Source organism: Arachis ipaensis, chromosome B8, assembly GCF_059453495.1.
Source record: "Arachis ipaensis isolate K30076 ecotype BB chromosome B8, ASM5945349v1, whole genome shotgun sequence".
NCBI lineage: Eukaryota > Viridiplantae > Streptophyta > Magnoliopsida > Fabales > Fabaceae > Arachis > Arachis ipaensis.
This window is the reverse complement of record NC_142443.1, coordinates 83,274,752-83,346,840: the sequence shown is the minus strand read 5'-3', so window position 1 is coordinate 83,346,840 and position 72,089 is coordinate 83,274,752. Positions and strand designations below refer to the sequence as shown.

The 72,089-nt window shown below is 37.4% G+C and overlaps 2 protein-coding genes, 4 non-coding genes and 3 pseudogenes across 6 annotated transcripts; 5 read left to right on the top strand and 4 right to left on the bottom strand.

Moving 5' to 3' along the window:
• Positions 1 to 2,840: 2,840 nt before the first annotated feature.
• Positions 2,841 to 2,947, top strand: LOC148548638 (small nucleolar RNA R71). Its single transcript, XR_015897604.1, has one exon. It is a non-coding gene; the product is annotated as a small nucleolar RNA R71 (small nucleolar RNA).
• Positions 2,948 to 10,520: 7,573 nt separating this feature from the next.
• LOC148548637 (small nucleolar RNA R71) lies at positions 10,521 to 10,628 on the bottom strand. The gene has a single exon (XR_015898803.1). It is a non-coding gene; the product is annotated as a small nucleolar RNA R71 (small nucleolar RNA).
• Positions 10,629 to 15,062: 4,434 nt separating this feature from the next.
• On the top strand, positions 15,063 to 15,170 carry LOC148548636 (small nucleolar RNA R71). Its single transcript, XR_015898192.1, has one exon. It is a non-coding gene; the product is annotated as a small nucleolar RNA R71 (small nucleolar RNA).
• A 12,211-nt stretch (positions 15,171 to 27,381) lies between these two features.
• LOC148548635 (small nucleolar RNA R71) lies at positions 27,382 to 27,489 on the bottom strand. The gene has a single exon (XR_015897163.1). It is a non-coding gene; the product is annotated as a small nucleolar RNA R71 (small nucleolar RNA).
• A 17,032-nt stretch (positions 27,490 to 44,521) lies between these two features.
• Positions 44,522 to 46,068, bottom strand: LOC148548634 (zinc finger BED domain-containing protein RICESLEEPER 4-like; annotated as a pseudogene).
• Positions 46,069 to 49,142: 3,074 nt separating this feature from the next.
• Positions 49,143 to 56,501, bottom strand: LOC107613042 (cyclin-T1-3). Its single transcript, XM_016314876.3, has 7 exons — positions 56,143 to 56,501; positions 54,855 to 55,150; positions 54,456 to 54,537; positions 51,665 to 51,799; positions 51,040 to 51,215; positions 50,806 to 50,957; positions 49,143 to 50,571 (listed from the first exon to the last, which is right to left on the bottom strand). The coding sequence occupies exons 2-7, from the start codon at positions 55,079 to 55,081 to the stop codon at positions 49,598 to 49,600; spliced, it is 1,746 nt and encodes a 581-aa protein (XP_016170362.1). The 5' UTR covers positions 55,082 to 55,150; positions 56,143 to 56,501; the 3' UTR covers positions 49,143 to 49,597.
• A 2,080-nt stretch (positions 56,502 to 58,581) lies between these two features.
• Positions 58,582 to 59,160, top strand: LOC148548633 (2-hydroxyisoflavanone synthase pseudogene; annotated as a pseudogene).
• A 5,854-nt stretch (positions 59,161 to 65,014) lies between these two features.
• Positions 65,015 to 68,410, top strand: LOC107611154 (uncharacterized; annotated as a pseudogene).
• A 544-nt stretch (positions 68,411 to 68,954) lies between these two features.
• On the top strand, positions 68,955 to 69,723 carry LOC110262474 (uncharacterized). Its single transcript, XM_021108269.2, has 2 exons — positions 68,955 to 69,056; positions 69,151 to 69,723. The coding sequence occupies exons 1-2, from the start codon at positions 68,955 to 68,957 to the stop codon at positions 69,721 to 69,723; spliced, it is 675 nt and encodes a 224-aa protein (XP_020963928.2).
• The last annotated feature ends 2,366 nt before the right edge of the window (positions 69,724 to 72,089 follow it).

Here is a 72,089-nt window from a genome sequence, read left to right as displayed (position 1 = left end):
GGCATTCCAATTTTGGAAAAATCTCTGATAAACCTTCTGTAGAAGCCAGCATGGCCTAAAAAACTCTTAATTTTCTTGACATTACTAGGTGGAGGTAATTTCTCAATTAATTCCACCTTAGCTTTGTCTACTTCTATGCCTTTTTCTGAAATTTTATGGCCAAGGACAATACCCTCTGTTACCATAAAATGGCATTTCTCCTAGTTTAGAACTAGGTTTGTCTCTTGGCACCTTTTTAACACTAAGGCAAGATGATTAAGGCAATTGGTGAAGGAATCTCCAAAAACTGAGAAATCGTCCATGAAGACTTCAATGAATTTTTCAATCATGTCCGAGAAAATAGACAACATGCATCTTTAGAAAGTTGCAGGGGCATTGCACAATCCAAAAGGCATGCGCCTGTAACCAAAAACTCCATATGGGCATGTGAATGATGTCTTTTCTTGATCTCTTGGATCAACCACTATTTGATTATAACCCGAATATCCATCAAGAAAATAGTAATATGAATGTCCTGCCAATCTCTCCAGCATCTAGTCCATAAAAGGAAGTGGAAAATGATCTTTTCTAGTTGCTTCATTGATTTTCCTATAGTCAATGTACATCCTCCAGCCTGTCACTGTTCTTGTGGGTATGAGTTCGTTCTTCTCATTGGGTACAATTGTGATCCCTCTTTTCTTTGGAACCACATGGACAAGACTCACCCATGGGCTGTCAGAAATGGGATAAATGACTCCTGCCTGCCATAGCTTCATCACTTCTTTTTGGACCACCTCTTTCATGACAGGATTCAATCTTCTTTGGGCTTGAATGGAGGGTTTGGAATCCTCTTCCAGCAAGATCTTATTCATGCATATAGATGAGCTTATCCCTTTTAAGTCAGCAAGGTTCCATCCAATGGCATCTTGGTGCTTTTGCAACACCTTGATTAATTCCTCTTCCTGTTCTTGGCTAACGGCAGAGTTGATGATTACTGGGTAACTTCCATCACTTCCCAAGTATGCATACTTGAGAGTAGGTGGCAGTGCTTTCAGCTCCAGTTCGGGTGCTTCCTTCTCCTTTTTCCTTTCCTCCCATGTGCTTGGAATAGATACTTCAGCTAAGTTGACGTCAGCAGCCTCAACATTTAACATGGAATCACCCTCTATCAATCTTTCAAGTGATTCTTCAAAGGCTTCTTGCACCACAGTTTCCACTGCATCTATCCTCATACATTCTCCTAGTGATTCTGATGGATAGCTCATGGCCTTGAATACATTAAATACCATCCTCTCCTCATGTAGCCTAAGGGTAAGTTCACCTTTTTGGACATCAATGATGGCTCGAACAGTGGCTAAAAATGGCCTTCCCAGAATTATTGAAGCCTTAGCTTCTTCCTCCATGTCCAATATCACAAAGTTAGCAGGGAAGATGAAGTCTCCTACTTTCACTAGCAAGTCTTCCACTATTCCATGAGGAAATTTGAATGACCGATCTGCCAATTGGAGAGCCATTCTTATTGGTTTTACTTCCTCAATCTTCATTCTTTTCATCATTGTTAAGGATATCAGATTTATACTAGCTCCCAAGTCACATAAAGCTTTTTTAACAGTTATTTCCCCTATAATACAGGGAATTTGGAAGCTTCTTGGGTCCTTCAATTTTTGAGGCAACTTGTGTTGGATGATAGCACTACATTCCTCAGTTAAAACCACAATTTTATCATTCCTCCAGCTTATCTTCTTGGTCATCAATTCTTTCAGAAAATTATCATAAAGTGGCATTTGTTCTAGTGCTTCTGCAAAGGGAATGTTGATCTGAAGTTTCTTGAAAATATCCAAAAATTTGGAGAATTGGTTGTCCTTTGCATTCTTCATTAGGCGTTGAGGGTAAGGAGCCTTTGGGACATATGGCCTTAGAGCTTCTTTCTCTTCTGATGGTTTGGGAACAGGTGTTTGTGCTTCTTCCTTGGCGTTTGAACTGCCCTCTTCTTTCCCTTTTTGAGTCTCCCTTGGAGTCTCTTTCAATTCCTTTCTGCTTCTGAGGGTAATAGCTTTGCATTCCTCTCTTGAAGTTGTCCTGGTGGCATTACTTGAACCTTGGCCAGGAGCTTGCTTGGACAAGTATCCAATTTATGCTTCAAGCTTTTGAGTGGCAGCATCTTGATTTTGCCAATTGGATATAACCTCCTCTTTGAATTTTTTTATGTCGTCAAACTCTTTGCAAAGGTTTGCAAGTATAGCTTCCATCTTGGCCATTCTGTCATCATCATGTGGTGATAGTTAGTTGGAATTGGGGTGTTGAGAGTGGTTATTGTGGCTTTGGTATGGTCTTTGGTTAGAGTTTTGGTGAGTGGAGTTATTGTACTGGTTTGGGTTATGGGGTATGTGATCTTGGCCTTGATTTTGTTGGTTTCCCCACCCAAAGTTTGGGTGGTTCCTCCAACCAGAATTATAGGTTTTAGAGTATAGATCATTAGCTTGCCTAGATGAGTTTCCAAGGTAATTAGCTTCCTCCCAGTTGGCTCCTTCTTCTGTCTCCAATTCTTCTTGGGGTGATGATTAAGTGTGGATAGCTGCAGCCTGAGTCTTCTCCATTTGCTTGGTCAATTCAGCCAGTTGCTTGGTGATCAACTTATTCTGGGCCAGGATTGCATCAAAATGGTTCAATTCCAAGACTCCTCTATTTTTGCTCCTATCTGAGGCATAAAAGTACTCATTGTTAGCCACTATCTCTATAACATCAATGACTTCTTCAATGGTCTTCTTCTTGTTGAGGGAACCTCCAGATGAGTGGTCTACAGCCTTCCTTAATTCATGACTCAGCCTTTCATAGAAGATATGGATTTGCTCCCACTCATTAAACATGTCAGAGGGTATTTCCTTGTCAAATCCTTGAATCTCTCCCAGGATTCATAAAGAGTTTCACCATCCTGTTGTCTAAATGTCTGCAGTTCAGTTTTTAGCCTGTTTACTCTTTGTGGAGGGTAGAACCTTGTCAAGAATCTATTCATTACATCTTCCCAGGTTTTCAAGCTTTCCTTGGGGAATGATTCCAGCCATTTTGATGCTTTGTCCCTCAAAGAAAATGGAAACAATAGCAATCTATAAGTGTCAGGATGAACACCATTAGATTTAACCGTGTCACATATCCTTTGGAATTTAGTGAGATGCTCATTAGGATCCTCTTGTGCACTTTCTCCAAAAGAACAGTTGTCATGGACAAGAGTTATGAGCTGAGGCTTCTATTCGAAATTATTAGCATGGATAGTTGGCCTTTGAATGCTGCTACCACAATTTCCTGGATTTAGGTTGATGTATGATCCTAGGACTCTCCTCTATTGTCCAGCAGGGTTAGCCCCACCTCTTCTGGCATGATTGTTCACCTCTCCTTCATGATGATTTTTCATATCATCCTCCATGGCTATATCAAAGTATTCCTCCTCTTCTTCTGCACCAACAACCCTCTTTCCTCTTGCTTCCCTCCTTAATCTCAGGAAGGTTCTTTCCGGTTTACTATCAAAGGAAGTTGAAGTTTTATTTCTCCTACCTGTCATACAATGAACAAGTACAAGAAATAGCAAGTTTGAGTCTACTAAAATAGAGTATAGTTAGCTTCGTTAGAGCAATTTATCAAACGGTTAGTGGGTTAGCTTGCTGGAAAGTAAAGAAGTAAGGTAAAATTAACGAAAAACAACTTAAATTTGCAGAAATTAAATGTAACAGAAGAATTTGGAATTCAAGTAACAAAAGAAAAGAAAAGTGCTCAATCTAGGTATCCTCCAATTTAGTAATTGTCAATACAAAACCAATCCCTGACAACGGCGCCATAAACTTGATGCGCGGAAACTTGGGCAACGTTAATTAGAGAATTATGCTAGTTGAGCTAAATCAGAATTGAAATTGAGATTGCAGAAAGGTAAATTGGCGGGAAACTTAAATTGCAAGAAAGTAAATGGCAAAAATTACATTGCAGGAAATTAAATGACAGAATCTTAAATTGCTAGAAAGTAAATGGGAATGGGGAATTAGCATGAAATTAAAGACAGAAAGTAAATAGAATGGGTAGATCAGAGATGAGGATTCACTGGGTTTCAAGAGATATTGAATTTTCCAGATCAAGTCATTTTCATCTCTTCCTCAATCAATGCATTCATTGACATTGCTTGGTAATCTTAGATGATTGGATCCCAATGTCTTGGCTCACCAATCTCTCTAAGCATGAACAATTGCCCAATGTCTTGATTTAATTGCTCATGGGAAGAGTTGAAGTCCGGTCACTGACTATACCACACAAATTCATAGATCAAAGTATTGGTAGGATTACATGTCACTATATCCATCCAACCCCCAATCTAATCCAATGTGAGAAAGCAATTCTAGCATGAACTCTTCATTCCTCTCTCGAGGCTCTGAAGAATTCCAATTATGGATAGCTTCTCTCTCAAGACAACTATCCAATTGAATTAAGACCAAAAGCTTTCTAACAAAATCAAGAGAAAAGAGAGAAGAAGAAGATGTAAACTACTATTGATCCATTGAATTACAATAGAGCTCTCTAACCCAATGAGAGGGTTTAGTTGTTCATAGCTCTCAAAATGGAAGTTATAATTGAAAGAGACATTACTGAAAGCTAAAGAATTACAGAAAACAAAAATAGAATTCCCCAAAAATGAAAAAGAAAAAATTCCTTTCTAACTTAAATTCTAAGCTATTTATATACTTTCTTCCATTGATCTTCAAGTTCTGAATTGGGCTTTTGTCCTTGATGGAATTGGGTTGAAAATGGCTCCAATTGGTTTCCCTTGGTGTTGAGAAGAGATCTATGTGAATTTTGAATCCTGATGCTTCACATTTGAGTAAACTTTTGATGGCTAACGTTGACTCAAACGCCATTTAGAACAAAACCAGAAAAACCAGGAAGCTTGCTGTCATTGGTGTTTGACTCAAGGTTGGAGGGCCAACGTTCAGCTAACCCATGCGTACGCGTGCTTTGCGCTTCTGCGCAAAAGGGTCAGAAATGCTTATCCACGCGTACGCGTACTTCACGCGTGCGCGTGGATGCAAGATTTTTATTTTGCAGTTTTAAAACGAAGCAGGGGACGTTGGCCTCAGCGTTGGACCTCCAACGTCCCTCCAACGTTGCCATTTTCACGCGTGCGCGTACTCGACGCTTACGCGTGCATTTTCTTTTTTTCCATCCACGCGTATGCGTCACTGACTTGTACGCGTCGATTCAAAATTCTCAACTCCAATTTTTGGGCTTGGCATCGCGGATGTTAGAGGCAGCGTTTGAGGCAACGTTGGACCTCCAACATTTGATTTTGACGCGTAAGCGTGGATGGTCAATTTTTGCCATTCCACACGTGCGCGTGACGCACGCTTGCGCGTGATATATAATTTTTGCTTTTTACACGTCACCCAAAAAATATTTAGCTCCAGAATTGAAGTTTTTATCACCACGTGAGAATCGGCAGTGTTTACAGTGAAGTGCTCTGTTTCTCTTCCAACCTTTACGGCGACGTTGGTGGTCCAACCTGGCCACCAATGTTGCTTCTTCTCCGTCTTTTCCATGCTCATTCTTCAACCTTCCTCCATGCTTTCTTTCACCTATCATCAACCAATACATGCATCAAAGCCTTGCTAAAGTCATGAGAATTCTAATCATTCTTAGCATACAAGTAATTATAGCATAATTCTCATGAAATTGCATTAAATTAATCATAATTGGATAAATCTAGGTATGCATGAAAGTGCATAAAACCTACTAAAAATAAAGAAAAAGGCTAGTGAAACTAGCCTAAGATGTTCTGGCATCAGTTTGTGGTTGCTGTTGGTTTCGGGCTGAGAGAAAAGGTTTCATTAATGCATTTTGGGTTATGGTTTTGGCTTTTCAAGTTAGGGGCTTTTATCAAAAATTAATTTATTTAAATTGAAATTGTTATAAATAGATATGATGTGCGAGCTGTATTTCTGGTGATTATGTAAGTCTTATGAATTGTCTAATTTGTCTTGGATGAATATGGTTGTCTGTTTGATTAAAATAATGTCTAATTTTGTTAAAATTGAGATTTCTAATTGGTTTGATTTGAAATTATCTGTATATTTACAAGTCTGGATTTGGTTTTATTGGAAATTGATTTGGTCTTGAACCTCTTGAACAGAGTTGAGGATTAGTTTGGTTGGTGATGCACGGAAACTTGTCTCTCAACAGATTTTCCTCGGCAAGTATACCGAATTGTCATCAAGTAATAACTCACAATAGAGTGAGGTCGAATCCCACCGAGATTAACGGATTAAGCAATCAATGGTTAATTGATTATTCTAGTTAGACGAATCATTAAGGAGTGATGAGCAACAGGAAAAGTAAATTGCATGAATGTAAAGGAAAAACTATAAAGTGCAGAAAAATAAAATGACAAGAAAAGTAAATGTAAGAACTAAAAATAAAATGAACATTGGGATCAAGAGATATTGCAATCCTCCGGATCAAGTTCATTCTCATCTCTTCCTCAATCAATGCATTCATTGATATCCTTGGCAATCTTAAGTGATTGGATCCCAATTCCTTGGCAATCCAATCTCTCTAAGCTTGAACAATTTCCCAATTCCTTGATTTAATTGCTCATGGGAAGAGATGAAGTTTGGTCACTGATTATACCACACACATTCATAGATCAAAGTATTGGTAGGATTAAATGTCACAATATCCATCCAAACCCCAACCTAATCCAATGTGAGAGAGCATTTCTAGAATGATCTCCTCATTCCTTTTCCAAGGTTCAGAGAAAATCCAAGTATGAGCAATTTCTCTTCCGAGACAATTACCCAATTGGATGAAGATCGAAAGCTGATGAGCGGATAATTTATACATTTTTTGGCATTGTTTTTAGTATGTTTTTAGTATGTTTTAGTTAGTTTTTATTATGTTTTTATTAGTTTTTATTTAAAAATCACATTTCTGGACTTTACTATGAGTTTGTGTGTTTTTCTGTGATTTCAGGTATTTTCTGGCTGAAATTGAGGGACCTGAGCAAAAATCTGATTCAGAGGCTGAAAAAGGACTGCAGATGCTATTGGATTCTGACCTCTCTGCACTCGAAGTGGATTTTCTGGAGCTACAGAAGCTCAATTGGCGCGCTCTTAATTGTCTTGGAAAGTAGACATCCTGGGATTTCCAGCAATATATAATAGTCTATACTTTGCTCAAGATTTGATGGCCCAAACTGAAGTTCCAAGTCAGCTTAAGAATTCTGGCGTCAAAACGCCAGAACTGGCACAAAAGCTGGCGTTTAACTCCAAGAAAAGTCTCTACATGTGAAAGCTTCAATGCTCAGTGCAAGCACACACCAAGTGGGCCCGAAAGAAGATTTTTGCAATAATTACTTATTTCTGTAAACCCTAGGCTACTAGTTCTCTATAAATAGGACCTTTTGCTATTGTATTTTCATCCTGGATATACTTTTTGATCTTGGTTCTTCGGGTTCCCTCTCTGGGGCCGAAGCCAATGACCACCATTATCACTTTTGTATTTTCAACGGTAGAGTTTCTACACACCATAGATTAAGGTGTGGAGCTCTTCTGTTCTTCATGAATTAATGCAAAGTACTACTGTTTCTCTATTCAATTTACGCCTACTTCTTCTCTAAGATATTCATTCGCACTCAAGAACATGATGAATGTGATGATTATGTGACACTCATCACCATTCTCACCTATGAACGCGTTCCTGACAACCACTTCTGTCCTACATGCAAACAAGCTTGAATGTGTATCTCTTGGGTTTCTAATCTAAGATTAGAACCTTCGTGGTATAGGCTAGAATTATTGGCGGCCATTCCTGAGATCCGGAACGTCTAAACCTTGTCTATGGTATTCTGAGTAGGATCTGGGAAGGGATGACTGTGACGAGCTTCAAACTCGCGAGTGTTGGGCGTGTGACAGACGCAAAAGGATCAATGTATCCTATTCCAACATGATCAAGAACCGACAGATGATTAGCCGTGCGGTGACAGCGTGCGTAGAACATTTTCACTGAAAGGACGGGAAGTAGCCATTGACAACGGTGATGCCCAACATAAAGCTTTCCATGGAAAGGAGTATGAATGATTGGAAGAAGGCAATAGGAAAGCAGAGGTTCAGGAGGAACAAAGCATCTTCATACGCTTATCTGAAATTCCTACCAATGAATTATATAAGTATCTCTATCTCTATCTCTATCTTTATTTTATGTTTTATTTATCTTTAATTATCAATCCTCCATAACCATTTGAATCTGCCTGATTGAGATTTACAAGATGACCATAGCTTGCTTCAAGCCGACAGTCTCCGTGGGATCGACCCTTACTCACGTAAGGTATTACTTGGACGACCCAGTGCACTTGCTGGTTAGTTGTGCGGAATTGTGACAAAGTGTGATTCACGTTTGAGAGCTCCAAGTCTTTGGCGCCATTGTTGATGATCACAATTTCGTGCACCAAGTTTTTGGCGCCGTTGCCGGGGATTGTTTGAGTTTGGACAACTGAAGGTTCATCTTGTTGCTTAGATTAGGTACTTTTCTTTTTTATTTTTTAAAATTTTTAAGAATGAATTCTAGAGTTTCAAGGTGATGTTCTTATCATCACAAAAGCTGATTGATTCTCATCAATTTAGCTGCTGAATGTAATGTCCTGCTGAAGCTTGGCTAGCCATGTCTAATCTTTTTAGACTGAAGCTTTAGACTAACATTGCATGATTCCTGGAATTCTTATTAAAAGTTTTGAATCTCTTTATTCTCTTTTCCATATAATTTTCGAAAAATCACAAAAAAATTTATAAAATCATAAAATCAAAAATATTTTTTTGCCTCTTGTTTGAGTCTAGTGTCTAATTTTTAAGTTTAGTGTCAATTGCATGTTTCTATTCTTCTTGCATTTTTCAAATATATGCATTATGTTCTTCATTGATCTTCAAGTTGTTCTTGATGATTTCCTAGCTCTGATCTTTAAATTCTCTTGTTTTGTGTGTTTTGTTGTTTCTTACATGCATTTTCAAATTGTTATAGTCCTTAGTATACAAACTTCTAAGTTTGGTGTCTTGCAAGCATTGTTTATTTGATCTTAGTTGCATTTTTTATTGTTTCTCATCATTAAAAATTCAAAAATATTTTCAAAATTGTGTCTTTTCAAGTCAATAATACAGAGAATTGAAGATTCAGAACATTCAGCAGAAGAATTAAACAGAAAAAGCTGGGCGTTCAAAACGCCCAGTGAAGAAGGAAAACTGGCGTTTAAACGCCAGCCAGGGTACCTGGCTGGGCGTTTAACGTCCAAAAAGGTAGCATTTTGGGCATTAAATGCCATAATGGATACCATTCTGGGCGTTTAACGCCAGGATGACATAAGAGGGAAGATTTTATTTTTAATTCAAATCTTTTTCAAATCATATCTTTTCAATCATATCTTTTCGAAAATCCTTGCTACAATTAATAATTTAATTCAAAATTTTCTAGTTGTTACTTGCCTATTAAGAAAGGATCAAAAGTTTTAATTCTAGAATCATATCTTCTAATTTCTTGTTAGTCAAGTAATCAACTTTAATTTTAAAACTTTCTCTTTTTAATTTGATTTTCAATCATATCTTCTCAAATCATATCTTTTCAATCACATCTTTTTCAAAATTAAGTTTCAATCATATCTTTTTTATTTCTAATTTCAAAATCTTTTTTAAAAATCACTTAATTTCTTTCCCAATCTTAATTTTCGAAAAACCTTTACCAAATTTTCAAATTTTCTTTTAATTATTTCAAAATCTTTTACTTTAATTTCGAAAATTCTTCCCCTCTTCTCACATCCTTCTATTTAAGGACTAACACTCCTCCACTATCAACAATTTGAACTCTATCCCTCTTGATAAGTTCGAATTCTTCTCTTTCTACCTCCTCCTTCTATTTTTCTTTTCCTCTGACACCTCAAGGAATCTCTATACTGTGACATAGAGGATTCCATACTTTCTTCTTCTCTCTTTCATATGAGCAGGAGTAAGGACAAAGACATTCTGGTTGAGGCTGATCCTAAACCCGAAAGGACCTTAAAGAGAAAGCTGAGAGAAGCTAAAGTACAACTCTCTATAGAGGAACTAACAGAGCTTTTCAAACAAGAAGAAGCCATGGCAGCCGAAAACACCAACAATGAAAGGAAGGTGCTTGGTGACTTTACTGCACCTACTCCTGACTTCTATGGGAGAAGCATCTCTATCCCTGCCATTGGAGCAAACAATTTTGAGCTTAAGCCTCAATTAGTTTCTCTAATGCAACAGAATTGCAAGATTCATGGACTTTCATTGGAAAATCCTCATCAGTTCTTAGCTGAATTCTTGCAAATCTGTCACATTGTCAAGACTAATCGGGCTGATCCCGAGGTCTACAAGCGTATGCTTTTTCCCTTTGCTGTAAGAGACAGAGCTAGAACATGGTTGGATTCACAACCTAAAGAAAGCTTGAACTCTTGGGAAAAGCTAGTTAATACCTTCTTGGCAAAGTTCTTTCCACCTCAAAAATTGAGCAAGCTTAGAGTGGAAGTCTAAACCTTCAGACAAAAGGAAGGTGAATCCCTTTATGAAGCATGGGAAAGATACAAGCAATTGATCAAAAGGTGTCCTTCTGACATGCTTTCAGAATGGAGCATCATAGGTATCTTCTATGATGGTTGGTGCGCAGAAATCGTGACGGTTCCATTCCTTGGTAACGGCGCTGAAAACTTTATACGCACGTTCATAATCTTAATTCTTTGTCACAACTTTGCACAGCTGACCAGCAAGTGCACTGGGTCGTCCAAGTAATAAACCTTACGTGAGTAAGGGTCGATCCCACGGAGATTGTCGGCTTGAAGCAAGCTATGGTCACCTTGTAAATCTCAGTCAGGCGGATTCAAATGTATTAAGAGATTATAGTGTACTAAAAGATAATTAAAATAGGATAGAGATACTTATGTAATCCATTGGTGAGAGTTTCAGATAAGCGTGCAGAGATGCTTTCGTTCCTCTGAACCTCTGCTTTCCTGCTGTCTTCGTCCAACCATTCCTACTCCTTTCCATGGCAAGCTTTATGTAGGGCATCACCGTTGTCAATGGCTACATCCCATCCTCTCTATGAAAATGGTCCAGTGCACTGTCACTGCCTGGCTAATCATCTGTCGGTTCTCGATCATACTGGAATAGGATTTACTATCCTTTTGCGTCTGTCACTACGCCCAGCACTTGCGAGTTTGAAGCTCGTCACAGCCATCCCTTCCCAGATCCTACTCGGAATACCACAGACAAGGTTTAGACTTTCCGAATCTCAAGAATGGCCATCCATGGGTTCTAACTTATACCACGAAGATTCTAATATCTCGGACTCGGTCCTCTGTATTATATATCTAAGAGATACTCATTCTAGCTTGTTTGCATGTAGAACGGAAGTGTTTGTCAGGCACGCGTTCATAAGTGAGAATGATGATGAGCGTCACATAATCATCACATTCATCATGTTCTTGGGTGCGAATGGATATCTTAGAGAAGGAATAAGCTTGAATTGAATAGAAAAACAGTAGTACTTTGTATTAATTCATGAGGAACAGCAGAGCTCCACACATTAATCTATGGAGTGTAGAAACTCTACCGTTGAGAATACATAAGTGATGAAGGTCCAGGCATGGCCGAGAGGAGTGCTCTTGATGAAGTGATGAAGTGATCAAAGAGCTCCCTCATAGCTCTTTGATCTTCTCTAATTTCATGGAGGATGATGGAGTGCTCTTGATGCTCCACCCTTAGTTGTCCCATGTTGGAACTTAATTCTCCTAGGAAAGTGTTGATTTGTTCCCAATAATTCTGTGGAGGAAAGTGCATCCCTTGAGGCATCTCAGGGATTTCATGGTGAGGAATTTCCTCATGCTCATGTTGAGGCCCATGATCTCTTGTTTGCTCTATCCTTTTCCTAGTGATGGGCTTATCCTCTTCAATGAGGATGTCTCCCTCTATGTCAATTCCAGCCGAATTGCAGAGGTGGCAAATGTGGTGAGGAAAGGCTAACCTTGCCCAAGTGGAGGACTTGTCAGCCACCTTGTAGAGTTCTTGAGGTATAATCTCATGAACTTCCACCTCTTCTCCAATCATGATACTATGGATCATGATGGCCTGGTCTATAGTAACTTCAGACGGGTTACTAGTAGGAATGATTGAGCGTTAAATGAACTCTAGCCATCCCCTAGCCACTGGTTTGAGGTCATGCCTTTTTAGTTGAACGCCACCCTTACATTTTCCGAACTGAAATCTAAGTATTTCCCCCGAACCATGGTGAGCCAATGCTTTGGATTCGAGTTCACACTTTGATCATGGTTCCTTGTGATCCATGCGTTTGCATAGAACTCTTGAACCATTAGGATCCCGACTTGTTGAATGGGGTTGGTGAGAACTTCCCAACCTCTTCTTTGGATTTCAAGTCGGATCTCCGGATACTCATTCTTTTTGAGCTTGAAAGGAACCTCAGGGATCACTTTCTTCTTGGCCACAACTTCATAGAAGTGGTCTTGATGGACCTTTGAGATGAATCTTTCCATCTCCCATGACTCAGAGGTGGAAGCAATTGCCTTCCCTTTCCTCTTTCTAGAGGTTTCTCTGGCCTTAGGTGCCATAAATGGTTATGGAAAAACAAAAAGCTATGCTTTTACCACACCAAACTTAAAATGTTTGCTCGTCCCCGAGCAAAAGAGAGTTATGAAAAGGTGTGAAGAGGAGAGAAGAAGTAGCTGGGGATCCTGTGGGGTCCACAGATCCTGAAGGAATTCTGTGGGGTCCACATATCCTGAGATGTTTGAGGATTTCTCATCCCTGCACCTTTTAGACATGTCAAATGCCGCATATATGCAATCCTGGCATTTAACGCCAGACTGCAGCATGTTTCTAGCGTTAAACACCACTTCCATGCTTGTTTTGGGCGTTCAACGCCAGTCTCTAGCATATTTCTGGCATTGAACGCCAGTATGGTGCATGTTTCTAGCGTTAAACGCCAGTCTGATGCTTGTTTCTGGCGTTTAACTCCAGCTTCCCTCTGGGTGCAATCCTGGCATTTAAACGCCAGACTGCTACTTATTTCTGGCGTTTAACGCCAGTTTCATGCTCTGTTCTGGCATTAAACGCCAGCCAGATGCTCCTTAAACGCCAGTAAGCCCTTCCCCCAGGGTGTTCTGCTTTCAGTGCTGTTTTCAATTTTGTTTTCGATTTTTCAGTAGTTTTTGTGACTCCACATGATCATCAACCTAATGAAACATGAAATAACAAAGAGAAAATAAAATAAAAATGATTAAATAACATTGGGTTGCCTCCCAACAAGCACTTCTTTAATGTCAATAGCTTGATAGTGAGCTCTCATGGAGCCTCACAGAAAATCAGAGCAACGTTGGGACCTCCCAACACCAAACTTAGAGTTTGGTTGTGGGGGTTCAACGCCAAACTTAGAGTTTGGTTGTGGCCTCCTAACACCAAACTTAGAGTTTGACTGTGGGGCTTTGATTGACTCTGCAGTGAGAGAAGCTTTTCATGCTTCCTCTCCATGGTTACAGAAGGAGATCCTTGAGTTTGAAACACAAGGTTGTCCTCATTCAGTTGAAAGACTAACTCTCCTATATCCACATCAATCACAGCTCTTGCTGTGGCTATGAAGGGTCTCCCAAGAATGATGGATTCATCCTCATCCTTCCCAGTGTCTAGGATTATGAAATCAGCAAGGATGTAAAGGCCTTCAACCTTTACTAACACGTCCTCTACTTGTCTATAAGCCTATTTTCTTGAGTTGTCTGCCATCTCTAATGAGATTCTGGCAGCTTGCATCTCAAAGATTCCCAGTTTCTCCATTACAGAGAGGGGCATGAGGTTTATCCCTGACCCAATGTAACATAGAGCCTTCTCAAAGGTCATGGTGCCTATGGTACAAGGTATTAAGAACTTTCCAGGATCCTGTTTCTTCTGAGGCAATCTCAGTTGATCCAGATCACTCAGTTCATTGGTGAGCAAGGGAGGTTCATCTTCCCAAGTCTTATTACCAAATAATTTGGCATTCATCTTCATGATGGCACCAAGGTACTTGGAAACTTGCTCTTCAGTAACATCTTCATTCTCTTCAGAAGAAGAATACTCATCAGAGCTCATGAATGGCATAAGGAGGTTCAATGGAATCTCTATGGTCTCTAGATGAGTCTCAGATTCCTTTGGTTCCTCAGAGGGAAACTCCTTGTTGATCACTGGACGTCCCAGGAGGTCTTCCTCACTGGGATTCACGTCCTCTCCCTCCCTTGTAGGTTCGGCCAGGATGATCAATTCAATGGCCTTGCACTCTCCTTTTGGATTTTCTTCTGTATTGCTTGGGTGAGTACTAGGAGGGGTTTCAGTGACCCTTTTACTCAGGTGGCCCACTTGTGCCTCCAAATTTCTAATGGAGGATCTTGTTTCATTCATGAAACTTAAAGTGGCCTTAGATAGATCAGAGACTATGTTTGCTAAGCTTGATGGGGTCTGCTCATAACTCTCTGTCTTTTGCTGAGTGGATGATGAAAAAGGCTTGCTATTGCTAAACCTGTTTCTTCCACCATTATTAAAGCCAAGTTGAGGCTTTTGTTGATCCTTCCATGAGAAATTTGGGTGATTTCTCCATGAGGGATTATAGGTGTTTCCATAGGGTTCACCCATGTAATTCACCTCTGCTATTGCAGGGTTCTCAGGATCATAAGCTTCTTCTTCAGAAGATGCCTCTTGAGTACTGTTGGATGCAGCTTGCATTCCATTCAGACTCTAAGAAATCATATTGACTTGCTGAGTCAATATTTTATTCTGAGCCAATATGGCATTCAGAGTATCAATTTCAAGAACTCCCTTCTTCATAGGCGTCCCATTACTCACAGGATTCCTTTCAAAAGTATACATGAACTGGTTATTAGCAACCATGTCAATGAGTTCTTGAGCTTCTGTAGGAGTTTTCATTAGGTGAATGGATCCACCTGCAGAATCGTCCAATGACATCTTTGATAGTTCAGACAGACCATCATAGAATATATCCAGAATGGTCCATTCTGAAAGCATGTCAGAGGGGCACTTTTTGGTCAGTTGCTTATATCTCTCCCAAGCTTCATAGAGGGATTCACCTTCTTTTTGTCTGAAGATTTGAACGTCCACTCTAAGCTTACTAAGCTTTTGAGGAGGAAAGAACTTGGCTAAGAAATCCGTGACCAGCTTATCCCAAGAGTTCAGGCTATCTTTAGGTTGAGAGTCCAACCATACTCTAGCTCTGTCTCTTACAGCAAACGGGAAAAGCATAAGCCTGTAGACCTCGGGATCAACCCCATTGGTCTTAACAGTATCACAGATCTGCAAGAACTCAATTAAGAATTGAAACGGATCTTCAGATAGAAGTCCATGAAACTTGCAGTTCTGTTGCATCAGAGAAACTAATTGAGGTTTAAGCTCAAAATTGTTTGCTCCAATGGCAGGGATTGAGATGCTTCTTCCATGTAAATTGGAATTAGGTGCAGTGAAGTCACCAAGCATCCTCCTTGCATTTTTATTATTTTCGGCCATATCTTCTTCTTTTTCGAAAATTTCTGTCAGATTTTCTCCAGAGAGTTGTGCTTTAGCTTCCCTTAGCTTCCTCTTCAGAGTCCTTTCAGGTTCAGGATCAACTTCAACAAGAATGTTCTTATCCTTGTTCCTGCTCATATGAAAAAGAAGAAGAAAGCAGAAAAGAAAATATGGAATCCTCTATGTCACAGTATAGAGATTCCTTTATGTTAGTAGAAGAAAGTAAGAATAGAAGGAGGAAGAGATGAGAATCTAAACACAAGGGTGAGGATAGAAGTGTTAATGGATGAATAAATAAATAGAAAGAGATTAGAGATGAAAGAAGAATTCGAAAATTTAACAAAATAAAATAAAAATATTTTAAATTTAGATTTAAAATTTGAAAATTAAAATTGAAATTAAATTAAAATTAAAATTAAAAACAATTAGTTAATTAAAAAGGAATTTTAAAAAAGAGGGAAGGGATTTTCAAAAATTAGAGAGAGAGTTAGTTAGGTAGTTTTGAAAAAGATATGATTGAAACAAAAAGATATGATTGATTAAAAGAGATTTGAAATTTGTTTTTGAAAAAGATATGATTGAAATTGAAAAAGATATGATTGAAATAAAAAGATAAGATTGATGGAAAAAGATTTGAAAATCAATTTTAAAAAGATAAGAAGTTAGAAAAGATTTTGAAATTTATTTTGAAAAAGATGTGATTGAAACTTATTTTGAAAAAGATTTGAAAAAAAAATTTAAAAAGATTTGATTTTGAAAATTAAACTTGATTATTTGACTAACAAGAAACTAAAAAGATATGATTCCAGAGTTTAAAGATTGAACCTTTCTTAATAGGCAAGTAACAACTTTGAAAAATTTTGAATCAAAACATTAAATGCTAATAAGATTTTCGAAAATTAAGAAATACAATAAGAAAAAGATTTTTGAAAATTAATTTGAATATTTTCGAAAAAAATGAAAAAGATTTTGAAAAATTTTAAAAAGGAATTCGAAAATATGAAAAGAAAATTGAAAAAGATTTGATTTTGAAAAAGATTTTGAAAAAGATAAGATTTTTAAATTGAAAATTTGACTTGACTCATAAGAAACAATTGGATTTTAAAAAGTTTTGAAAAAGTCAATCCAAATTTTCGAAATTTATGAGTGAAATAAGGGAAAGATATTTTTTTATTTTTGAATTTTTAATGATGAAAGAGAAAAACAATAAAAAGACTCAATGTACGAAAATTTTGGATCAAAACATGTGATGCATGCAAGAACACTATGAATGTCAAGATGAACACCAAGAACACCTTGAATGTCAAGATGAACACCAAGAACTTACTTTTGAAAAATTTTCAAGAAAAGAAAACATGCAAGACACCAAACTTAAAAATTTTTATTCTTTAGACATTAACAAATTGAAAATGCATATGAAAAACAAGAAAAGACACAAAACAAGAAAATATGAAGATCAAACAAGAAGATTGGCCAAGAACAACTTGAAGATCATGAAGAATGCAATGCATGAAATTTTTGAAAATAATTTTTAGAAAATTAAAAAGATGCAATTGATACCAAACTTAAAACTTGACTCTAGACTCAAACAAGAAACACAAAAATATTTTTGATTTTATGATTTTGTTAATAATTTTTTTTTTTTTGGTTTTTTTTTTTTCGAAAATTATTTTGGGAAAAACGAAAAAGAAGAAAAAAAAAATTTTTTTGAATTTTTCAAAAATAAGAAATAAAAAGCTTAAAATTAAAATAAAATTACCTAATCTGAGCAACAACATGAACCGTCAGTTGTCCAAACTCGAACAATCCCCGGCAACGGCGCCAAAAACTTGGTGCGCAGAAATCGTGACGGTTCCATTCCTTGGTAACGGTGCTGAAAACTTTATACGCACGTTCATAATCTTAATTCTTTGTCACAACTTCGCACAGCTGACCAGCAAGTGCACTGGGTCGTCCAAGTAATAAACCTTACGTGAGTAAGGGTCGATCCCACGGAGATTGTCGGCTTGAAGCAAGCTATGGTCACCTTGTAAATCTCAGTCAGGCGGATTCAAATGTATTAAGAGATTATAGTGTACTAAAATATAATTAAAATAAGATTGAGATACTTATGTAATCCATTGGTGAGAGTTTCAGATAAGAGTGCAGAGATGCTTTCGTTCCTCTGAACCTCTGCTTTCCTGCTGTCTTCGTCCAACCATTCCTACTCCTTTCCATGGCAAGCTTTATGTAGGGCATCACCGTTGTCAATGGCTACATCCCATCCTCTCTGTGAAAATGGTCCAGTGCGCTGTCACTGCCTGGCTAACCATCTGTCGGTTCTCGATCATACTGAAATAGGATTTACTATCCTTTTGCGTCTGTCACTACGCCCAGCACTCGCGAGTTTGAAGCTCGTCACAGCCATCCCTTCCCAGATCCTACTCGGAATACCACAGACAAGGCTTAGACTTTTCGGATCTCAAGAATGGCCATCCATGGGTTCTAACTTATACCACGAAGATTCTAATATCTCGGACTCAGTCCTCTGTATTAGATATCTAAGAGATACTCATTCTAGCTTGTTTGCATGTAGAAAGGAAGTGTTTGTCAGGCACGCGTTCATAGGTGAGAATGATGATGAGCGTCACATAATCATCACATTCATCATGTTCTTGGGTGCGAATGGATATCTTAGAGAAGGAATAAGCTTGAATTGAATAGAAAAACAGCAGTACTTTGTATTAATTCATGAGGAACAGCAGAGCTCCACACCTTAATCTATGGAGTGTAGAAACTCTACCGTTGAGAATACATAAGTGATGAAGGTCCAGGCATGGCCGAGAGGCCAGCCCCCAAACATGATCTAAAGATGAAACTAAAGATGTTCCAAAGATCCCTCTAAATATAATAGTAAAAAGTCCTATTTATACTAAACTAGTTACTAGGGTTTACAGAAATGAGTAAATGATGCAGAAATCCACTTCTGGGGCCCACTTGGTGTGTGCTTGGGCTGAGCATTAAGCTTTACACGTGTAGAGGTCTTTCTTGGAGTTGAACGCCACCTGTTTCTGGCGTTTAACTCCACTTTGCAACCTGTTTCTGGCGTTTGACTCCAAAATGCAGCATGGAACTGGCGTTCAATGCCAGTTTACGTCGTCTATCCTTAATCAAAGTATGGACTATTACATATTTTTGAAAAGCCCTGGATGTCTACTTTCCAACGCAATTGAAAGCGTGCCATTTGGAGTTCTGTAGCTACAGAAAATCCACTTTGAGTGCAGGGAGGTCAGAATCCAACAGCATCTGCAGTCCTTCTTCAACCTCTGAATCTGATTTTTGCTCAAGTCCCTCAATTTCAGCCAGAAATTACCTAAAATCACAGAAAAACACACAAACTCATAGTAAAGTCCAGAAATGTGAATTTTAATTAAAAACTAATAAAAATATACTAAAAACTAACTAAATCATACTAAAAACTATGTAAAAACAATGCCAAAAAGCGTATAAATTATCCGATCATCAATGGTCTATCTGAACTGTCCAAAATGTCATTGGACAGCTCTGCTGGAGGATCTCTTCATCTGAAGAAGACGCCTGCAGAAGCTCAGAAACTCATTGAAATGGTTGCAAATAACCAATTCATGTACACCTCTGAAAGGAATCCTGTGAATAACGGGACAAATCAGAAGAAAGGAGTTCTTGAGATTGATACTCTGAATGCCATACTGGCTCAGAACAAAATATTGATTCAACAAGTCAATATGATTTCTCAGAGTCTGTCTGGAATGCAAGCAGCAACAGGCAGTACCAAAGAAGCTTCATTTGAAGAAGAAGCTTATGATCCTGAGAACCCAGCAATTAAAGAGGTGAATTACATGGGAGATTCCTATGGAAACACTTACAATCCTTCATGGAGAAATCATCCAAATCTCTAATGGAAGGACCAACAGAGGGCTCAACAAGGCTTCAATAACAATAATGGTGGAAGAAACAGGTTTAGCAATAGCAAGCCTTTTCCATCATCTTCTCAGCAACAGACAGAGAATTCTAAGCAGAGCCACTCTGACTTAGCAACTGTAGTCTCTGATCTAATTAAAACCACTCAAAGTTTCATGACTGAAACAAGGTCCTCCATCAGAAATTTGGAGGCACAAGTAGGTCAGTTGAGTAAGAAAGTTACTGAACTCCCTCTTAGTACTCTTCCAAGCAATACAGAAGAGAATCCAAAAGGAGAGTGCAAGGCCATCAACATGACCCACACGGCCGAACTTGGAGAGGAGGAAGAGGCAGTGATCTCCACTAAGGAAGACCTCACTGGATGTCCACTGGCCTCCAAGGAATTCCCTCATGAGGAACCATGGGAATCTGAGGCTCACACTGAGACCATAGAGATTTCATTGAATTTACTTCTGCCATTCATGAGCTCTGATGAGTATTCTTTCTCTGAAGAGGATGAAGATGTTACTAAAGAGCAAGTTGCTAAGTACCTTGGAGCAATCATGAAGCTAAACGCCAAGTTATTTGGTAATGAGACTTGGGAGAATGAACCTCCATTGCTCACTAAAGAACTGGATGACTTGACTAGGCAGAAATTACCTCTGAAGAGACAAGATCCTGGAAAGTTCTCAATACCTTGTACCATAGGCAGCATGACCTTTGAGAAGGCTCTGTGTGACCTAGGGTCAAGCATAAACCTCATGCCTCTCTCTGTAATGGAGAAGCTAGGGATCATTGAGGTACAAGCTGCAAGAATCTCACTGGAAATGGCAGATAATTCAAAGAAACAGGCTTATGGACTTGTAGAGGATGTCTTGGTAAAGGTTGAAGACCACTACCTCCCTGCTGATTTCATAATCCTAGAGACTGGAAAGTGTATAAATAAATCCATCATCCTTGGTAGACCCTTCCTAGCCACAGCAAAAGCTGTGATTGATGTAGACAGAGAAGAATTAGTCCTTCAAGTGAATGAGGACTCCCTTGTGTTTAAGGATCAAGGATCTCCCTCTGTAACCATGGAGAGGAAGCATGAAAAGCTTCTCTCAATAGAGAGTCAAACAAAATCCCCACATTCAAACTCTAAGTTTGGTGTTGGGAGGCCACAACCAAACTCTAAGTTTGGTGTTGAGGGGCCATCATCATGCTCTGAGTATCTGTGAGGCCTCATGAGAGCCCACTGTCAAGCTACTGACATTAAAGAAGCGCTTGTTGGGAGGCAACCCAATTTTATTTATTCTCCATTGTTATTTTATGTTTTCTGTAGGTTGATGATCATGTGAAGTCACAAAAATAATTAAAAAAGCAAAAACAGAAGGAAAAACAGTATTAAAAATAGAACACCTTGGAGAAGAAACTTACTGGCGTTTAAACGCCGGTAAGGGTAGCAGAATGGGCGTTAAACGCCCAGTCTGGCACCATTTTGGGCGTTTAACGCCAGAAATAGGCACCAAATTGGTGTTTAACGCCAGGACTGGCAGAATGGGGCATTTTTGCACACCACTTGGTGCAGGGATGAGATATCCTTGACACCTCAGGATCTGTGGACCCCACAGGATCCCCACCTACCCCACCTCTCTCTCTCTTCTTACCCATTCACCAATCACCTCAATACCTCTTCCCCAAAAACCCCTCACCTATCAAATCCCACCATTCTCTTTGCCACTCACATCCATCCTTCATAAAACCCCACCTACGTCACCATTCAAATTCAAACCATTTTCCCATCCAAACCCACCCATAATGGCCGAACCATACCCCCTTTTCCACTCCTATATAAACCCATCTTCACTCCTTCATTTTCACACAACATACACACTACTTCTCCCCCTTGGCCGAAACACTACGCCCCCTCCATCTCCTCTATTTCTTCTTCTTATACTCTCTTTTTTCTTCTTTTGCTCGAGGATGAGCAAACCTTCTAAGTTTGGTGTGATAAAAGTGTTACTTTTTGTTTTTCCATAACCATTTTTGGCACTTAAGGCCGGAGAAACCTCTAGAAAGAGGAAAGGGAAGGCAAAAGCTTCCACCTTCGAGTCATGGAAGATGGAGAGATTCATCTCAAGGGTGCACCAAGACCACTTCTATGAAGTTGTGGCCAAGAAGAAGGTGATCCCCGAGGTCCCTTTCAAACTCGAAAAGGGTGAATATCCGGAGATCCGACATGAGATTCGAAGAAGAGGTTGGGAAGTTCTCACCAACCCCATTCAACAAGTCGGAATCTTAATGGTTCAAAAGTTCTATGCCAATGCATGGATCACCAAGAACCATGATCAAAGTGTGAACCCCGACCCAAAGAATTGGCTTACAATGGTTCGGGCGAAATGCTTAGATTTTAGTCCGAGAATGTAAGGTTGGCATTCAACTTGCCCATGATGCAAGAAGATGCACACCCCTACACTAGAAGGGTCAACTTTGATCAAAGGTTGGACCAAGTCCTCATAAACATCTGTGAAGAGGGCGCTCAATGGAAGAGAGATTCAAGAGGGAAGCCGATTCAACTAAGAAGGCATGACCTCAAGCCCGTGGCTAGGGGATGGTTGGAGTTTATCCAACGCTCAATCATTTCCACTAGCAACCAGTCTGAAGTTACTATAGACCGAGCCATCATGATTCATAGCATCATGACTAGAGAGGAAGTAGAAGTTCATGAGGTTATCTCCCAAGAACTCTACAAGGTGGTGGACAAGCCCTCTACCTTGGCAAGGTTAGCCTTCCCTCACCTCATTTGTCACCTCTGCAATTCAGCTGGAATTGACATAGAGGAAGACATCCTCATTGATGAGGATGAACCCATCACTAAGAAAAGGATGGAGCAAATAAGAGAACCTCACCATGAGCATGAGGAAATTCCTCATCATGAAATCCCTGAGATGCCTCAAGGGATGCATTTTCCTCCACAAAACTATTGGGAGCAAATCAACACCTCCCTAGGAGAATTAAGTTCCAACATGGGACAACTAAGGGTGGAGCACCAAGAGTATTTTATCCTCCTCCATGAAATTAGGGAAGACCAAAGAACCATGAGAGAGGAGCAACAAAGGCAAGGAAGAGACATTGAGGAGCTCAAGCACTCCATTAGATCTTCAAGAGGAAGAACAAACCGCCATCACTAAGGTGGACCCATTCTTTATTCTCCTTGTTCTTTATTTTTTGTTTTTCAAATTTTTATGATTTATGTTTATTTATGTTTGTTTTTTATTACATGATCACTAGTGTCTAAGTGTCTATGCCTCAAAGATATGAAAATGAATCCATCACCTTTCTTAAATGGAAAATGTTTTTAATTGAAAAAGAAAAAGAAGTGCATGAATTTCGAATTTTATAACAGATTAATTATTTTGATGTGGTGGCAACACTTTTGTTTTTCTGAATGAATGCTTGAACAGTACATATTTTTGAATTTGATTGTTCATGAATGTTAAAATTGTTGGCTCTTGAAAGAATGATGGAAAAGGAGAAACGTTATTTGATAATCTGAAAAATCATAAAATTGATTCTTGAAGCAAGAAAAAGTAGTGAATAAAAAAAAAGGAGAGAAAAAGAAAAAGCAAGCAGAAAAAGCCAATAACCCTTTAAACCAAAAGGAAAGGGTAAAATAAAAAAGATCCAAGTCTTTGAGCATCAGTGGATAGGAGGGCCCACAGGAATAAAATCCTGTCCTAAGCGGCTAAACCAAGCTGTCCCTAACCATGTGCTTGTGGCGTGAAGGTGTCAAGTGAAAACTTGAGACTGAGCGGTTAAAGTCGTGGTCCAAAGCAAAAAGACTGTGCTTAAGAGCCCTGGACATCTCTCACTGGGGACTTTAGCAAAGCTGAGTCACAATCTGAAAAGGTTCACCCAGTCATGTGTCTGTGGTATTTATGTATCCGGTGGTAATACTGGAAAACAAAATGCTTAGGGTCACGGCCAAGACTCATAAAGTAGCTATGTTCAAGAATCAACATACTTAACTAGGAGAATCAATAACACTATCTGGATTCTGAGTTCCTATAGATGCCAATCATTCTGAACTTCAAGGGATAAAGTGAGATGCCAAAACTGTTCAGAAGCAAAAAGCTAAAAGCCCCGCTCATCTAATTAATACTGATCTTCATAGATGTTTTTGGAATTCATTGTACATTCTATTCTTTTTATCCTATATGATTTTCAGTTGCTTGGGGACAAGCAACAATTTAAGTTTGGTGTTGTGATGAGCGGATAATTTATACGCTTTTAGGCATTGTTTTTAGTATGTTTTAGTTAGTTTTTATTATGTTTTTATTAGTTTTTATTTAAAAATCACATTTCTGGACTTTACTATGAGTTTGTGTATTTTTCTGTGATTTCAGGTATTTTCTGGCTGAAATTGAGGGACCTGAGCAAAAATCTGATTCAGAGGCTGAAAAAGGACTGCAGATGCTGTTGGATTCTAACCTCCCTACACTCGAAGTGGATTTTCTGGGGCTACAGAAGCCCAATTGGCGCGCTCTCAATTGCTTTAGAAAGTAGACATCCTGGGCTTTCCAGCAATATATAATAGTCCATACTTTGCCCAAGATTTGATGGCCCAAACTGGCGTTCCAAGTCAGCTTAAGAATTCTGGCGTCAAAACGCCAGAACTGGCACAAAAGCTAGCGTTTAACTCCAAGAAAAGTCTTTACATGTGAAAGCTTCAATGCTCAGCGCAAGCACACACCAAGTGGGCCCGGAAGAAGATTTCTGCATTAATTACTTATTTCTGTAAACCCTAGGCTACGAGTTCTCTATAAATAGGACCTTTTGCTATTGTATTTTCATCTTGGATATACTTTTTGATCTTGGTTCTTCGGGTTCCCTCTCTGGGGCCGAAGCCAATGACCACCATTATCACTTTTGTATTTTCAACGGTGGATTTTCTACACACCATAGATTAAGGTGTGGAGCTCTGCTGTTCTTCATGAACTAATGCAAAGTACTACTGTTTTTCTATTCAATTCACGCCTACTTCTTCTCTAAGATATTCATTCGCACTCAAGAACATGATGAATGTGATGATTATGTGACACTCATCACCATTCTCACCTATGAACACGTGCCTGACAACCACTTCTGTTCTACATGCAAAAAAGCTTGAATGTGTATCTCTTGGGTTTCTAATCTAAGATTAGAACCTTCATGGTATAGGATAGAATTATTGGCGGCCATTCCTGAGATCCGAAACGTCTAAACCTTGTCTGTGGTATTCTGAGTAGGATCTGGGAAGAGATGACTGTGACGAGCTTCAAACTCGCGAGTGTTGGGCGTGTGACAGACGAAAAAAAAATAAATGGATCCTTTTCCAACATGATCGGGAGCCAACAGATGATTAGCCGTGCGGTGACAGCATGCGTAGAACATTTTCACTGAGAGGACGGGAAGTAGCCATTGACAACGGTGATGCCCAACATAAAGCTTGCCATGGAAAGGAGTATGAATGATTGGAAGAAGGCAATAGGAAAGCAGAGGTTCAGGAGGAACAAAGCATCTTCATACGCTTATCTGAAATTACTACCAATGAATTACATAAGTATCTCTATCTCTATCTTTATTTTATTTTTTATTTATCTTTAATTATCAATCCTCCATAACCATTTGAATCTGCCTGACTCAGATTTACAAGATGACCATAGCTTGCTTCAAGCCGACAGTCTCCGTGGGATCGACCCTTACTCACGTAAGGTATTACTTGGACGACCCAGTGCACTTGCTGGTTAGTTGTGCGGAATTGTGACAAAGTGTGATTCACGTTTGAGAGCTCCAAGTCTTTGGTGCCATTGTTGATGATCACAATTTCGTGCACCAAGTTTTTGGCGCCGTTGCCGGGGATTGTTCGAGTTTGGACAACTGATGGTTCTTCTTGTTGCTTAGATTAGGTACTTTTCTTTTTTATTTTTAAAAACTTTTAAGAATGAATTCTAGAGTTTTAAGGTGATGTTCTTATCATCACAAAAGCTGATTGATTCTCATCAATTTAGCAGCTGAATGTAATGTCCTGCTGAAGCTTGGCTAGCCATGTCTAATCTTTTTAGACTGAAGCTTTAGACTAACATTGCATAATTCCTGGAATTCTTATTAAAAGTTTTGAATCTATTTATTCTCTTTTCCATATAATTTTCGAAAAATCACAAAAAAATTTATAAAATCATAAAATCAAAAATATTTGTTTGTCTCTTGTTTGAGTCTAGTGTCTAATTTTTAAGTTTAATGTCAATTGCATGTTTCTATTCTTCTTGCATTTTTCAAATATATGCATTATGTTCTTCATTGATCTTCAAGTTGTTCTTGATGATTTCCTAACTCTGATCTTTAAATTCTCTTGTTTTGTGTGTTTTGTTGTTTCTTACATGCATTTTCAAATTGTTATAGTCCTTAGTATACAAACTTCTAAGTTTGGTGTCTTGCATGCATTGTTTATTTGATCTTAGTTGCATTTTTATTGTTTCTCATCATTAAAAATTCAAAAATATTTTCAAAATTGTGTCTTTTCAAGTCAATAATACAGAGAATTAAAGATTCAGAACATTCAGCAGAGGAATTAAACAGAAAAAGTTGCGCATTCAAAATGCCCAGTGAAGAAGGAAAACTGGCGTTTAAACGCCAGCCAGGGTACCTGGCTGGGCGTTTAACGCCAGGATGACATAAGAGGAAAGATTTTGTTTTTAATTCAAATCTTTTTCAAATCATATCTTTTCAATCATATCTTTTCAAAATCAATTTCTTTTTAATTTTTTTATTTATTACTATTTTCGAAAATCCTTGCTACAATTAATAATTTAATTCAAAATTTTCTAGTTGTTACTTGCCTATTAAGAAAGGATCAAAAGTTTTAATTCTAGAATCATATCTTCTAATTTCTTGTTTGTCAAGTAATCAACTTTAATTTTAAAACTTTCTCTTTTTAATTTGATTTTCAATCGTATCTTCTCAAATCATATCTTTTCAATCACATCTTTTTCAAAATTAAGTTTCAACCATATCTTTTTGATTTCTAATTTCAAAGTCTTTTTCAAAATCACTTAATTTCTTTCCCAATCTTAATTTTCGAAAATCCTTTACCAAATTTTCAAAATTTCTTTTAATTATTTCAAAATCTTTTACTTTAATTTCGAAAATTCTTCCCCTCTTCTCACATCCTTTTATTTAAGGACTAACACTCCTCCACTATCAACAATTCGAACACTATCCCTCTTGATAAGTTCGAATTCTTCTCTTTCTACCTCCTCCTTCTATTTTTCTTTTCTTCTGACACCTCAAGGAATCTCTATACTGTGACATAGAGGATTCTATACTTTCTTCTTCTCTCTTTCATATGAGCAGGAGTAAGGACAAAGACATTCTGGTTGAGGCTGATCCTAAACCCGAAAGGACCTTGAAGAGAAAGTTGAGAGAAGCTAAAGTACAACTCTCTGTAGAGGACCTAACAGAGCTTTTCAAATAAGAAGAAGCCATGGCAGCCGAAAACACCAACAATGCAAGGAAGGTGCTTGGTGACTTTACTACCCCTACTCCTGACTTCTATGGGAGAAGCATCACTATCCCTGCTATTGGAGTAAACAATTTTGAGCTTAAGCCTCAATTAGTTTCTCTAATGCAACAGAATTGTAAGTTTCATGGACTTCCATTGGAAGATCCTCATCAGTTCTTAGCTGAATTCTTGCAAATCTGTGACACTGTCAAGACTAATGGGGTTGATCCCGAGGTCTACAAGCTTATGCTTTTTCCGTTTGTTGTAAGAGACAGAGCTAGAACATGGTTGGATTCACAACCTAAAGAAAGCCTGAACTTTTGGGAAAAGCTAGTTAATGCCTTCTTGGCAAAGTTCTTTCCACCTCAAAAATTGAGCAAGCTTAGAGTGGAAGTCCAAACCTTCAGACAGAAGGAAGGTGGATCCCTCTATGAAGCATGGGAAAGATACAAGCAATTGATCAGAAGGTGTCCTTCTGATATGCTTTCAGAATGGAGCATCATAGGTATCTTCTATGATGGTCTGTCTGAACTATCCAAAATGTCATTGGACAGCTCCGCTGGGGGATCTCTTCATCTGAAGAAGACGCCTGCAGAAGCTCAGGAACTCATTGAAATAGTTGCAAATAACCAATTCATGTACACCTCTGAAAGGAATCCTGTGAATAATGGGACAAATCAGAAGAAAGGAGTTCTTGAGATTGATACTCTGAATGCCATACTGGCTCAGAACAAAATATTGACTCAACAAGTCAATATGATTTCTTAGAGTCTGTCTGGAATGCAAGCAGCAATAGGCAGTACCAAAGAAGCTTCATTTGAAGAAGAAGCTTATGATCCTGAGAACCCAGCAATGAAAGAGGTGAATTACATGGGAGATTCCTATGGAAATACTTACAATCCTTCATGGAGAAATCATCCAAATCCCTCATGGAAGGACCAACAGAGGCCTCAACAAGGATTCAATAACAATAATGGTGGAAGAAATAGGTTTAGCAATAGCATGCCTTTTCCATCATCTTCTCAGCAACAGACAGAATTCTAAGAAGAGCCACTCTGACTTAGCAACTGTAGTCTCTGATCTAATTAAAACCACTCAAAGTTTCATGACTGAAACAAGGTCCTCCATCAGAAATTTGGAGGCACAAATAGGTCAGCTGAGTAAAAAAGTTACTGAACTCCCTCCTAGAACTCTTCCAAGCAATACAAAAGAGAATCCAAAAGGAGAGTGCAAGGCCATCAACATGACCCACACGGCCGAACTTGGAGAGGAGGAAGAGGCAGTGATCTCCACTAAGGAAGACCTCACTGGACATCCACTGGCCTCCAAGGAGTTCCCTCATGAAGAACCATGGGAATCTGAGGCTCACACTGAGACCATAGAGATTTCATTGAATTTACTTCTGCCATTCATGAGCTCTGATGAGTATTCTTCCTCTGAAGATGATGAAGATGTTACTAAAGAGCTAGTTGCTAAGTACCTTGGAACAATCATGAAGCTAAACGCCAAGTTATTTGGTAATGAGACTTGGGAGAATGAACCTCCATTGCTCACTAAAGAACTGGATGACTTGACTAGGCAGAAATTACCTCTGAAGAGACAAGATCAAGGAAAGTTTTCAATACCTTGTACCATAGGGACCATGACCTTTGAGAAGGCTTTGTGTGACCTAGGGTCAAGCATAAACCTCATGCCTCTCTCTGTAATAGAGAAGCTAGGGATCATTGAGGTACAAGCTGCAAGAATCTCACTGGAGATGGCAGACAAGTCAAAGAAACAGGCTTATGGACTTATAGAGGATGTCTTGGTAAAGGTTGAAGACCATTACCTCCCTGCTGATTTCATAAACCTAGACACTGGAAAGTGTATAAATGAATCCATCATCCTTGGTAGACCCTTCCTAGCCACAGCAAAAGCTGTGATTGATGTAGACAGAGGAGAATTAGTCCTTCAAGTGAATGAGGACTCCCTTGTGTTTAAGGCTCAAGGATCTCCCTCTGTAACCATGGAGAGGAAGCATGAAAAGCTTCTCTCAATACAGAGTCAAACAAAATCCCCACATTCAACTCTAAGTTTGGTGTTGGGAGGCCACAACCAAACTCTAAGTTTGGTGTTGAGGGGCTATCATCATGCTCTGAGTATCTGTGAGGCTCCATGAGAGCCCACTGTCAAGCTACTAACATTAAAGAAGCGCTTGTTGGGAGGCAACCCAATTTTACTTATTCTCCATTGTTCTTTTATGTTTTCTATAGGTTGATGATCATGTGAAGTCACAAAAATAATTGAAAAAGCAAAAACAGAAGGAAAAATAATATTAAAAATAGAACACCCTGGAGAAGAAACTTACTAAACGCCAATAAGGGTAGCAGAATGGGCGTTAAACGCCCAGTCTGTCACCGTTCTGGGCATTTAACACCAGAAATAGGCACCAGATTGGTGTTTAACGCCAGGATTGGCAGAAAGGGGCATTTTTTACATGATCACTAGTGTCTAAGTGTCTATGCCTCAAATATATGAAAATGAATCCATCACCTTTCTTAAATGGAAAATGTTTTTAATTTAAAAAGAAAAAGAAGTGCATGAATTTCGAATTTTATAACAGATTAATTATTTTGATGTGGTGGCAATACTTTTGTCTTTCTGAATGAATGCATGAACAGTGAATATTTTTGAATTTGATTGTTCATGAATGTTAAAATTGTTGGCTCTTGAAAGAATGATGGAAAAGGAGAAATGTTATTTAATAATCTGAAAAATCATAAAATTGATTCTTGAAGCAAGAAAAAGTAGTGAATACAAAAAAAAAAGAGAGAAAAAGAAAAAGCAAGCAGAAAAAGCCAATAACCCTTTAAACCAAAAGGCAAGGGTAAAATAAAAAAGATCCAAGTCTTTGAGCATCAGTGGATAGGAGGGCCCACAGGAATAAAATCCTGTCCTAAGCGGCTAAACCAAGCTGTCCCTAACCATGTGCTTGTGGCGTGAAGGTGTCAAGTGAAAACTTGAGACTGAGCGGTTAAAGTCGTGGTCCAAAGCAAAAAGACTGTGCTTAAGAGCCCTGGACACCTCTCACTGGGGACTTTAGCAAAGCTGAGTCACAATCTGAAAAGGTTCACCCAGTCATGTGTCTGTGGTATTTATGTATCCGGTGGTAATACTGGAAAACAAAATGCTTAGGGTCACGGCCAAGACTCATAAAGTAGCTGTGTTCAAGAATCAACATACTTAATTAGGAGAATCAATAACACTATCTGGATTCTGAGTTCCTATAGATGCCAATCATTCTGAACTTCAAGGGATAAAGTGAGATGCCAAAACTGTTCAGAAGCAAAAAGCTAAAAGCCCCGCTCATCTAATTAATACTGATCTTCATAGATGTTTTTGGAATTCATTGTACATTCTATTCTTTTTATCCTATATGATTTTCAGTTGCTTGGGGACAAGCAACAATTTAAGTTTGGTGTTGTGATGAGCGGATAATTTATACGCTTTTAGGCATTGTTTTTAGTATGTTTTTAGTATGTTTTAGTTAGTTTTTATTATGTTTTTATTAGTTTTTATTTAAAAATCACATTTCTGGACTTTACTATTAGTTTGTGTATTTTTCTGTGATTTCAGGTATTTTCTGGCTGAAATTGAGGGACCTGAGCAAAAATCTGATTCAGAGGCTGAAAAAGGACTGCAGATGCTGTTGGATTCTAACCTCCCTACACTCGAAGTGGATTTTCTGGAGCTACAGAAGCCCAATTGGCGCGCTCTCAATTGCTTTAGAAAGTAGACATCCTGGGCTTTCCAGCAATATATAATAGTCCATACTTTGCCCAAGATTTGATGGCCCAAACTGGCGTTCCAAGTCAGCTTAAGAATTCTGGCGTCAAAACGCCAGAACTGGCACAAAAGCTGGCGTTTAACTCCAAGAAAAGTCTCTACATGTGAAAGCTTCAATGCTCAGCGCAAGCACACACCAAGTGGGCCCGGAAGAAGATTTCTGCATTAATTACTTATTTCTGTAAACCCTAGGCCACGAGTTCTCTATAAATAGGACCTTTTGCTATTGTATTTTCATCTTGGATATACTTTTTGATCTTGGTTCTTCGGGTTCCCTCTCTGGGGCCGAAGCCAATGACCACCATTATCACTTTTATATTTTCAACGGTGGATTTTCTACACACCATAGATTAAGGTGTGGAGCTCTGCTGTTCTTCATGAACTAATGCAAAGTACTACTGTTTTTCTATTCAATTCACGCCTATTTCTTCTCTAAGATATTCATTCGCACTCAAGAACATGATGAATGTGATGATTATGTGACACTCATCACCATTCTCACCTATGAACACGTGCCTGACAACCACTTCCGTTCTACATGCAAAAAAGCTTGAATGTGTATCTCTTGGGTTTCTAATCTAAGATTAGAACCTTCATGGTATAGGCTAGAATTATTGGCGGCCATTCCTGAGATCCGGAACGTCTAAACCTTGTCTGTGGTATTCTGAGTAGGATCTGGGAAGGGATGACTGTGACGAGCTTCAAACTCACGAGTGTTGGGCGTGTGACAGACGCAAAAAGATCAATGGATCCTATTCCAACATGATCGAGAACCGACAGATGATTAGCCGTGCGGTGACAGCGTGCGTAGAACATTTTCACTACGAGGACGGGAAGTAGCCATTGACAACGGTGATGCCCAACATAAAGCTTGCCATGGAAAGGAGTATGAATGATTGGAAGAAGGCAATAGGAAAGTAGAGGTTCAGGAGGAACAAAGCATCTTCATACGCTTATCTGAAATTCCTACCAATGAATTACATAAGTATCTCTATCTCTATCTTTATTTTATGTTTTATTTATCTTTAATTATCAATCCTCCATAACCATTTGAATCTGCCTGACTCAGATTTACAAGATGACCATAGCTTGCTTCAAGCCGACAGTCTCCGTGGGATCGACCCTTACTCACGTAAGGTATTACTTGGACGACCCAGTGCACTTGCTGGTTAGTTGTGCGGAATTGTGACAAAGTGTGATTCACATTTGAGAGCTCCAAGTCTTTGGCGCCATTATTGATGATCACAATTTCGTGCACCAAAAGCTCTCCAGTAAAATCAAGAGAAAAGAAAGAAGAAGAAGAATAAGAACTACAATTAATCCATTGAATCACAATAGAGCTCTCTAACCCAATGAAAAGAGTTAGTTGTTCATTGCTCTACCAAAATAGAAAATAAAGAAAGTGTAGAAAAGTAAAGATGAAGATTAAAACTAAAATTGAAACTTCAAAATTCATAAATGAAAAGTACAAAGAAAAGAAAGAGAAGGAAAAGTGTGTAAGGGGAGGGAATCCGAAGACCCCCTTCAATCCCCCAATTCCAGTTTTCCTTGAATGTAAAAACTAAGGCCTTTATATAGGATCTCCTAAATTACAAAATGAAATGAAACTAAAAGTAAATTACAATTAAATGAAAATTCCTATTCTAGATGCTTCTTGTGACCTTGATTGGTTGAAACTTGTGGGCTTGCTTCCTTGAGGTTGGGTGGTCCTTGTAAGTGAATCAAGTTGAGGTCCAGGTGCTAATGTCAGTGCTAACATTAGCCACACTAATGCTACAAGTGTGGCGTTAGTGCTGAAGTTAGTGTGGCTAACGTCACACTTGCAATCCAGTTGGTATTTTTGGGGCTTAAAAGATGCCTCTGGTTTGTGCTCCTATTTCATTCCCACTATAAAGTATTAGATATCGTTGGAAAGCTCTGAATGTCAGCTTTCTAACGTAACTGGAATCACCTCAATTGGACCTCTTTAACTCAAGTTATGCTCCTTTGAAGGGGACATGGTTGCTGGCATAGTGGCTGGCGTTATTGGCAAAAGTGAGTGCCAATAACGTCCGCGTCCAGGGGGTTAATATTGCCAGGTTCTGGAGCTCAAACTTAATGTCCACCCCATACTATTATATATTGTTAGAAAGCCCTGAATGTCTACTTTCCAACGCCTTTGAAAGCGCATCATTTGGAGCTCTATAACTCGAGTTACACTTCTTGGAAGGTGAAGAGGTCAGCTGGCCTTACTACAGGTTGATACCATGTTCATCTTTGCACTTTCGGGGCAGGTTTTCTCCCTCAAATTTAATGTCCACCATGTAGTGCCATATATGCTTGGAAAGCTCTGGAATCCTACTTTCCAATGCCACTGGAATCACCTCATTTGGAGCTTTGTGGCTTAAGTTATCCTTGTTTGAAGAAGGCATGGTCAGGCTGCCGGGTGAGATTTTGCCCACGTTAGTGTAACTAACGTGGCCACTAACGTAGGCCTTCTTTGCTTCGCAAACGTTAGTGGCGTTCACTTTTTCCACTAACTTTCACAGCTGCCTCCTTTCTTCCACGTTAATGCCCACGTTAGTGTAACTAACGTGGCCATTAACGTGGGTCTTCCTGGCTTCGCAAACGTTAGTGGCGTTCACTTTTTCCACTAACTTTCACAGCTGCCTCCTTTCTTCCATGTTAATACCATTAACTTTCTCACTAACGTTGAGGCTTCTCCTCTTCTTCCACGTTAGTGCCTACGTTAGTGGAGCTAACGTGGCCGCTAACGTGGGTCTTCTTGCCCTTTGCTAACCTTAGTGGCGTTAACGTTCTCACTAACTTTCCAAGCTTTCCTTCCTTCCACTTTAATGGCCACGTTAGTGGCACTAACGTAGCCACTAACGTGGCTCTTCTCTGCTTCTTGTTACCTGAAATCAATCAAACAAAGTACATCAAAGTCTTGCTCTTAATCATGAGATCATGCATCATCCATTTTATCATTCAATTCATGCATAATTCTCATGAAATCATTCAAAATTCACAATGTTTGCTTGAATCATGGTATGAATGTATTTTCAACCAAATACTTGCTTATTTCCTAAGAAAATGCATGAAACCAACCTAAAGCATACAAAAAATGGCTAGTAAAACTAGCCAAGATGCCCTGGCATCACAACACCAAACTTAAATCTTGCTTGTCCCCAAGCAAGAAAAGAACTATGCACAAAGAATTCTCTTAATTGGAATGCATTGAAGAATTGCTTATGATGCCTTAGTGGGTGAAGTGAATAAGTGACAGTGGGGTTAACTCTAATTTGTATACTTATGCAAGGATTCCAGTGCTCATTAGTCCTTACATTTTAGAAGTCTTAGATCTTAGGACTTTCATTCAAATGATATTATGGAATCCTCTTTATAGATTGTCACCTTTGAAGCAGCACTTATTTTCTAGCATTTTTCTTTTCTTTTTGTATCTTGGCCTCAACTCTAGGTATCATGTCTCAAAGCGGCTTTTTGAGATAAGCTTTCAATCAATACTCCCAAACCAGTTGGTCTAAGGTATTAGGTGTTGAAGCACCCCTTAGGATATACTTGCTCAAGCCTCTCTCTTTGACACAAATCCACCACAAGCATTTAACTAGGACAATAACTCTTTGAGTTCTTGTTTCTTTCTTTTTCTTCCTAGTAATTGATGCTCAGAGCCTTGGGCTTGTTCTTTGTTTTTCTTTTTCTTTTGTTTTCTTTTGTTGCTGCTTCTTGGATTAATAGATGTTTGAGAAATTCCATAATACTTCTCTAAATTTCATTTCCTGTCTATGAGCTCCATGCAAGTTTTCACAAACATGCAACCTCAATACACCATCATACAATCAAAACCTCCACTCCTCTTAATCTTTTGCTTACCCTAAGATTTATAAAATTCTTCAACATTTTTCTTTCAAAAGAATGATTTCCTTGTTGCATTCTTAGAGATATTGGGTGCAAGTAAAATTCAAGATGATAATCATGATATCATAGCAACATGTTACAAATCAAATATCAAATTATGCTTATTCACACGGAGTAATCACACATGCATACACAAGAAAATAGAAGACAATCATGCAATTTAAAGTGCTGGAAATAAGTAAGAGAAAAAAAGAACTTTACCACCTTGTAGTTCATCTTCATTGTTGTTGCCCTTTTCCTCTTATTCTTTCCCTTCCCACACCAGACTTAGAATAATTGCTTCTACTCAAGCAAAAATTAAAATAGTGGTGATGGGGTCTATGATGGATCATGAATGTCTCAGAATGAAGTGTGAGTATGCATGTATTTCAGCAAGCAAGATTAAGGATACAATAAAAGCACAAGAGATACAAACAGAGACATTATGATTGCATTAATAAGTGGTGTGTTTGGTACCTTGCATGAAAGATAAGTGGCAACACCAAACTTAGTGTGACACTCTCAATTTAGAATGTTGCAAGTACCCAGTGAAGATTGAAAATCAAATTGTTGAATGGCAACACCAAACTTAGAATGCAATCATATGCCAAATTATTGAAAGTAAACTAAGCAAGGAAATAAAATGTTACCTACGATTGGGTTGCCTCCCAACAAGCGCTTTTTTTAATGTCATTAGCTTGACATGTTGTTCATGAATTTCTTCCTCTTCTTCCAGTTTGTTAAGAGGAATGACCTCAAAAGGAAAGAGGAGCCAGTTAATGCCCCTTGTTTTGAGTGCCTCTCCCCAGCAAGCCTTCTTCTATTGTTAGCTTGAGTAAACTTGCTTGTTGGGGTAGGGGTGGGATGGCTTTTGGTTGACCTTTTCTTCTTCATGGATATTGTCCTTCTTTTCTTGGTCACCATCCTCTTTTTAGTGCTCATGTTGATTGCCTTCACCACCTTGATTTCAGTACTTGGGTGTTGTATGATGGTTGGAACATACTTTTCATCAAGAGCTTCTTGAATTGGTGGTTCAATGAACTCATCCTTGATGCAACTCTCTATTTTATTGGAGTAGTGTGGACTCCCTTGATTGACTTCCTCCCTTTCTTCTACATGATGTTGCATTGAGCCTTTTGGGAGTGAGTTTGCATGTTCTTTTGTCACCCTTAGTAGCCTCTGTGGGTATGGAGCTTTGGGCTTATATACTCTCACAACCTCCTCCTTCTTCATATGAATCTCACTTGGTATGGCTGCCTCTTTTTTTTGTTCTTCTGATTCCTCCCTTGTTCTTGACCTTTGAATGAACTCCTCTATTTCTGGAGAGAGTGAAGTGGTCTCTCTTTGTAATCTCAGCTCTTTAATGAATTGTTCTTCAGAATAGAGTTGTGCATTCTGTCTCAATTTTTCTCCATGGTCTCTTTTTGCTATTTTCTCCTCTTCGTTTGTCTTTATCATTTCTTCAAGGAGGAGTTCTATCCTAGCGAGTCATTCTTCTTCTCTACTTTTTTTGAGTTCTTCAATGATGAGTTCCATCCTAGCAAGTCTATCTAAAGGAGGTTGGGTAGGTTGTAATGGTTGGTCGGGGTTGGCTTGTGAATGGAATTGGTTGTTTTGTGGTTGTGTGTTCTGAAAGTGGTATGACTCTTGTGGGTAGTGGATTGAGTTTTGTGGATGGTAAAATGAATTGTATGGATTTGGGACAGAATTTTGTGCTGAGGTATACTCAAGTGATGAAGAATTTAGGCATGTAAAACTTAGAAGTGAGGTTGGATAATTGAGAGGTGATGGCTCTTGATGAATGGGGTATGAATGAGTGAAATATCTTTGATTTTGATCTTCCCAGCCACAACTTGAGTAGTGATCAATTTCACCAAAATATGGACCATTTTGTGGCTCTGGAAAGTACCCCATTTCATGTTCTTGATATTTCCACCCACCACGAGCATAGTAAAGTGAATCATTCTGTGGTGGTGGAGAGTTTTTCATGAAATTTGATTGACTAAAATATGATGGATGCTCCTTTCTTTCCTGCAAAAAGCTCTGTCTAAAACAATAATCACCAAAAGAAATTAGAATCTCCATTGTAATAAATGAGGGATTCTTAGTGAGGCAATATCACAAACAGTTAGTTAGCAAAAGGAAATAAGAAACAAAAGAAAACAAAGACAAAAGAAAGTGTCTAATCTAGTAAATCAATCAACCGGTAGTTTGTTAATCACAATTAATCCCTGGCAACGGTGCCATAAACTTGATGCACGGAAACTTGTCTCTCAATAGATTTCCCTCGGCAAGTATACCGAATTGTCGTCAAGTAATAACTCACAATAGAGTGAGGTCGAATCCCACAGAGATTAACGGATTAAGTAATCAATGGTTAATTGATTATTCTAGTTAGACGAATCATTAAGGAGTGATGAGCAATAGGAAAAGTAAATTGCATGAATGTAAAGGAAAAACTATAAAGTGCAGAAAAATAAAATGGCAAGAAAAGTAAATGTAAGAACTAAAAATAAAATGAACATTGGGATCAAGAGATATTGCAATCCTCCGGATCAAGTTCATTCTCATCTCTTCCTCAATCAATGCATTTATTGATCTCCTTGGCAATCTTAAGTGATTGGATCCCAATTCCTTGGCAATCCAATCTCTCTAAGCTTGAACAATTTCCCAATTCCTTGATTTAATTTCTCATGAGAAGAGATGAAGTTTGGTCACTGATTATACCACACACATTCATAGATCAAAGTATTGGTAGGATTAAATGTCACAATATCCATCCAAACCCCAACCTAATCCAATGTGAGAGAGCACTTCTAGCTTGATCTCCTCATTCCTTTTCCAAGGTTTAGAGAAAATCCAAGTATGAGCAATTTCTCTTCCGAGACAATTACCCAATTGGATGAAGATCGAAAGCTCTCTAGTAAAATCAAGAGAAAAGAAAGAAGAAGAAGAATAAGAACTACAATTGATCCATTGAATCACAATAGAGCTCTCTAACCCAATGAAAAGAGTTAGTTGTTCATTGCTCTACCAAAATAGAAAAGAAAGAAAGTGCAGAAAAGTAAAAATGAAGATTAAAACTAAAATTGAAACTTCAAAATTTATATATGAAAAGTACAAAGAAAAGAAAGAGAAGGAAAAGTGTGTAAGGGGAGGGAGTCCGAAGACCCCTCTTCAATCCTACAATTCCATTCTTCCTTGAATGTAAAAACTAAGGCCTTTATATAGGCTCTCCTAAATTACAAAATGAAATGAAACTAAAAGTAAATTACAATTAAATGAAAATTCCTATTCTAGATGATTCTTGTGACCTTGATTGGTTGACACTTGTGGGCTTGCTTCCTTGAGGTTGGGTGGTCCTTGTAAGGGAATCAAGTTGAGGTCCAGGTGCTAATGTTAGTGCTAACATTAGCCACACTAACGCTACAAGTGTGGCGTTAGTGCTGAAGTTAGTGTGGCTAACGTCACACTTGCTACCCAGTTGGTATTTTTGGGGCTTAAAAGATGCCTCTGGTTTGTGCTCCAATTTCATACCCATTATAGAGTATTATATATCATTGGAAAGCTCTGAATGTCAGCTTTCTAACACAACTGAAATCACCTCAATTGGACTTCTGTAACTCAAGTTATGCTCCTTTGAAGGAGACATGGTTGCTGGCATAGTGGCTGGCGTTATTGGCAAAGTGAGTGCCAATAACGTCCGCGTCTAGGGGGTTAATATTGCCAGGTTCTGGAGCTCAAACTTAATGTTCACCTCGTACTATTATATATTTTTGGAAAGCCTTGGATGTCTACTTTCCAACGCCTTTGAAAATGCATCATTTGGAACTCTATAACTCGAGTTACACTTCTTGGAAGGTGAAGAGGTCAGCTAGCCTTACTACAGGTTGATACCATGTTTATCTTTTCACTTTCGGGGCAGGTTTTCTCCCTCAAATTTAATGTCCACTATGTAGTGCCATATATGCTTGGAAAGCTCTGGAATCCTACTTTCCAATGCCACTGGAATCACCTCATTTGGAGCTTTGTGGCTCAAGTTATCCTTGTTTGAAGAAGGCATGGTCAGGCTGCCGGGTGAGATTTTGCCCACATTAGTGTCCATGTTAGTGTAACTAACGTGGCCACTAACGTAGGCCTTCTTTGCTTCGCAAACGTTAGTGGCATTCACTTTTTCCACTAACTTTCGCAGCTGCCTCCTTTCTTCCACGTTAATGCCCACATTAGTGTAACTAACGTGGCTATTAACGTGGGTCTTCTTGGCTTCGCAAACGTTAGTGGCGTTCACTTTTTCCACTAACTTTCACAGCTGCCTCCTTTCTTCCACGTTAATACCATTAACTTTCTCACTAACGTTGAGGCTTCTCCTCTTCTTCCACATTAGTGCCCACGTTAGTGGAGCTAATGTGGCCGCTAACGTGGGTCTTCTTGCCCTTAGCTAACGTTAGTGGCGTTAACATTCTCACTAACTTTTCAAGCTTTCCTTTCTTCCACTTTAATGGCCACGTTAGTGGTACTAACATAGCCACTAACGTGGCTCTTCTCTGCTTCTTGTTACCTGAAATCAATCAAATAAAGTACATCAAAGTCTTGCTCTAATCATGAGATCATGCATCATCCATTTTATCATTCAATTTATGCATAATTCTCATGAAATCATTCAAAATTCACAATGTTTGCTTGAATCATGGTATGAATGCATTTTCAACCAAATACTTGCTTATTTCCTAAGAAAATGCATGAAACCAACCTAAAGCATACAAAAAATGGCTAGTAAAACTAGCCAAGATGCCCTGGCATCAGTTGGGACCCGAAAAGGTGGCAAAGTGCATGTTTTAGGGGAGATGCTGCCAAAATTTTTATAAAATCTGAGACTTTGTTTGAAAAATTATTTTAAAAATAATGAATTATGCTTTAAATTGAATTATTGATAAATGATTTATGTTTGAACTTATTTTAATACAAAAATTATTATCTTTTGAATGTAATTTATTTAAGAAAAGAATTATGTTTTAAAGTCGATTTAAAGATGAAAATTCTTATGTTTTGGAATTTGATTTAAGTGAACAGATTTGGAGGAGTTTTACTGAATTTAAAAGAAACTTGAATTTTGAGTAACTAATTTCACTTGATGATGTTTTAGGAAAAGTTTAAAATATTCTCTAAAACTTTGATTTAATAAAACTGAAACAATTTCCGAGTCTTTGGAAACAGGTTTAAGAATGAAATTGAAAATTGGTTTTCAGTTTAAAAGGATTTGGTTTTGATTTAAGTAATTTGGTTTTGAAATTGGTTCGGAATGTTTGGATACATGATTTGGTTTTAGTTTAAATTCTATTTTATTTATTTAAATCAAGAAGCTGAGGTTTTAGAGGTTTTCAATGAATTTAAGAAAGGGAGTTAGGTTATTCTCCCCTAAAGTCTTGAGACCCTGCTGAGGAATCTTTTGACCAAATCCTAATTTAGGATGAATGATTTTTGACATAAGACTTTGAGCCTGATTGATTGTGGATATTATTGGTATTGATGAGATATTGTTGGATAGGCGTAAGGGCCAGGTTCGTTCCGCTTGCACTGAGTTATAGGCATAAGGGCCGGGTTCATCTCGCTTTATGCTGAGAGATTTGATATTGATGAGATTGTTGATAAGTCGCTTGCGCCTAGCAAGGACGGTGGTTAATCCCGCTTGTCGAGGTTGCGGCGCCTGCGTAAGGACGGTGGTTAATCTCGCTTACGTGTAGATGTGAGATCGGAGGCAGAGTATCCCGCTCACATCCTTTTGGATCACAGGAGTATGCCCGACACTATATCCGTGGGGGGTTCCCGTATCTATATATGTGATCGAAAGGCAACATTCCCATGGGAATGTGTCGGGGTGGCAATTGAACCGACAATGTGATATCACAACCAATAGGACAGACATTCATCATTTGTATTTATGTGACATTGTTTGGGTGTGTATATTGTAATAGGTTTGCCTATGTGAATACTTATGTTAACTGCTAACTGTTATACTTGTTGTAATTGCTCTTGATTGTGCTTGAACTACATTAATTGTGATTGTGTTTGATTGGTTGGCTTGTGATTAATTGGTTGATGATTGAGTTGTTTGGGCCGGCGGCCGTGTTGCATTGGATGGGCCTGAGGCCGTGGTTCGTATGTTTGAGGTCTAGTTTTGTATAAAGTATCTGACTGGTTCATCATAGACTTAATAAACCTATGCTTGGAACAGGATGATCATTTATACCACATAGATAACTGATTTCATGGTTATGGTCTAGAAAAGTATGAAAAATCAAACTCTTACAGCATAGACTTAATTGAACCTATGCTTGGGACATGTTGGTTATTCATACTGTCTAGGAAAACTTTTAAGATTTTACAAGAAAGGAAAAGGGTTTTTTATTTTAAGAAATTTACTAAGTCTTTAAAAAGGATTTCTGGATTTCTGGATTTCAAATGTGAACCCATGTTTTTGGAAAGACTCATAAGAAGAGCAACGATCACTGTACTTTAAAAATAGTTATATTTTACGTATCTTGTTATAGCAATTTCTGTAACCCTATAGTGAGAACTAGCGAGGACGACGTTCTCACTCCCCTACAGGTTTTTCCTTTTCAGGATATGGACGATGAAGTTTCAGAATAGTTTATTTCATTTTTTGTTTATTCGATATTTTTGTATTATCCTAGTTATTATTTTTTCCTCGCCTTTATCTTTATTAATTTTGTAAGAGGGATAGGATTTTGTGATATGTACATTTGTAAGTTATTGTTATGTATATATAATTATAAAGTATTGTACCTGGTATATATATATCTGTGTGTGTGTGTGTGTGTGTGTGTGTGTGTGTGTGTGTGTGTGTGTGTGTGTGTGTGTGTGTGTGTGTGTGTGTTTTCAACGTAAAAGTGTTTCTGAAAGGTTATGCGATTTTAAGTTTTAAACAGACTCCTATTTTATTATTAAATATGTTTAGAGTCATCGTAATACCCAAGCTATCAGAGTGGCGTAGCTGGAAGCATCACATTCGGATAGTGAGGGTGTTATAACATTAATGATGTTGTCCTGCATGACCAAATTAGAACCAAAATTTAGAATAAGAAATCGGTTCAAAAACAACATTGAAAAAAACAAAATCCAAAACCAAAAATTAGAACCGGCAACAAATAATCCTAAGAAAGAAATCAGAATCAAAAAATAATAACCAAGAACAAATAATTAGATCCAAAAATAATTAGAACAAATAATTATAAGTAAAAAAAGGTAGAAATTCAACAACTAACTATAAATAAGAAAAATAGATGCAGAGTTTCAGAGAGCTGGGTGAAGGATGTAGAGGAATGCGACTGTTTATTGCGTTGTACCGCGGAGGACGATAGCGGCTGCGAGTTCCGCGGAGGACAAAAGGGGACGGGCGAGTTCCGAGGAGGACAATGGGCGACGACTTCTGAGTGTGACTTGGAGTGACGGACGAGTTCCGCAGAGGACTACGGATGATAGCCGCTGTGACTGTGAGGGAAAGAAAGGGTGAGCTAGGGACTGCGACGGTAGAAGGGATGAGTGGCGCTGAGTAGGGGTGGTCATGGTTTGGATTTTTAAAAATCTAAACTGGATTCACTCCAGAACCATTTTTGTGGTTCATAAAACCAAACCGGAACTGGATTGAAGAGAGAAACTGGTTCTAAACCGGTTTGAAAAACAGATAACGATTTCAAATCGGTTTTAGAATTTAAATTCGGTTTTACCTACAAACTGATTTTAAATTCGATTTTTTAATATCCAAATCTAAAATTTAGTTTTTTTTTTTTTAAAATCCAGTTTTATAACCATATTTTTTAACCAAAAATCCAATTTTCAAACCAGTTTTTGAAAATCCAGTTTTAAAACTAGTTTTTTCCATATTTTTTAACAAAAAATCTACTTTTAAAACCAATTTTTAGAAATTCAATTTTCAAACCATAATTTTTTTTAAAAAAAATTAATACTAAAGTCATTTTAAAGTGTATAGGTTCATTACAACTAGGATTTGATTCTCTATAAATCTAATGACAATAGCTAATCTATATAACGTTTAATCATTCTCAAAACATTAAAAGGATACCACCAAAAAATATCTCTAAAACAACAACCACAAAATATCAAAAGATGCCAAGTTGCCAACAAAATCATAAACAACCACAACCTTTGAGAAAAATATATCTCTAAATAACAAAATATACCTTTATCATTTTGTGACAAATCTTTGAATAAAAGTATTAAATCAAATGTGAATACTAAGCATACCTAGTCATCATCAAGATTATCAATTGATGCCGCTATAGAACAAGCACCATCATTAAAGAAAAATATATCTGCCAAGAGAATCAAATTAATTATCAAGTCTATATTCAACAACTTTTAATTGGTAACTAGTACCTAAATTCTAAAATAGCAAGATGACAAAAACAAAAATAAAATAAAATGAGAAGAAATATGAAAAAAATTCTAGACCTTGATCAACTTGTTGAAGAACTTCACCATCATCATCTAAAGTAGAGAAAAGATCTTCCTTAAGCCAATCTCCTGTGCAGACTAAGGCATCTACCATTCTAGGTGTTAAGGAACTGCAGTATGGATCGAGGAATCTTCCTCTAGTACTAAATGCAAATTCTGAGGCTACTGTAGAAACAGGTATAGCCAATACCTCGCGAGCCATATTTTCAAGAATTGGAAATCAGGTTGAGTTGACCTTCCACCAGTTTAGTATATCGAACTTATGGGAGTATGGCTCGCATTCTTCTTGTAAATATCTATCTAGTTCAGATCTTGTATTTGTTCTACGACCGGTTGCTTGCAGAAAAAAGCCCATGCCATGAACATCGGTATTAATATTGTTGGCTTGAACATCTTGCATATCAGCTTCACTTGCTTCCTTAGAACTTTGGTATGGATAATAAAGTAACTTTATGCACTTGGACAACTTTGGCTTCAATTTGCCTCCTTTTTCTTCTCCAAATAAGTAATCCAAGAAATAATTGACATACTCAATCTTTTGCATTGGTTAAGTACAATAGCAATCAATAACAACATATTCACCGAATTAGGATTGCCCCAATACTTCTCATACTTAACTCTCATCCTTTCCGCCATTGACATAGTCCTGAAATTAGTAGAATCACAAGAATGATGAATAAATCGTCCAATTGCAAATACTTCCTTCATACACATATCACTGGTAACATATATGGTACCAGAAATACATACAGTGGCATCACTGAACACTTGCAAAAATGGTACAATGGACTTAGCATACTCCCAGTCTGAATCAGAAGGCACATCTCTCCCTTTTCCTCCACTCATCTCTCCTATATAGGTATTGTCTTTCAAAAGCAAGCAACTCAAATGCTTTGTGATGCTTCAAAGCTACCTCTAACATTTGATAAGTCCACCTAGTCTCAACATCCATGCAAGGCAAGCCTTTATATTGGATTTTTTCTAGTTCAACACACTTTTGAAACCTAGTGGCTCTAGATGGGGAAGACCTAACATATTTTACTGCACTACGAATCCTCAAGACTGATTCATCAATCTCTTTCAACCCTTCTTTTACAATCAAGTTTAGAATATGTGCACAATACCTCATATGAATAAATTCACCATTCAAAATAATGCTATTCTAAGAACTCAATCGCTGCTTAAGATATTTAATTGCAGCATCATTAGATGATGCATTACCAACTATAACATTAAATATTGATTCAAATTTCAATTATTTAAACAAGACTCATTGTTGCTCCTATAACCTCTCCTGAATGACTTGTCACTTGGCAAAAATTAAGTATTTTTTATGTAATTTTTAGTCCAAATCAACAAAATGTGCTGTCAAACTCATATAAGTAAAATTTTGAATTGAAGTCCAAGTGTCAATTGTTAGACATACTCTACCACAATTTGCCAAGAGAAAATCATGCAACTTCATCTTCTCTTCATCATAAAGAGCTCCAATGTCACGTGCTAATGTAGTCTGTGAAGGAACTTTGAATCTTGCTTGTAAGGCATGCACAAATCTTCGGAATTTCGGGCTCTCAACAAAGCGAAATGGTAGCTCTTTCCCAATAAAAATTTTCACAAGTGCCCTTCGAGCCTCCTCTTGGTTAAATTTGGATGCACTTGGTGAATTTAAAACACCATGCTCATCTATAGTCGGTGTGGTCGTTGTTTTTCTTCTTTTGTTCGAATTATTATTAGGATTTTGCTTGCATCTTCTCAAATGACCTCCTATTGAGCTGGTTCCGTTCCCATATTGTATTAAACTACCACAATATTTGCATTTGCCCTTCTTCTCGGTAGCATTCGCTACATCAAAATTATCCTAAACAGCTGACCGATTTTTACAAACACCTGACGGTGGGAAAGATGGTTAAGTGCTAGCAAACATCCCTACTACTTCAATATTAGTATTTTCAGTTATCTTGCTCTGCATATAAAGCAAGGTACATAACTCAAAATTTGGTGTCAAACATATTAAAATTAACACAAATTATAAATAACACAGAGAGAAGCAGAGAAAGTGCTTCGTATCAGACGCTATAAATGGTTCTAAAACACACTAAAACTACGGTTAATTGCTGCCTCCATTATTTCATATACAAACACAAACACAAATGTGAAATACCAATCCATGTCATGATCAAAACCAAAACAAATGATGAACTGAATACATATGTTCTACCATTTCTGTAGGGAGCAGTAGCTTAATTAGCATGCATCTTAATTAGCTTCTAATTAATATAGTCTCTATATAAAGATCAAACAAAACAAACCCTGCATAGCTACAAATTAAAGAAGAATATTTTCCAAGAATAATTATCATCAGTAGTCCACAACAAAGAATTAAATTAGAACCCAAATTTCACTCTAATAATTAATAACTGACATTTTTTGGTGACATGTAATTAAAAAGAAACAAGAAGATGGAAGAAAAGGAAATACAAATTAAAGAGCACTACTAATAAATAGTTTAGCTTCTAGCTTATCTATACCTACTAGAAAATTACATGTTTCTGAGAATTAACCATTACTTAAGGGAAAGAGAAATTAATAAATTCAAGTTAATGAATCAACAAGAGTTCAATTTATAGGCTTGGATGATGCATCATCATATCTATCATCAAAAACTTGCCTGGCTTGAGCCTGTGTGCCGTAGCTGTTAATTAAGAACATACAAAGATAGCAATAATCAATTGAAATTAGTAGTGATTATCATATCACACCAATAATAATCATGGTCTCATCTTCACCGTCTTCTATTTTCCTCTACCGTACCTGTTGAACACTACTTTTGCCTATAAAACCCTTTGAATCCATGGGAATCATGCTTCTGCAGTTTTCTATCTATTAATTAAAATAAGCATCTTGGAGAATTACAGCTTCTCCTAATTTGTGAGTATAAAGATCCAATCCATATTAGTTTTTTTTCCAATGGGCACCACTACAGAGACACTAGTTGGAATCGATTGAAGAAGTGAATTAAATAGAAAAGAAAATCGAATAGGTAAAACAGAGAGCGCAAGAAGAAAACGAATTACTTGGTGAGCTACGACAGCAGAAGCGTTGATCGGAGAGAGTGATGATGTGAGTTTCCTGTGCCGGTGCCAGTACCAGTTGCCTGCTCTGGTGCCGGTGCCAATCGCCTGCTCCGGTTCTGGCTGCGGTGGAGACTACAAGAGCTGAAGGAGAAGAGGACTGGATTTGTGCTTGAGACAGGGTGAATTGGTTCCAGATTTAAAACTATTTCAATGATTTTGATTAGAAACTAAACTATAAAATAAATATAATTTGGTTTGAATTTTTTTTATTTAAAACTGGTTTTAGGGTTAAAAGTGAAAACTTAGACAAAACAAAAATGTTATCACTTTTAGGGTTAAAAGTGAAAACTTAGACAAAACAAAAATGTAAATTTTGGGTGGGAACCCTATCGCTACGTTTTTGTAAGGTGTCCAAATAAATACATGATATGGACACGCTTTAAAAATGTGACCGTTGGAAGACAAATTAGCCACGCTTTAAAAGCTTGCCCATTTTTCTAGATGGCCACCCTTTTGAAGCGTGGCAAAAAAAACGTGGCCAAATCACAAATAAGTGGCCACCCTCATAAAAGCATGCCAGTTTTCCTTTATGGCAACGCTAAATCACAAATCAGTGGCCACCCTCATAAAAGCGTGGCCATTGACCATTTTTGGCAACACTTTAAAAGCGTGACAAGAAAAAAGTGTGCCGACGGGCCTTCTTTCTTGTAATGTCAATTCAACACAAGATAAATCATAAAATTGTGGTTTACCAAGGTACAAGAAAAAAATTAAAACTACTGTCGGAATTACCCGACGGTAATGATCATCCAATTTAATTAAAAAAAAAAAAAGATAACTGTGGGATTTACCGTCGGATAATTTTCAATGATAAAGTGGAGCGAACTCACTGCGCACGGTGCCAAATTTACCGACGGTAATTGGCATCTCATTTTTGTAACCTTAATATCATAATCCGATGCTAATTCTGTCGCAAATTACCGTCGAAAAAATAAATCTACTGGAAATTAGTTACCGGCGAGGTTTATAATATCAGATTTTATCCGACATAAAATTCGACGGTAAACGATTTACCAGCAGATTATTTTTGTTATTCTGCCGGTAAATCTTACGATATTCATTGGTTTTTTTTTTTTTTGGTAGTGCAGAAGAACGGGTGGTCCAACATCTTCAAGATCTTTCTCTCCATTGTATTCTTGCAATTTGTTCTTCATTGCCATCTTGCAATTTGTTCTTCATTGCCATCGGATCCTTGTCCACCGCCTTCATCGCGTAAAAAAACCTAGAGGGCTCATCGTTGACATTCCTTTTGCAATTCTCGTACTCGGCGGAGGGAAAGTCAACTGAGGCAATAATGGCAGTGGAGTCATGGAGGTGACTGAGGTAAACGGTGTCGATATCATTAGCACCGATATGAGGGACGGTGGGAGGAGGTGAAAATTGTAGAAGATGATGTCAGATTATAAAACATTGAATGAATCCCAAAAACTCAGAAGCTACTTCTTTAGAGCGGCAGAATGATAGATTTGAATTGAGAGAAAAACAAAATGATGGAATAAAAAGAAGAGAGATGCAAATGATAGATTTAGACTAGAGAAAGATTGAAGCTTACCCAAAAGCTTTTTTGTAAAAAATTTCTCGCGTAGAGAATTTTAAATTTTTTTGTCAATAAAAACAATGAGAAAGTTACTGCCACAATTCTAGAACTCTGTACAAAAATTGAGCTCGTTTTTTACCTTTTATTATGCACCACTTGTCAAGAATGGTTCTTTGGGTTAAGCAAAAAAAGTTCTATTTGTCAAATATAGAACATTCAGTACTCTCTCATTATGTATTAATAGATTTATCTTTGGGTTTTAGCTTGATACTTGAAAAACCTGCCATATCTGCCATTTCAAAATTTGTAGGGATTCAAAAAAGTTACCATTATAGTTTGCAGCAACCTGTTTCCAGAAGAGATTAATAATACAATTAAAGTTGCAATTAGGTGATTTTATTATTATTATTATTATTATTATTATTATTATTATTATTATTATTATTATTATTATTATTATTATTATTATTCTGGAAGATATTTATACATATATATTTGGTGAGACAAAAAATGAACCAAAATGAACCTACATACATTCAAATCTAAATAAAATTGTAATATAGTAAAAATATGTTCATTCAAATCTAATATAATATGAGAAACAATGCTCCTAAAAAAAAAGCAATAAAACAAAGAAAGAAAGAAGAATAACAAGAAGCAAAAAACTGTTAAAAACATTTCTGTACTTTTGTAGCAAAATTTCAGAATCAAAACTAAGAAATTTATGTTATTGTTAAAAAATTAGAGTGCTATTTTTTTGATAAATTTTACACAATTTATAACTCTTCTTTCTCTTCCTTATCTTCTGCTTTTTCTTTTCTTTTCTTTTCTTTTTTTTTTTTATCTTATTTTATGTTCTCATAATTTTCCTTGTTTCACTCTCTTAAAAATTTCCTCTTTGCTCGTTTTGGAAACAACTTAAAACAAGCATAAACTTAAAAGTTTTAAATAATTATTTTAAAAGACAATCATAACCTCAAAATGGAAAAGCAGAAACAGAACTACTAAAATATTTAAGAAAAATATAGCAAAAAAAAAAATCCACGAATGATCCAGAAGGATATTGCCTAACAAAGGCTTATTTTAGCCGAAGTTAATGCATGATTAATGTTTTTGTTTGGCCCAGAATGCAAAAAAAAATAATAAAATAAAAAAAAAGTTTTCCCCACCCAATAATTTAGTGTTAATCTCTCTTCTCTAGAACAATATTCTATCATTAATTAGACCTGTGTTTAACTTTACACAGCCCATCTTAGAGAGGGAAAAAAATCGCTGTTAAATTTTGTTCCAGGCACAATCTGATCAGTCCCATAGTGGTGCAAACAATTTATAGATAGCACTAAATAATTTCATTTTTACTTCCTACATCTAAGTTATTAAACCAAATATTCATTTCCCATGACTATCCCACCTCTTAGGTACAGGAGAGAGGAACGATTTCCCTCTATCTGATTCCTCGATTCACCATCTTTACTAGCAACACGGATGATCTTGCAGGAAAATGGACATACTAAAGTCCAATTTTAATCTATATAAACACTTAACTTCTATTGTACATTTTGCCCTCAATATGCCCATAAGTTGACAAAATGACGCCCTTCCAACAAACTTGGGTTAAGGTATCTTTCGCTGTTTGCTAAGCAGCACAAGTGTGCACCGAACAAATTTCGGAAAAATAACCAAATACACATACAGCCATGGAAAAACATGCTCAAACATGGTTTTCCTGTATGTGCCTTTTGCTATCCCTCTCAGTATGGCTTAGTCGACTGACCTTGTTTCGATCTTCCATGTAATCGAGACGATTGTTGTGGTGAGATCCAGAGCCATAATTATGCCGTGGTGAGTTCCCTGCTTTCCTCTTACGGTTCCCCGACTTGGGAGACAGCCCTAAACTCATGTCATCAAGTGCTGACACCTCGCCTTCTTCCACAGCACTTGGATCTGGTTCGTTTGAAGATGACAGACCCTTTGTCCCATGAGGATGCTCATCGGCATGATCTTGATGCCTTCCATGCATATTGTCATAGTCTGATCTGTCTGAGGGCTTAGACCAGCTTTGCCTCCTTTCCTGCTTATTCTTCTCACTCTGAGGAGCCAGCTCAATTCCCTCTTCCAGTTCCTTCTCAATGAGATCATCATCATCCATGAAATCCATCTTCTTAGTTATATGACTGGATGCTTTCCTTCGCTTCTCTAACGCAGCCTTTACCTTGTCTCTATCAATTTTTTTTATAGCATCCTGGGGTGGCCGGACAAATGTACCTTCTCTGTGATCATCTTTCTCACCATTATCTGATCGAGATCTTCCAATGTCTGGACCTTCATGTGAATTTTCCTTATACGGTAGAGATTCCCACTCGGGATGTTGATTACCTTTGGCATCATCTTCCATCCTGTGCTTCATTTCTGAATTCCCATAATCACTATTTCTACCATGATTTGAGATGGGTCGTCCACTGTGATTCGAAGTGAAAGAATCAAGTGCAGGCTTTGAAGACACAGGCTTTGATGATTCAGGTCTAGATGTCTGGGAATTACTATTTGTGGTTGCAGGTTCATCATTGCTAGTTGGAGCTTTTGTGGTGGGCCGACTGGCAACCCCACCTCCTGTACTTCCTTCAACTTCATTTGAAGGTGGCATTCGATTTTGTTCATATAACTCCAACATTTGATTACTCACTTCTGCACAAAGTAGACACAGGGTTAGGTCTTGCATAAACATCAGCAATATTCACTGTATGCTTGAATGCACACACATTCCAATAATTTAACAGTAAAATTCTTACTATGACAACACATTAACAGAATGAGAGAAATAAGCAACAGGACTAAGGGAAAGATAAAAGAAATGACAATGAGATAGTACTTTGTTTTCCTTTCTTTATATCATTATTACTGGAAAAAAAGGACACCAACCCTCCAATTGGCGTGGGGTGACATCAAACTCCTGCCACCAGACCTTCTCACCATCTGACGGCAACTTCACCTTGAGGAACTTGGCCGCAAGGAATATTGCTCCAGCTGCAATGTGATGGGGCTTAAATTGCAAGCAAAGAGACGTCCGAAGTCTGCACATCACATCCTAATTTCAGGCGGGGAAACGAAATCAAAGGCCACTGGCCATAACAAAAATGCTGTAGTCTTTCATACCCATCGTTTACAAAATTCCATGCCACTTGAGCAAGGGCATTTTGAGCAACTTTGAATTTCTTAATTGCCTCAACAAGAGGTTTATAAGGATGGTGCACATTAAGATCAAAACCAAGAGTTGCAAGAACAACCCTCTCTCCAAGTAAAATTAATTCTTTCTGCTGTTCATACACTTCCTGTGCCATACATGCAACAATAATACTTGGATGAGAAAATGATATATTTGAAGTGATGGGGAAAAAAAAGAAATTTGATCTGAATTGATCCCAAGGTTAAACACCAAAAAGATATACTAGAAAACAATCACAACATTTAATCCAGCTTTAACTTGTTAAGTCATTTGCATGCAATAACAGACCTGGAGCAAGAACTCATTTTCAAATGTAGATATTTCCCAATATAATGGAATTTTAAAAGTGAAAAGGAACAAAGATGGACACTGAACAACAAGAAGAAAGACTTATCCCACTAAGTGGGATCAGCTACATGAATCAAACAACACCATTGAGAATGAACACAGCAACCAAAATCAACGTGGCAAAAACTTCATTAATAGCCAGTTGACATTCAGATGAGATTGCTTGGTAAAAAGAGCAAGGGTGAGGAGGTATATCGTTTGATATACCTTTTGTTTTATTCTCTGGACAGCTGCTGGATCTTTCTTATGAATAATTTCATATGAAACAAGAATTACATCTTTTAGTGGGCGAGGAGTTTCTTCGACTTTCCCAGCAAGAAACATACACACTGTTGCAATTGTCTGCACAACACAAGACTTCACTAGTTACCACAATGTCCATTTAATATTTCATCTTACATAAACTATACACCATTCAAGTAAGATGTAAGTAATCATAGTTGAGAAAACCAAATTATAGCATACTAACACAGAAAAGGATAGAGGCAAGGACACAAACAAATGCTGAGCAGAGAGAAGCTTAAATGTGTGAGAGAGAGAGATGAAAATACACCCAAACTTCTACAGCAAAGGAAGATTTACTAAACCAGAGCATATCAGCAGCTAGTTGATGTCAGCACAGTACAACTGTACAATACTACATATACAATTTGTATCAAACTGAAAATAATCATATATTAACAAGAAAAACAATTTAACAGCAGAGTAATATATGACCCTGAACCTAGAAGCTGCTAACATTATTAATCTTGCATGTATATCAGACGTTGCAGATATGGATCCACAGGAGCCATAGTTTTGGAATTTAAATTGGTGAACACAGAGGGTGAAACCATCTTGGACTTCTCTTTAACCTTCAGATTTCTTAATTCTTATAGCAAACAGTTGCTTTCAAAAGCAAGATTAACACCTTGTATAAGAGTGGGGTTGGTGACAGAAACTCAAATAGATTTTCCCATGTTAGAAAATCCAAGCAGAAATTTTGTACTAAGTGCAAAGTTATCTCGAGAGAGTTGACAACCCAATATAGGGTGCTCATTATGGATTTTCAGGTCGAACAAAAGGTGGAGAAGTCATCAAGAGAGGGACCCAGGGATCTAGTGTTGTAGATGAAAGGAGAAAAACAAAAATTCCAAAAACAAATTTAAGAAAAAGCAAGATGGGATAAGGTTGGAAGTGTAGAGATCTGGAGTCAGATGAAAGAAGTGATTAGAAAAGTAGTAAAAGAAACCAATAGAGAAATAAGAGGTATTGGGGCAAGAGGGAGGGAATCTTGGTAACGGGACATCTATGCAAGAGAAGGTGAAAGTCAAAACAGAATGTTTTGAACAGTGTTCTTTGTGCCAAATGTGGAAAACTTGAAAATTGTTAGATGGCTAAAAATAAGACAAAAGTGGCAGTAAGGAAAGCAAGAACGAGATGCTTTTGAGGGACTTTCTCGATCTTTAGGTACAAAGAAAAGAAAAAGAAGAATTTACAAGATAGCAAAAAGTTGAGAAAGAAGGGCGTGAGATTTACACGAAGTCAAGTGCATTAAGGATGAGAAGGTAAGATTGTGATCCCTAACATAAGCATTAACAAAAGGTGGAAGAGCTACTTTCTATACAAGTAACAAGAAGGATTTACATATGCTCTCCATTGACTAGGAAAGGACGTGAGAGGGTAACAAAGGAGGTCATATGAAAGATCTTGTAGAGAAAGGGAGTAACGATGGCATATATTCATGTAATAAAAGACATAGTACAATATGGCTACAGCTAATATGAGAACCAAGGTGGTGTAACAGGAACTTCACATTGGTGTAAATAACATCAATGTTCATCTCTAAGCTTATAGCTTTCCACCCTAGTATTAGAGATTACTAAGCATATACAAGAACCCATACCATCATGATGATATTGTTCTTATAGACAAATCGAGGGAAGATTCAAATGACATTAGCTTCGAGGTGACAAGCTATGGAAATACACGGTTTGCACATGAATTGCAATAAGATGGGGGTATATTAAGTGTAAGTTCAGCAGAAATGGAGAACTAAAAAATAGAAGTGAAGATTGGAAAAACATCATATCACATCAAGAGAATTAAGTATCGTGGATGTATTATTCAACATAATGAAGAGTAAATTTTATTGTAATTATGCAATACTATTAGACTGGCCATGTTGTATCAAATGGAGTGTTGGGCAATAAAGCGCGAACAAAAAGTAATCATATCCCAATGGAAAGAATGAAAAATGAGAACATAAGACTGTGGAGCATATTGTGAGAAAAAAAATGGTAGAATCTCATATTAAGAGTTTGAAGCTGTGGGGGAAAGACTAGTAAAGCATCTGATTTGGATGGTAGATCGGTTAGGAGATAGATTACTTCCCACCTTGGAGATGAAAATATTTCTCCATACCCAAGAAGTAATGTTTTCCATTATTCCATATTATTTTGGAAGGAAATATAAAATCCAAAGAAAATCGAATATTCCAAACAAAAAGCCAATTTTATCATAATATACTTTGGTGATAATTGATTATAGATTATCTTTTACATCCAATATAACCATACCATCAATCTTCAGCAATGAGTACTACTTTAAATACAAAGCGTGCAAAAATAACAATAACAAAGCCTTTCTATCACAGGAATCGGGGAGCTACATGGATCAAATTAAAGCATTCTATATAATTTTTTTTCTTCTTTGCAAGAAATTTTTTATTAGCATCGAATAATGAACAACTGAGCATACAACTAAGCAAGCAGAATTAATATCGATTTAGCAAACTACTAGGAGTTCATAAGTTATAAATATAATCACTCAAGTTCTTGAAACAAAAATATTTAAATACGATACCCACAGTTATATACTAACAAGCCAAAAATATATTTGCTACCACTGCCTATTGATAACCATAACATAGATTTTATTCATACCTCAAGATCAAATAGAGAACAATTATCCAACAATAACAGTAAGCAATTTATCACATAGAAATATATAAACTAACCCTTCTGTCATTCTTTCCATGGGACTGCCTAAGAAAGAACCGATGACAAAATATTATTGCTGTTGCAATAGTCACCTGAGGTCTGCATCAGTATCACAATTAAATCAGTGGCAAGAACATGCCAAATGAAGTTAAATGAATTTATCACCACTTAAATATAAACACAGCTGATACCCCTAATGTGTTCTTACGAAGAAACCTATCACTGCTACATGCTAACACAACCTTAACTATGGTATGCTTCAATTTAATACATTGTAAAATCAGGCACACATTTATATCAGTTGATAGTGGAACAAAGAACAAAGAATTATTAAATAGCTTAAACTGGCAAATAATAAACAATTGCCATCTGCATTTAAGGAGATAGTTCACTGAGGCTAACAGTAAAAAACTCACACTTTAAGTCTCATGCCTAAATCTTGCAGAAATGTGCAGTATGATTTGCGTAGGTAAGTTTCTTTCTTTAAATCTATGCCATCGTTTTTGGATGGTGAATTTTCCTCAATCTCCTTCCTAGAAAAGTACCAGCGAGAGCCATCCTCTGGTTTCTCTTGAGAGTATCTTTGAGAACCACCTTGCTGTGTTCCATGATGAGAAGCATCACCAAGCAACAATCCAGCCATGAGGTTGAGAGTTGGTAGAACTTTACTCAATCACAATGCAATGATTACGTCACCAATTAAAATTGTCCCCTATCCATTAAATGCAATAATATAAGAAACAAAGAGGCAATGTAACAAGGGAGTAAATAATAATGACAAAAATGAAAAACCATCCCATGTTATGTCATGACATGCTAATATATTAAACTATCTCTCAATTCATTTTTTCCTTTTCAAACCAGCTTCAATTATGTCAAACATGAAATACACATCTTACTATTTCTCCAATCTGTTTCTTATCAGCCTAATTCAAAGCTGCTTAACTCTATCCCATCAATGAGAGTGACCACCCAAAGTATATCCTCCAGTGACCGTTATCATCGCCTTTAATGCTAAAGTCTCAACTTTAGATTCAATCTTCTAACACTAACACCAAGGTGCATTTGTTTAATCTTTTACACCTTTTCCTCGTGTGTTACTTTCTCCAACTTGAAGAAAATGCTAAATTATCACTTTTCGACCTTTAACGTTTCAACACCCCCCCCCCCTCCCGAAAAAAATTTATCAGATTATCTTTCTTATTTATTTATAGTTTTAAAAATATCTTTCAATAAGAAAAGCATTTAACTTCTCAAGAATGCCAATACAAATTGGCCCGAACCCCCTATGAAAGGGTAAAAGTAGGAAACAAATTAATAAACTTTACATCACCAATTTGACATTCGATAACCCAAACCAAATGTCTCAAGAACTCAACTTTAATAAACCTCTAATAACTAATCTAACCATCATAAAAATCTAACCAAGAAAAAAAACATAAAATTAAGTTCCATTCCACAATAATATCCATGATTTTATAGCCTAAAAAGCACTAGACGAATTCACATAAACACTCGAACAACGAAGTTTACAAACATAATAATAAAACTTAATGATACCCGAAAGCGTACACTACTCTATTAATCGAAAATAAAAAGATAAACCAGAAAATAAAATAAAACAAAATATTGAAGCTGAAAATTCCGGGAACCAACGCCATTAAGCTCGTGGGCAACATCAAATACTCAAAATTTAAGGTTTACCTGAAGTCAAAAAGAGGAAAACCAAAGTTCAATTCCGGTTTCGGAGAAGAATTCGAGGAGGGCGACAGAAAACTTTCACCTCAAGCAGTGAGAACGCGAAACCGAAATCAAAGAGTCCGCTGGCAAAACGCGTCTATAGGGAGAATGGGTTTTACGACTTTACGTTACTGTGTAAGAGAATAGAGAGAGCAAAGAAACGGAAAGAAGAGAAAAGAAGAAGATTTTTGACGATTTTAGAGATTAGGGTTTATACTGAAAATAAAAAGAAGAGAGAAGAATGGAACTACGCCGTATCAGTGACCTTATACAGAGAACCGAACAGCGTCCTAGTGTCTTACACACCAACCCTCACTCTTTTCTCTTTTTGTCTCTATTTTTTTTAATATATATAATTTTTTTTTTTTTTGTGTCTTTTTTGTTATATGATTTATTTATGATTTATTCTTCAGGTTGTGAATTTATTTTTCATATAAAATTTATTGGCAGTATAAAAAATACAGATAATTAGTTGTATATTATTATATTAATTTATAAGATTTAATTATTCTGTTAATTCCTATAATTTTGTAAAATTTTTAATTAAGTTTCTATACTTTTTTCTTTTTTAAATTGGGTCTTTGCACCAATTTTTTTTCAATTAAGTCTCTCTTAGCAGTAATTGGCTTAATTTGATAGCACCCAACTAAAAAAAAATTTAGTACAGAAACTCAAATAAAAGAAAAAAAAATGTAAAAACCCATTTAAAAAAAAAATTAGTGCAAGGATTCAATTAAAAAGAAAAAAGTATAGGGACCTAATTAAAAATTTCGCAAAACTATAAAGATCAACACAATAATTAAACCTATTTATAAATTAAATGTATAAATCTAATTAAATGATTATATTATATATACACTTTATAATAAACATTAAAAAACAAAAAGATAAAGAATAATTATGTAAAATATTTTATATTATTAGTACATTAAAATTAAATTTAATAAAAAATATTTTTTTTGGTGATACAATAAATATATTATTTTTAAATTAATAAATTTTTCCACAAATAATCAAATCTTTAGAGTATTTTGTTCTGCGTTTTCATTTTTGATATTTTATGAAGAAAAATATAGAACAGTAAAAATAATAAATTTTACTTTTTGTTTTTTACCTTTTTTAAAAAAAATATAAAAAATAAAAATACAAACCAAACATATTTATATGACTAAGCAAACGAAAAACACCGATTAGTTTTATCATTTTTATTTCTATTTTTAATAAAAATAAAAATAAAGTATGAAAATATGATTAGTTAAATGTTTTTAATGAAATGTGAATTTAATTTTGATGCACTGGTAGTGTAAAATATTTTATACTATTTTATACTATTGTATACAACTATTCTCTTGAATGACTATTCATGCGATCAAATATAAAAAATAATTATTTTTACTAATATAACATTATATGATTAGATTTACGTGTAAAATAATTTTATGCTAACAATATATCAGAATTAAATTCAATAAAATATTTTTAAAAAAACACAAAATTGGAATTGTTATAATATTATAGTTCTTTTGAAAAATCATATTGATAAATTAAAACAGAATTAGAATGAAAAATACTTTGTATTTTGTTACGGATCCGGCCCACGGATCCTACACCCAGAATGGTCTCCGAATCCGGTTACCAGGGTCCGACCCGCTTCGCCCTTCCAGAAAGCCCGGAACCAGCCCACTAGAGCTCATAACCAACTTTCGAATTCAAACGTCTCCCTTATCTTAGCCAAATAAGATAAGATAAGATAAGATAATTCAAACGTCTCCCTTATCTTAGCCAAATAAGATAAGATAAGATATTCACCATCACCTATAAATAGAGGACCCAGGTCCCTCCAGGTATTCATTCATTCCTCACACCTTATACCTCTTAGATCCATTCTGACTTGAGCGTCGAAGTGTCTTTGCAGGTACCTCCCCACAGACGGCGCCAATGTACAAGATGTCTCTGGTACGGGTTGAGAGATGGATCGAGAACTTGGCGCCGTCTGTGGGGACTTTGCAACGTTGTGGCGGCATGGCGGATAACCTAGAAGAGCAATCATCAAACTCAGATTTCTTGCAACTGAGAGCAAAAAGGAATAATGTTTCCTTAACTTGCATCACCTTTGCATGTTTATGCATCCTTTCGCCCTACTCCAACGGCGAAATCCCAAAGGAATATTGTTTCCTTAACTTGCATCACCTTTGCAGGGATAACACGCCTTCGCCCTACTCCAACGGCGAAATCCCAAAGGAATAATGTTTCCTTAACTTGCATCACATTTGCATGTTTATGCACCCTTTCGCCCTACTCCAACGGCGAAATCCCAAAGGAATAATGTTTCCTTAACTTACATCACCTTTGCAGCGATAACACACCTTCGCCCTATTCCAATGGCGAAATCCCAAAGGAACAATGTTACTTGCAAGTACCTTCTTAGTGATAACACTCTTTATGCACCCTCGCCCTACTCCAACGGTGAAATTCCAAATCCTCTGAGCCCAAAGTCTCGCCTCCCTTTAGTGGGACACCTCCACCTCTTGGATCCTCTCATTCACCACTCCCTCATCCGTCTCTCCAAGCGCCATGGCCCCATCTTCTCCCTCTACTTCGGCTCCATGCCCACCGAGGTTGCTTCTTCTTTTGAACTCTTCAAGCTCTTCCTCCAAACCCACGAGGTCACCTCTTTCAACACTAGGTTCCAAACCTCTGTCATCCGCCGCCTCACCTGTGACAACTCTGTCGCCATGATCCCCTTCGGACCTTACTGAAAATTCATAAGGAAGCTCATCATGAACGGCCTCCTTAAATGCTACCACCGTGGCCAAGCTCAGACCTCTCAGGAGCCAATAGATCAAGAAAGTTCTCAAGGTTCTTGCACAGATACGGGGGACAGCCAAATCGTGGCGGCATGACGGAGAACCTCGAGGAGCAATCCTCCACCCGACACCCAAACAAAAACCTACAAAGCCCAACTCCCGAACTCCAAGATAACACTCTTCCCACCCACGGGAGGATAATAAACGTGGCACATCGCCAACCAACCCCAACCCAGCAACAACCAAGAGAGGACAACCGTCCTCCCACTGAAGCCCAGCCACCCGATGGCCTGGGAGAGAAGGCGGTCCAGATAATCCAAGAGTTGTGCCTCAGGGTGCAAAACCTCAAAGGCCGAGTTACACCCAAAGAACGGTACCACCCGAAGCATACAAGCCAAGCGACCTCCAAGACCTAATCTCATCGCGATACCAGGAACACCAGGCCCTCTGAGCAACAACACTGCAAATAGCATGATCGCAGCGTTTCCCTAGACCCGAAACACCGACGCGGAGAAGATGACCGACGGCACCATCGGGAGGCCAAACGAGCAGGGAACATGCACGTGATAATGGAAGCCATCCCGTTCACAGAAAAATCCTTGAGAGCCAAACTCCTGAAGGACTTCAACAAGCCCACTGACATGAAATAGGACGGGACCAACGATTCCCGGGAACACCTAACGGCCTGCGAGGCCAGGATGAACCTGGAAGGAGCCGCCGACATGATCCGGTGTAAGGCCTTCTCAATAACCTTAGCTGGCCCTGCGATCAAATGGTTCAACACCCTCCCAAACGGGTCCATAGCCAGCTTCCACGATATCACCAGAAAGTTCATGGCCTAGTTCACTATCAAAATCACCAAAGCTAAACACCCCATTAGCTTGCTCGAAATTACCCAAAGACAAGACGAATCTACGAGAAAATACCTGACGGTCGACAGACTCACGGACTCAGTCGCGAGCCTCTGCCTGACCAATGGACTTATGAATGAGGACTTCTGAAAGTATCTCACCGCGAAGCCAGTCTGGACTATGCATGAGATTCAGAGCGTCACTAAGGATTACGTAAACGATGAGGAGGTGAGCCAAGTCGTGGTGGCCAATAAACGGCAGAACGGCAGTACGGCACCTCGCCAAAACACCCCACCAAGAGAAAACCAAAAGGAACATTCCAAACCGACAAATGCTCAAATTACACCCTCTTGTTAGCTCTCATCACCGAGATCTACCACCAAATAACTGACCGAGGCGTCCTTCCGAAGGCCCGACCACTTAAAGAAAGAACGGGCGGCAACAAGAATTTATATTGTGACTACCACCGAGGATACGGGCACAGAACACAGCACTGCATCGACTTAAAAGATGCTCTGGAGCAAGCCATACGAGACGGCAAGCTCTCCGAGTTCGCCAAGATCATCAGGGAGTAGAAACGCACAGAAAGAGACAGATCACCATAGAGGAAAGGATGCAACCCAAGGACACAAAGACAAGCCCCTCGGGAAAGTCCGGAAACAGACCCGACCAAAGTTGTCAACGTCATAACAAGCAAGGATAAGCCGGAAAAGTCAAAATCGGCACTAAAAAAGAACCTCAAGGTCCTGACAGTCAGAAACCAAACCCCGACAATCATCACCAATAATGCGATAACATTCTCCCCCGAGGACTGCCAATACGGCACCTCGGCGAAAGATGCCCCCTTCGTTATCTCCGCAAAGATAGGAACCAGGCTGGTCAGAAGAATACTACTCGACACATGATCAGATTCTAACATCCTCTTCAAGGGATCCTTCGACAAACTCGGGCTCTGAAACGAAAACCTACAAACCCACCATAATGGGGTAACCGGGCTCGGGGGTAACTTCCTTCAACCGGACGGCACCATCATACTTTCCCTCACCATCGGAGCCGGGAACCAAAGAAAGACCATCCTCTCCGAATTTGTCATCCTCAAGAACTCCACCACCTACAAACATCATCCTCGGGAGAAAGACCATTAACAACCTGTCGGCGGTCATCTTCACCAAATTCTTACTCATGAAGTTCCAAGCCGATGACGGCACTATCGGCACAATACACAGAGACCGGAAAGTCGCGGTAGAGTATGAGAACACCAGCTCGACCCTCCGCAAGAGATCCCGAGATGCGGCAGGCATCTTCCTCGCCGACCTCGATGCACGCCAAGACCAAAGTCCGCGCAGAACCGTGCGAGAAAACGACAAAGAGGCAGAGTGGGACCTTGCAGACAAGGTCAGGAGCATAGCACACCTACGGGAGCTAGCCCTAAATCAAAGAATAAGTCTAAGGTACAATGGCATCACGGTACGATGAGACTTTGGACCAGGAGACCTCGTCTTACGACAAAACGATATCGGTCCACCCACTCCCGGAGAAGGGATGCTCACGCCCAACTGGGAGGGTCCCTACCAAATTAGGACGGTAATTGAAAAAAGAGCCTACATGCTCGAAAGACTAGACGGGACCAAGCTTCCAAGATCCTGAAATTCCATCAACTTACGGTGCTACTATATGTAGAAACATCCTTCCAAAGCGACAAGATTGAGGTCGTTTAAGACTATCTCTTTACCCTTTATATTTTGCCTTTTTTACTTGCATTTATTGCTTAAGTCGTTTAATCGTATATTTTCTTACTGGGCACTCTTTCCTACCCACATTGGGAGGTTTTAACGAGGCCCAAACCATAAATAGAATTCATTTTCTCAAAAGCATTGCCCCATCTGACGGCACAAACCAAACGCGGCTACACGGGAATCGATTACCCCAAGGCCAACAAAACGGATATCCAAATAAGCAAACGGCTACACGGGAATCGATTACCCCGAGGCCAATAAAACGGATATCCAAATAACAAAACAGATATCCAAATAAGTAAACGGCTACCCGGGAATCGATCATCCCGAGGCCAACAAAACGAATATCCAAATAATAAAACGGATATCCAAATAAGTAAACGGCTACCCGGGAATCGATCATCCCGAGGCCAATAAAACGGATATCCAAATAAGTAAACGGCTACCCGCACCCCGAGGCCAACAAAACAGATATTCAAATAATAAAACGGATATCCAAATAAGTAAATGGCTACCCGGAAATCGATCACCCCGAGGCCAACAAAATGGATATCCAAATAATAAAATGGATATCCAAATAAGTAAACGGCTACCCGGGAATTGATCATCCCGAGGCCAACAAAACGAATATCCAAATAATAAAATAGATATCCAAATAAGTAAACGGCTACTCGGGAATCGATCACCCCGAGACCAACAAAACGGATATCCAAATAATAAAACGGATATCCAAATAAGTAAACGGCTACCCGGGAATCAATCACCCCGAGACCAACAAAACGGATATCCAAATAACAAAACAGATATCCAAATAAGCAAATGGCTACACGGGAATCAATTACCCCGAGGCCAACAAAACGGATATCCAAATAATAAAACGGATATCCAAATAAGTAAACGGCTACCCGGGAATCGATCACCCCGAAGCCAATAAAACGGATATTCAAATAATAAAACGGATATCCGAATAAGTAAACGGCTACCCGGGAATCGATCACCTGAGGCCAATAAAACGGATATCCAAATAACAAAACGGATATCCAAATAACAAAAATAGTGACTCGTGAATCGATCACCCGCAAAGCCAACAAAACGGAAATCCAAATAAGCTAAATAAACAAAGTCTTGAAATCGGCCAACCAAGAGGCCTAAAATAAGTTCACAATAATGGCCCAAAAAAGGCCACACAAAACAAGTATGAGCTGACGGTCTTCCAACTCGCGAAAAGCCATACTGATCAACATCTTACCAATTGGTGCATGATGACGTCACGCCCTTTTCAGACCCCTCACAGTCTCCCGAACCACAGAGAATCGAACTCTCCAATGACTTAGCATTGAGACCAAGAAAGCATACTCTCATGCTCCGGGGGCAACTGTTCCAGACCCGATCTCCGGGCCCTTCTTCGGAACGGTCATCAAACCCGGCATGTGATGAGACGCATAAACAACGGGCTCCTCGCCTGACCATGAGACGGCTAGGAACTCACCAAATCCTCGACCTCGATCGGAAAAACCAAACAACGATCTCCTTGCCAAACCACAATGGCGAGGAAAAGGTTTCTCCAGCGATGAGACCGAGCACCCTCACTCTCTCGCTCCGAGGGCAACTGTTACGGATCCGGCCCACGGATCCTACACCCAGAATGGTCTCCGAATCCGGTTACCAGGGTCCGACCCGCTTCGCCCTTCCAGAAGGCCCGGAACCAGCCCACTAGAGCTCATAACCAACTTTCGAATTCAAACGTCTCCCTTATCTTAGTCAAATAAGATAAGATAAGATAAGATAATTCAAACGTCTCCCTTATCTTAGCCAAATAAGATAAGATAAGATATTCACCATCACCTATAAATAGATGACCCAGGTCCCTCCAGGTATTCATTCATTCCTCACACCTTATACCTCTTAGATCCATTCTGACTTGAGCGTCGGAGTGTCTTTGCAGGTACCTCCCCCCATTGCTCCAGTCAAGTGATCTGGCATCTGCCTTAACCCGCAAGTTCTCGATCCATCTCTCAACCCGTACCAGAGACATCTTGTACATATTTGGATACAATTTTTCAAGCATTCTTTTATAAAAATCAAAAGTATTTAAGTTAATTATATGTATGTAATAAATAAAGTACTTTAAAAAATAATAGTAAATAGTGAATATATATCCTTAGTTTAGCATGTTTAATGTTTGGTTTTCGTTCAATTTTATTTTGCATCTCACAAGATGTTACATAAGTATTTGTGAAACTATATATCATTAAAATTAATTTGAGATTTAATGTGAAATTTGTCACTCTAATATTTATTCTTAACTCAAATTTAAATTTTATATTATTTTTAATTATTTTAAATATTTTTAATTAAATTATAAAAATTAACTAAAATAAAGAGTATATATCAAAATAGGTTCCTAAGTTCGCATGAGACGTTTTTGTCTCCACACAAATTTTATTATGTTAAAATCTCTAAACTTTACAAAAATAAGACACCCAGGTCCTTACATCATACTTTAAAGGATTTATTTATCCAAGTGAAAACAACGAATTTAACTAAAATAGGGATTTATATGTCTTATTTTTATAAAATTTAAGGACTTCAATATAATAAAATTTTCTTGAGGACAAAAACGTCCAACCTAAAATTTATTAGGGACCTATTTGAATATATATAAAATAAAAATTATAGAGTTTACAAATTAATAATTATATACCATATTTAAAAGATATTACACATTAATAAAATATTATTTAAATATTATTTAATTAAGCATAAAAACATTAAAAAAAAAAACAGATTACAGGCATTGCATATTTTAGCTCATTAAATTTAGAAGAAAAAAAAATTAGATTTTTGTGTATTTGGATTTAACGAAAAATTAGACTTTTTTTTTAATAATTGAAAAAAACTTACATTGAATTGCTTTGGATCTATCTTTCTATCAAATTGAGAAAAAGATAATGACAAAATAGAATAATAATGCAAGAATACAACTGAATACTTATTATTTAGTTTAATTGATTTTTTATCACCATGTTACAATAACAATATTCAAATGTTCATGTAATACGTTACACAAGTGGCAACATTTAATTGGTTTTTATTTAAAATGATCTGGTCTCTTTTTACTGAAATTAGTCTCATTTCAAATATTGTATATGCAAATTTTAGTTCTAAATTAATTCCGTTAGTGTAGATGTCAAAAATGATACTAAAAAAGTATTACATGGAGTTGCTCTCTAAAATGCTTTGTAACAGGCAGTAATAGGTCATTTGATTGTTTTATGAATTAGTCATTGTGGTTCTATTTTTCCTTAATGGCAATGATGAAAGGGATATCTTAGTGTCTAATACTAATTTTTGTCTAAACCGTCTTCCTTTCTAGGGTCAAGCTTGTAACAAACAATCTAAAAAATAAATAAATAAACAAATAAAAGATTAAATAAAATCATTAAAAAAAAGAGATTTAGTGAAATTTGAAGAGAAGGTATATATTTGACAATTAGAGAGAACAACGATATATAAGACATATAAACTATTTATGGAGAATAAGAGACTAATTGAATTTTTATTTTAGAAAAGAGAAAGATAGGAAAGAGTTGCAGAGACCGAAGTAGAAGATGATTAGATGAGAGATGAACAAGAGGGAAAAAGATTTGAAAATGAAAGGATAAATTTTAAAATTTTAAAATTCAAAAAAATAAAAGTGTAAAAGATCAATATCTTATAAGTTATGTCATAGTGTCTCAATTATGGAAACAAATTTGGTGCATGTTGCTTATTATGGCTACCGAAACACCCAAAAACTAATTTGCGCACCCGTGAGCCAGGTATGGTAAAATAAAATATTTTATTTTAATGAGGTCTTTTCGACAATCCCTTTTGAGGTCAGGATCACTTTTTAATTTTATAAATGAAAATATGTTAAGCTGAGCTATTTAATGTAGTTGGACTGACAATATTTAGTTTATTGTGTTGACCAAAGTTTAAAATGAGAATTTAGTCCTAGCAGCTAAATTTGATGTTCTTCACCTCCATTTTTTACCGTCACCAGTAACCTAATATCTTAGCTTACCAGTATTATCTATTATTATAATTGACTCATCCCTTATTTCCCCCCAAAGTGATTGTCAATAGTATTCCCCCTGTGTGAAGTGGCTAGTAACGTATTCTCGCCAATTGATGGCATCGTATCCCGATCAATGGATATAAGGCTGTATTTGTTTGATGTCCGTATCTTGCCAAGACATAGACACAGTGAGACGTGTCTATTGTTTGGATTCTGAGACACAGAAATAAGAAGGACACGGTTACACACAAGCACACACAAGTTACATGTATTTCATGTCTCGGTAAAATGCTGAGACACGGATGAAGGGCGATGGACACGGATCAGTATCAATATTTTCAGACAATTTTGTCCTCGTTAATTTTTTGAAATTCCAAAAAGGTCCCCTCTTTGTATCAAACCCTAAGCAGTGAAAATTTCTTATGTAGTTGTTCTGCATTATCGAAGGTGTACCACCGCCGCACATTGTCTATGCTTCCCGCCGACTCTCCTATCTGATTTCTGCATGCTCTGCTCCGGTCGCAGTGAGCTTGTGTTGCTACTCTGCCATCTTTGCCTCTCCATCTGGTAGCCACGTTAACCTCAAACCCTAGCTGTGCTTCTGCTGCGCGTTGAGTCTTTCATCCTCCGCCACTGCAACATCTGCCCTCTCGGTGTGCTTTGCCATCTCTGGTATTTTTTCTTTTGTGAAGTTTCTTCCTTTAATTTTGATTATTTATCAGATGGGTTATTGTTGATTAATTGCTAATCCAGAATTTGGGTATGTGGATATTCGAATTGTATGTAAACCTGGGTATTTGGGTATTGTTCATTATTTATTTTGTTTTCATCTGAAATCTTCAATAGGCAATGGATAATCTCGGTGGTGGTTGTTTTAAATGCATTTTGAAGCTTGATAAGTTATTTTTCCTAATTGAAGACGAAAAAGAATGGAAAAAGCCATCTGCCTAATTGAAAGAAACTTATTATAAGTTATACTTGATAAATTGTTCTCACCCTCAAACATTTTCTGGCCAACTATGCAGCAAAATCTTCAAAAATAAAAGAATTGTAGAAAGAGTTGTTGCTGCTGTGATAAATAAAATTTTGTTACTGATCTGCTGAGCTTGTTAGTGCTGATTGTTGATAAAACTAGTGATAAAAATGTTGCTCTAATTGCTGATTAATATGTTAATTAAATTGCTTATGAAATTATTAATAGGTGAGAATTTTAATTATTATCTATTGAAGAATGGTAGAGGATAATTTATTTGTATTGTGTTTATAAAATTGGTTATCAAACTGCTTACCAAGTTGTTTGCTATCATGATTTGTATTATGTATTTGTAGAAATTATTAGGATTCTTCTTTTATGTATTTACTTGTTATTGTCTCTTAGGAAGTGATGATGGATCATTCTGAACAAATTAAGATATGTGTTGGATATTACTGGATTATGAGAATGCAATTTGACACGTTAATGCTGCTTTTTTTAGTCAATCTATATATGTATATTAGGAATAGAAGGCGGGGTCATTCTTCGATTGGTCGAAGAGTGAACACATTGCCACTAAAGAGAGATGCATTAGATAATATCATTGGGGAGGGTGGAGATAGAAATTGCATATGGGAGTTAAGAATGAGTTTGAATGCATTTGCAACTTTATGTGAATTGCTACAAGTTCAAGGTGGATTAGACGAAGATGGTCATGTTGGCATAGACGAGCAAGTAGCTACTTTCTTAATCATATTAGCTCACCATACCAAAAATCGCAGCGTACAGGTTAGGTTCTATAGGTCTGGTGAAACTATTAGTAGGTATTTTCACAAGGTATTGCGTTCGATTTTGTGTGTCCAAAGTATCTTATTTGCAAAGGCAGACCCTGTACCGAAAGATTGTGTAGATCCCAGATGAAAATGGTTCAAGGTAGGTCGTGTATGTAGCTCTAATTTTTATTGGTCACGTTTACTCTGCGTGTAATAACTGTTTTTTTTTTTACATTTGATAGGGTTATCTAGGAGAATTAGATGGAACTTACATAGATGTCACAGTCCCGAAGAGTGATAAATCTATATATCGAACGAGGAAATCTAGAATATCCACCAATGTCTTAAGAGTTTGCAATCGGAACATGAATTTCGTCTATGTCCTTAGCAGTTGGGAAGGATCGGCATCTGATTCAAGGGTACTTAGGGATGCTATTACTCGACATAATGGCTTGAAAATACCTATTGGTATGTCTAAATTAATCTTTTGAAAAGAATAATAACTATTGAATATGAGAATTACATATATTTCTTATATTTTTCCATCCTTCCGTTTTAGGGTGTTATTACTTAGTGGATGCCGGCTATACCAATGGCAGAGGATTTTTATCTCCTTATAGAAATGTTCGCTATCATGTGAATGAGTGGGTTCAAGGTCATCGGGCACCACAAAATCGTCTAGAATTATTTAATAAGAAGCACTCTTCAGCTAGAAATGTGATTGAGCGGTGATTTGGGTTGCTTAAGAAAAGATGGAGAATTCTACGAAGTCCCTCGTTCTATCCTATTAGAGTTCAAAGCCACATTATTATTGCTTGTTGTTTGTTACAAAACTTTATTCGTATGAACATGGATGTTGATCCCGAAGAAGATGCAACTCTTGCGCCAAAACACATACCCATTGGAGATGATACTATTGTTGATGAAGGTGAAACAATTGATGTTGTGGAAAGTAGCCATGAGTGGACTCAATGGCGTGAGGACCTAGCAACCGAGATGTGGGAAATATGGAGGGGAGAACGTGGCGAGTAGAATTTTTATCTTTGCTGGTTTTGTTATGTTTGCAATTGGCCTAGCCTATAAATTATTGTATTTGAATTCATTTCAGTTTTTTTCTTTGTGCAATATGTATTTGCCAACTCGGATTCATAATTTGTATTTCAATTAAACATATAATTAGACAAGGTCTTGTTTTAATTGTTTTAATTGTTTTAATAGTGATTATTCTAATTAAACATATTTTAGTTTTATTTGCTATTAGCTTTTATTTTGCTGTAAGTAATTCTCATACCATTGAACTCTAATTTTGATAGTAATTATGCTGCCATGGTTTACTTTATTTGTTCTTATCTAGCAGCAAATGGCCTCCATACCCCGCCAATGGACTGAACAAGAAACTGAACAGTTTGTGGTGTTTATGGAGGAATTGGTTGTTAAAGGCAAAAGGGCAGATGCCGGTCAATTTAAGCCAGGGGCATTTCAAAAACTGGCGGACAAGATGAATGAAAAGTTTCCTGGATGTGGTCTCACTGTGAAGCACATCAGAAACAAACACAAGCGGCTGAAAGAAAAATATATGTTTGTGGCTGAGATGTTGGGTTGTAGTGGTTTTGAGTGGAATTCCGAAAAGATGTGTGTTGAAGTGGACAGTAAACAAGTATTGGAAGCTTGGGAAAAGGTGTGATCATAATTTTTTTCGCATTTATTCATTCTTCTTACAAGTACTCACTTTTATGAACATGTAATTGTTGGCTTTGTTTTATGTTGTACAGGGTCGCAATGTTATACTCTACACTCCAGGCAAGCCATTTCCGTTGTTCGAACGTCTTGGGAGCATTTTTGGCAAGAATAGAGCTACTGGTCTTGATGCATGCAGTGAAAAAGATGCTGAAGAAGATGTCACACCTGGCTCTACATTTGCTGCGGCCACATCTGGTGGCTTGGGTTTAGGCGGTAACGATATTGACATGGAAGATTTAGCAGCTGCCGAGAGCGAACTACCCAATACCTTTTCAACCTTATTTGCTTCATCAAGTGAGAAAAATCAAGGACGTCACACTACAAGTAAAAAAACCAATGATGCTGCGGTCCTATCAAACTTAGCAGAAACTTTTAAATCTGTAGTTGAGGATCAAGGAAAGCATGTGCAGGTACTAGCCAATGCAATGTCTGGTGTGAATAAGCAAGTGAATCTTGGCCGTACACTGAAGTGTCTTGGTTTCACTACAATGGAGATCGTGCAGATTGCAAAAAAATTTGTGCAGAATCCAGAATTGAAGGCAACCTTTTGGAGCTTAGACGAGGAAAAGGAAGCATTCGCACGAGATATAATGGACAACTTTTAACTATTGTTGGTTTACTGGGTTATCTTAATTGTTAATTTATTCGGGTGTATTGCTAAACTTATTAAGATATTTTGCAAAACTTACTAGGGTCTTTTGGTAAACTTAATAGAAATCGCAGGGTTATGTTCTTTTTTTCTTATGCTGGACAAGTGAAGTATACTAGCTACATTGCAACTCTTTTGTGCATTCTGTTGAATTTTATTGAGTTCTGCATTATGTATGTTAATATTCTTCACTTAAATTAATTATTAGTGTTCATTTACTTGTATTGTATAATTTTGTCCCAAAAATTATGCACTTCTGCAGCACTTTCATCAAATTTTGCTTAGTATGTGATGATTTTCTACTATTCTACACTTCTTTGGCACAAAATATACTCTTATAAGTTAAAAAAAATATATTATTAGCTAAAAAAATCAGCAAACCAAAATAAATATCAAAGAAACCCCTTTCCATTGAATTTTCAATTCATATAAGTTCATTACAAGTGAAGGATCCAACAAACAATGGTGTATTTCCTAAAACTATACTAATATAACTCTTATGCTATTCTTAAAGCAACCAATAGTTGTGAGAATAGTTTTCTTATCCCTGCAGATGTATTCTTTGGGAGACCAAGACAACTTTAACAAAAATAGAAATGGCTATCAAGAATTGGAAGCTGAGTAGTAGTCTTGAGGAGTATGACTAAGAGTTCTTGGTTGATGGAGGATGTATACAGATTTTGTGAAAATCAACATGCTTGACGGATAGATTGCTATGACTAACTATGACAATGCCTACAAGAAACCTGCATATATAAGTGAATGAGAATTTAGGAAATAGTTATATCATCCGTAAAAACTTAAAAAACAGCAAACTACAATAATGGGAATAATTCAAAGATTTGATAGATATGATTATCACTAAGAAACAACAAGTGTAAATACCTTTTGATTGATTCAATTGAAAGCTATCTAAATTTATCCAACATAGAAGATGCTTGCACAAAACCCAGAAAACCTAATAGAAATCAAAGCATCAGTTTTACACTTTTAGATGATAAATAGAGAGAAAAAGTATCATGAACATTTCATCCAATTCTGATTTAACAAGCTAGAAATTAAAAACATGTTTCCACAAAAAATGATTAATTATTTATCTCAACATACATAGGAAATAATTGCGAAAAGAAGAGTAGGTTTAGATACACTAATCCTATTAGAAAAATGGAATGAATCATGCAGAGACACAACAAGATTTTTGAGGTTTTAACCATAACACCTTTTTGAATATTATTATGACTAATTGCATTGCAATATCTGGCAGTATTAAGAGATAATAAAAAGACGTTAATAAAAATAGCAAAAAAATTCAGATTCAATTCAAAGAGATAATATCAAATAATTTTCTTAATTCTAATGCTTTTGGAGAATTCTTTTTTCCCTTTATGCAGTAGTGTTTTTCAAAATCAGCCCACAAAAAATCACATCCAATGAGGTGGTTTCAATCAATTCTTATGATAATAACAACAACCACATGAAAGCAATCAACTTTATCTTCTCTCTGTTTTCACTAATAACGTGAAATTAAAAACAAACTACTGAAGTTCCTAACAAACAAATTGCCCAACTTGGAGTAAGTGTGACTAAAATCAGATAGAAAAATAAAACGAAATGTGAATTCAATTTGACATTGGGTTCTTACCTCTAAGGGTTGTGTGGGAAACCTGATGCTAGTCACAAATGTGGATTAAATCAGAGACAAGTCCATATAGGGGCTTCCCAACCATTGGAAGATCAGCTGAATCCGGGAGAATTTGGAGTTTCGAAGGGTCCACATTGAGTCCATACTTGAACCCGATATCCTAAACCTAGAAACAAATCATCAAACACACTGTAACAAAAGTGGATTTGCAAACACCCACACAACAATCAAGAAGAAGAAGGAGAAAAAGAAAAAAAGAGCAGAAGAAGAACCATAGAGATTCACCTCGACGAAGAAGAATCCTTGACGAGGAGGAACCGCACCGAAAAGATCCAAGAAAAGGCGAAGAATGAGGACGCCAACTAGGGAGAAAAGAGATTTCTGGGGATAGAGGGGGGAATCCTCGAACCAACTTGGGAAAAATAGGAATCTGAATAGCTTTTGCCTTTTTCTTTCTTTTAATTATTTAATTTTTAATTTAAATTAACAGGACAAAACGGTCATTTTCAATTAGGTAGTGTCTTGTTCTTTGTAAACCAAACATAGTATTAGACATTATATTAATAACATGTTTATCATATCCAAACAGCACATAGACACAAATATTTTATGTCCATGTCTCAAATGTCTATGTCTCAATGTCTATATCTTAATACATACACAAAACAAACTCAGCCTAA

What these genes read in the sequence shown, in the direction of transcription:
- LOC107613042 (XM_016314876.3), bottom strand. Translation starts at nt 55,081, where the DNA reads ATGGCTGGATTGTTGCTTGGTGATGCTTCTCATCATGGAACACAGCAA. An exon ending in TCCAGAGAATAAAACAAAAG is followed by an intron (nt 51,216 to 51,664) that starts GTATATCAAACG and finishes TGTATGGCACAG; the next exon opens with GAAGTGTATGAACAGCAGAA. An exon ending in TGGAATTTTGTAAACGATGG is followed by an intron (nt 50,958 to 51,039) that starts GTATGAAAGACT and finishes TGTGATGTGCAG; the next exon opens with ACTTCGGACGTCTCTTTGCT.
- LOC110262474 (XM_021108269.2), top strand. Translation starts at nt 68,955, where the DNA reads ATGTTTGTGGCTGAGATGTTGGGTTGTAGTGGTTTTGAGTGGAATTCC. An exon ending in TATTGGAAGCTTGGGAAAAG is followed by an intron (nt 69,057 to 69,150) that starts GTGTGATCATAA and finishes TATGTTGTACAG; the next exon opens with GGTCGCAATGTTATACTCTA.